Source organism: Miscanthus floridulus, chromosome 8, assembly GCF_019320115.1.
Source record: "Miscanthus floridulus cultivar M001 chromosome 8, ASM1932011v1, whole genome shotgun sequence".
NCBI lineage: Eukaryota > Viridiplantae > Streptophyta > Magnoliopsida > Poales > Poaceae > Miscanthus > Miscanthus floridulus.
Genome location: NC_089587.1, coordinates 15,158,622 through 15,230,710, shown reverse-complemented (window position 1 = coordinate 15,230,710; position 72,089 = coordinate 15,158,622). Strand labels below are relative to the sequence as shown.

The 72,089-nt window shown below is 45.9% G+C and overlaps 2 protein-coding genes across 2 annotated transcripts; one reads left to right on the top strand and one right to left on the bottom strand.

Moving 5' to 3' along the window:
- The first annotated feature begins 15,793 nt into the window (after positions 1-15,793).
- On the top strand, positions 15,794-19,798 carry LOC136471194 (myb family transcription factor IPN2-like). The gene is made up of 6 exons (XM_066468936.1): positions 15,794-16,582; positions 16,665-16,741; positions 17,662-17,719; positions 18,034-18,103; positions 18,276-18,348; positions 18,625-19,798. Exons 1-6 carry the CDS (start codon positions 16,378-16,380, stop codon positions 19,243-19,245), a joined length of 1,104 nt encoding a protein of 367 aa, XP_066325033.1. The 5' UTR covers positions 15,794-16,377; the 3' UTR covers positions 19,246-19,798.
- Positions 19,799-37,103: 17,305 nt separating this feature from the next.
- On the bottom strand, positions 37,104-58,857 carry LOC136475815 (succinate-semialdehyde dehydrogenase, mitochondrial). Its single transcript, XM_066473439.1, has 20 exons — positions 58,655-58,857; positions 58,399-58,512; positions 58,091-58,190; positions 55,945-55,993; positions 55,011-55,098; positions 54,809-54,919; positions 53,573-53,635; positions 53,362-53,472; positions 52,913-52,978; positions 52,730-52,807; positions 43,619-43,696; positions 40,230-40,296; positions 40,067-40,152; positions 39,738-39,770; positions 39,589-39,621; positions 38,998-39,098; positions 38,763-38,848; positions 38,324-38,430; positions 37,914-37,991; positions 37,104-37,830 (listed from the first exon to the last, which is right to left on the bottom strand). Exons 1-20 carry the CDS (start codon positions 58,754-58,756, stop codon positions 37,798-37,800), a joined length of 1,584 nt encoding a protein of 527 aa, XP_066329536.1. The 5' UTR covers positions 58,757-58,857; the 3' UTR covers positions 37,104-37,797.
- Between the last annotated feature and the right edge of the window lie 13,232 nt (positions 58,858-72,089).

Sequence of the window (72,089 nt, the reverse complement as noted above, 5' to 3'; positions counted from 1 at the left end):
CCGGGCTGATCATTCAACCCTTCGGTTCTCTAAGGTTTCAATTGATGGGTCTTTCAATCTCCCTTCTATAGGAGCCCACACCTCCCCTTATATCCCGAGGAAGGCCTGGGGCGTACAAGTCAATTTTGGTTATAACCTAGGGCTTCTCCATCGGGTGCTTGTCGTTCCTTGTTCTTGGAGCCATCTGGTACTTCTTTGTCATCTAGGAGGGGGCCAACAATGTCACAACCACTCCCTGGTGCTGCTGCTACAGTCTGGCGCTTGACCATCAGGTGCTGTCTGTCATTGTACAGCCTCCCTCGGGTGAGACTTCTCAAGGTTTCCTTTGTGTGCAAGGTGCCTGCCCTACCTAGAGGGGCTGACGAGCGGGATTGGATTAGGTGTCCCTTGTCCTAATGTGTCACGCCTGTTTTCATCTAACCCTATCGAGGCAGTGGCTGACAGTGCCTTGTGATTGTGAAATGGGCTGACGGTGCAGCATCTCTGCATCTATCAGGCTCTAGGCAGCTAATGAATTCCTGAGCTAGCTTCTAGTCATGGCTTGGGACATCGGTTGCTGCCTTGGTGAAGGCCTAGGCGTTTGTAGGGGCGAAGGTCAGGCCCGGTCTCCCCATCATTTGGGATCATAGGGCTATGGTCGAGCCCCCGAGCCCTGAGCGATGGCCATGGGCGCACTTGGGCTCATCCCGGCTCCACCAGAGGGTATGTGTGAGTGTACCCGATGGGGGGGGGGTCGGTCGGGGTTTTGTCGATCTGCTGTCTCCTTCTTGGGGACTTAGCATACAGCTATGTTAGACTCTCATCAGGACCCCCTGAGTCCTTCATGGCCTCCTAGGTCACCTTTGGGATGGCGATAAGGGGCTGCTGCTGATATTGTCAAATGAATCGGTCAGGGTACAGCGAGTCTTGCCAATCTTGGGTCGATCGCCCTTCTGAGGGTGCAAGGGTTGTCTCGCATGACCTCTGGGCTAGGTGCTGCTTCGGCCCGAGCGAGGGCCTGATGGACTCATCGAGGTCATCAATTCTGAGTCTGCGCGGGTGAAAGGTCCTTATGTGGTTTTGGTAATTGAGTGACAACCTAGGTGGACTAATTGTGTTTATGTGAGATACACAGGTGATTAATCCACATGTACATGTGTGTGAGCAACATATGCCATGAAGGTGAAAATGGCTTGGAAATGTTGTAAAGCTCACACATGTGATGATGAAGGAGCTCATTGCACATGAGATATGACATTGAGTCATGTGATCAAGGTGGAGAAGATCAAGACATAATTTGGCTTGATGGACCGATTGCAAGCATGAAGGGTAAGTTGGAGGCTTTGGAGCGATGGACCACGTGGCGGTGAAGCTTAAGCAAGACTTGGCGCCGATGGACAAAGACAACGGTGAAAAGCAAGTGAAGTTAAGATCGATGAACCAATATGATCACATGATGATATGAAGTGGATCATATTATTGTTGATCATGTTGGTGCATGTGTTGCATCGACATTGGAGGAGATAGAATGGAATGCGCAAGGCAAAGGTATAACCTAGGGCATTTTATTTCACCGATCATAGGTGTGTAGAGAAGTTGATGACCGGGTTTAGGATAGATGGTCGTACTATCAAGAGGGGCAAACTTGTTTGCATATCGAGCATCTAGTGCCACTCGACTGATCTAACTTTGCATCGTTGCTAGGATTGAGTGGCGTGGCAAGTTGAGTGGCTAATCCTTTGGAAAATGATTGTGAAAATGCTAACAAACATACACATGGTGGTGTACACTTGGTGGTGTTTGCACATTTACAAAGGAGATGAAGTTGGAGTTGATGTGGATTAACTCAGCAATGGAACAGAGGCAAGAAAGGTTTGAAACTCCACCGGCGCCCTGTATAGAAAAGATAGGGTTTCACAGTGTGCACCGGACGCTGGTCACACAGTGACCGGACGCTGGGGTTCTACGTCTAGTCAGTGGTGGCAGTGAAGGTGCAGCTTTGATTGGACGCTGGGTCACTTCGTGACCGGACGCTGGGTGGCTACGCCCGATCCCACTGATGTGGCAGCATAGAGAAGAGGAGAAATGTCCGGATGCTAATGCTGCGTCTGATCATGACCGACCGAACATGTCCGGTCATGAATTTTCACCTCTAGAAGCTTACTGGAAGTGACCGAACGCTAGGGTCCTACGTCCGGTCACTTTGAACAGCGCGTCCGGTCATAACTTAAATGTACTGATGATCGTTGAGATCGGGTGATCAAAATTTGAAGCAGGGGACACATGGCATGCATCGCGCAACTGGATGCTGGGGTCCTGCGTCTGGTCGATCTGACCGGAGTGTCCGGTCGTCTCGAGTTTTGCCCAGTGAAGGGATAATGGCTAGTTTAGCTCGTGGGGCTATAAAGAGAAGGTGGTCTCGGCCATGGCTAGTGCTGAGCACCTTGGGGGACTTTGTGTCCATGCTTGAGAGTGCTTGGGAGCCCTCCATCTCACATATGCTTGATAGTAATCATCCGATTATGTGAGAGAGCGATTCTAGTGCGATTGCATCGTGAGGTTGCATCGAGTGGCACTAGGTGATCGAGTTGTAAGTTGGTGGTGCTTGTTACTCTTGGAGGTTGCCACCTCCTAGATGTATTGGTGGTGGTCTCCGTCGAAGCCCGCAAGAAGCTTGTGCGGTGCTCCAGAGAAGAGCTTTGTGAGGGGCATTGTGCTCGCCCCGTGGGAGCCACGAAGAGCAACTCTAGTAAAGTGTGTCATTAAGCTACCCTCACTTTCGGGGTAGGTTCTTGCCGTGCCCAATGTGCGAGCTTGGCGGGTGATGCCAATTAGCTGGCGAACCACCAAGTGAGCGGTTGACACAACGGGGACTAGCGTGTTAGCAAGCACGTGAACCTTGGGAGAAAAATCATCGTGTCAACTTTGTTCTTCCCGTTGGTTTGCATCCTCGTTACACAAGCTTGTAATTACTTTCAAATACATTATGCTTGTGTAGTTGCTCTTGTAATTAGTTTGCTTGTGTAGCTTACTAGTTACCTTCTTGCTTGTGTAGCATAGAAGTAGCTCCCTTGTGTGGCTAATTTGGTTTATGTAACCTTGTTAGTCACATTGCTTAGTTTGTGTAGCTAAGTATCTGTGCTCTCTAATTTAGCGTTGGTCGCCATGTTATTGAGCATTGCTAGTGAGCTTAGGTGGCTTTGTGCTTTTGCTTACTAGCATGTGTAGGAGCTCCCTTGTGGCTTAAAGTACTAGTGGCATAGGTTTGTGTGACCTTGCATCTAGAATTAGTTAGGTGAGCTCTAGCTAGCCCGGCACCTTAATTGCTTAATTAGGATCTTTGCATGGTGCTAGAGAACATAGATAGAGGAGTGTAGTCTTAGCTAGACCGATAGATTTAATTCCGCACTTGTTTCGGTTAGCCGACGCGATTACGTTTTAGAAATGACTATTCACCCCCCCTCTAGTCGCTATCTCGACCCTACAGCGAGGTGCCCTACTTACCCGCCTATCGTGGGTTGAGTGACTTGGCTTCGTTGCCCTGGTTTGGTGCCATTCTGTTGCTTAACATCACACGCCCATCTGAGGGCCCGATTATGGGCTTCTTAGGCTCGAGTCAGATGTCACAATGTCTAGGGGCACTGCACATGCCTAGGCTTGGGGCCATTGGTGGGCCCATCGCTCAGTACCTATTGCTCCTGATTCTCCATGTCTAGGAACGATCAAGAGCCATCCACTGGCTAGACCTTTTAACTCCTAGTGGTGAGGGCCAACGTAGCCCCTAAGCCCGTTGTGGGCCGGTCCATCAGCGGGTGGGGTAGTTGCTCAACACCTGCCCTTCCTACTACCACTCTGTGTATTATTTTGATATTCCTTGGTCACCGTGTCGGTAGGTGGAGTAAATGTGTATGTCGAAGATTGAAGGGCTGAGAAGTCACGACGTTTTGAATGGGTGGATCCAGGCCATCGACCCCGTACAAAGGACTTGAGTAGTGTGGCTCAAATCTCATGTGGTTTTGTCGATCGCATGGCGACACGGGTCATCGGTGAGGACACGATGGTTCAGCGGTGTCCTATCACCTCCTCCATTATGGCATGCGGTTCCCCCACACAACTGCTTCACTCCAGATTCACAACGTGGTGGGGGTGCTAGCCCTCGGGGGCCAGTGGTCTCCTGGGATGATCTTCCCTTGGTGGGAGATCAGATGGTTGGACTATAAATAGCTTTGGATGGGGGTGGCTAAAGAGCACCCAACACTCCCTACAAACCTAGGTGCTATGAGGAGCTTATGGGATGGGGCTCTTCATGTAAATCTTCAGAGCGCTACAAACCCTCTTTCTGTGAGGTTGGTGGAATTTCAGCATCAGTGGAGTGGCGTTGACCTAGAGTGGAGGGAGCAGATCTATGATAGGGTACGAGGGGCGAGTTCCCCTATGTCTTCGGTAGCTCTATAGGGGCCACCCCTACCCTTTGCACGCTCTTAGCCACGGTCGGTATAACACCCTCGGTGTTACGCCCTAAACAAATTACTAAACAATGCTATGAGCATCATGTTTATGTGATAATGCATGTGATGGAATGAATACATGAAGAATTGCAACATAAAATGATCAATAAAAATGCTAAACGAGAAGCAATTCCATAACTCAGGCAATTATCAAGTAGTGTTTTAAACCAATTTTTATGGAACAAAATACTATAGAACATGTGTGTGATGCTTAAATAAAGTTTAAAGTACAAACTTTGTAGATGACAATGAAATACTTACTGTGGGAAAATAACATTGCTAGCTAACATTTCTAATAGCCTAACAATAGAACTTGAAATCAAATTTAGCTCAAGACCTAGAAAAATTCTTAAGTCCAATAATAGTATGGCAATGCTATGTTGGTGAATTAATTCTGCAAAAATTAGCTAAAGATTAGTGCTATATTTTTGCTCCTTATGGTAGCCTGATGTACCTCCTTTGGCATGGTCAAGGTGGTTTAGCCACAACCAAGTTGGATTAGTGTTGAGAGACGCTTTAAAATCTGTGCACGAACACAGCCTCGGGCTGCCTGGCCAGTGCGCGCGGTCACCATGCGCGTCCGCTCTGCATCGCCATGCTGTGCTCGACCGTGGCTTGGCTATGGTCTAGCTATGGCTAGCTACCGTGCTTGCCGCTGGCCGCCTACTCGGCCAGCTGCTGGCCACTGTGCCCCGACGACCGCCACTGCCACCACTCTACCAATCTGCTACCCACCCGCTGCCACATTGCTGCTGTGCTACTGCCCTCCCTACCTCGTGTTGTGGCACAGCCACTGCCATTACTACTCGCCTCGCCATGCACATGGCCTTGTCCCTGCTGCCGGTGTCGTTGCATCGCCATTTATGGCATTGCGGCCGCACATGTCATGCCCGGTCGTGGGTGCGCGCACGTTCCCTCTGGCCATGATGGCCCTTAGCGCTTGCATGTGTGCCGACTCACTAGTGGCCAGTCACACCCCACCAAGGCAAGGATGAGCTGAGCTCTAACCTACCCCCTTCCCTCTCTCTTCTCTGCTACCATGGTGGACTGAGTCGCACCATTAAAACAAGCAGGGAGAAGTCACCATCGCCCGATTCGTCGCGTCTTTGGCTCTACCATCAAGCCACCTAGCTGACTGCTCCCACCCTGCCTTGAATGGTGCCTGGCCGAGCTTCAATTTTGGAGCTTTTCCCCACCACCATGTCGATAAGGCCGAGTCCACCCATCACCGAGGGCAGCTCCTATATGATCACCTTGAGCCAAATTGGTTGCATCGCTAGACTCGCCTTGAACCCCTCTTCGCCCTACATGCCTTAGCTAAACCTCTACCGCATCACCGTCATCACTAATGCGACCATGCTACCATGGTGCGCTGTCGCATGGCTTAGCCGCACATGGCCAGCCCTCCACCATCGTCCTCTGCTCCAACCATTGCTTTATCTAGGTCCATAGTAGCCTCCTGATGCTTGTGCGCTAACCAATTAGGTCTATAGCTACCCTAGCTTACTAGAACAGTGGCATCGCCATCACGGATGGTCGTGCGCCACCGTAGCTCGCTTCAGTGCGTCCCGCCGCCCCGTGTTGCTGCTTGGTGTAGGTGGTTGGACCATAGTTTAGTGTCCACCTGACCGACGAGCTAGTGCGGGTCCCTAGTGGCCGACGTGGCTACCCTATGGCACCGCTCACCACACCGCCGAGCATGGGTTAACCGGGGGTGCGCGCGGAGAATTCTAGGAATGTCAGGGGGTTAAGTGAGAAGATTTGAGAGAGGGGGAAATAGTATTGGGGCTTAGGTGTGATTCAGAAGAAAATTGGGGACTCTTTTGCAAAACGCCAGTGCACGGGCTTTCCCGCCGTGGGCCAACCTCGCATGGGCCGCGGAAGCGGGCCACTGCGCGCGCACACGCCGCGTCACATGGGCTACGCGGGAGATTGGTTTTTCTTTTTCTAGGAATTTGTGAATGTTTTTCTAATTTAATTTTGAGCTGATCTTTGATAATTAATATAAATTCATGTAGGTGTCCAAAAATTACGAAACAAATTTTGTTAGGTTTCTAAAATTGTGATCTATCTGTTGGTGCATTTAGTTCATGTCTATATGTGTTGACACTAGGAGCTATTAAATCATTTGAAAGTGCTTCATAATATTAAGTTAATTATTGTAGGAATTTTTGTGGTGAATTGATGATAGTTTTGATCCTAAAATTTTTACATCAGTTTCATTGTATTATTGTGTGCTCACTATAATTTTTGTAGCTTTAGAATAGACTAAGCATTAGGGTAGTTAAATGCTCTTTGTTTCAATATACATTAAATCACTAGTAGAAATAAAGATATTTTCTTAAAATGCCAAGCTAAGGGTTTGTTAGTTGAATCCAACACTTTGCTTGGTAAAGATGATAGTTAGCTTAGTACCTTAGTTGTTAGAGCTAGCTTAGTATGCATATTCTTAGTTTAGGAGTTGTTGTTGCCTAAATGCTAAGTGTTGCATCATCATCGCATGCATGTAGAGAACGAGTTGGTGGAGAGCATGACCACCAGCGATCACGAGCCCGAGGAGATTGTCGAGGAGTACGAGGAGGAGATTCTCATGTAGGAGGAGGTCTCAGAGCCACCACTGACTGACTCAGCTGACACCGCGCCTGCCCAAGGCAAGCCCTGGTGCATAACATCTATTTTATAATTCACCATAGATATATGTGTTGTGCATTTATGTTATAGGAATTTTATGGTAACCACATGCATAGATATATATGTCCTAAGAGTCTTACTAGTGCAGGTTCGAGTAGATGCTATACTTCTGTCATCGGTAGCATGAGTAACCTGTCGTTGCTCACAATAGGGGATTATTATTACTCTTATAATAAAATGATGAAAGGAAAAATGGAGACAGGGCAAGGATATGGTATGGGTATTGGTGGGTGTAACAGGTTGTACCCCGTGGCCAATGGGGCTTAGCTTGGTTACACTGTTTTTCTAGACTAATAAAATGATAAAATGATGGAAGGCTCATTACACTCTTGTCGTGGGTTCTGGCTCTTTCCGGACTGACTGATTGAAGGCGGAGAAAGGTGGAGGTCTAAGCACCATATTGATATTGGGTCTCAAGTGTAGAGGCTTGGAGTCTAAGTTTGGATGGGGACCTAGACCCTGTGACAAGAGTGGAATGGGTTGGTCTTGTTTGTGCCTAGGGTACAAATGGGGCGTGTGTTTTGGGGTACCCAGCTGGGATACATTGGTTCACGAATCACCATTTTTATGAGATAGTATGACTTGGCTATGGTCTAGCACTATAGTAAGAACTGGAAGATGAAAGATGGTGAAATGGTTCTGATTGCTTAACCCTTGCTTGAAAGTAGAACAGGTGCTTACCTAGAATGGTTAGCTAATGAAGTAATCATGACTGCTAATAAAACTTGACTGTAAGGATGAACTATTAGTAATGCTTTTCGCAAACAAAAAGAAAATAGCAAACCCATATTGCCTATCATATCCTTGAGAGTCGGAAAACCATTCCCACTAGTCAGGTAAGTCTTGCGAGTACATTGTGTACTTAGGGTTTATTTTACCACTATTGCAGATACAGCTTGAGGAGTAGCTCTTGTGTGGAGGATTCTTCTGGTGGGCACAGACGGATCCTTGTATCATTTTTGCTAGATGTTTATTTTCATTCCGCTATTTAATTATCGCACTCTGAATTCTGGTATTATAATAAATAATTTCCAAGAACACTTGTTGTATGAAAATAGACTAAGTATTGTAAGTGGGTACCCATTATTGGATTCTGGATGTAAAAAGTGGATTGTTTCAAGTTCTTCCTTGGGGTGTGCTCAATGAAACTATTTGATGTAACTCACTTTCAAGGTGCTTAGTGTCTAGTGGAAGACGAGCGCCTCCGAAAACATGTTATTTCAGGCAGTTCTACCACAGTTGGCCCTCGTGCCTGCATGCTCAGGAAACTAGGGGTGAACAACTACCTCTCACTTCCTTATCACCACCTAGGTTGGCCTAGGGCAGCTCGTGGGTGCTCTTGCCTTGTCTCCTAAGAGAGGTTGGGGGTTTTAGCAACTTTGGTTGCTCAATAATCCCTCGATCCTCCCTCTAGTGGTAAGAATGCCTAGGCGAGAGGGGTGTATCTTTTGACTGCTAGAATTTGGTGGCCAAGTGTTGTGCCGCTAGCTATCGTTGAAAGAAGAGGTGTTTCTCCTAGGCTATGTCGTTGCTCATCGCACTCTCCATCAATTCCCTCGTCTTCTCCTAGCCCACCATCTGTCTTCTTTCCTAGGTCTAGATCCAAGGGGTTCGGCTTCCTTTGCATTGCCAGGGATAGATGGTGAGGGCTCACGGGGCGCCCTTCTGTGTGCCATAGAGGCTTAGTCGGATGGGTGGTTGCCTCATCCATGTTTTTTGCCACCGTATAGGCAGGCTTCTTTTGTGGTTTTAGCCACCATATATTGTAATCGGTTCTTTGGGTCATTCCCATGTAATAGAATTACTTCATGAGTAATCTATTTTCTCTAAGTTGTGCTCAAGTTTTGTTGTTTCCCTTGTTGGGCTAGATTGTATGATGCTGGCCTTGGTGGCCAAGAGCGCCGCACCCGTGCTACTAACGGGTAAGTCTACGAGAATCCCAAGTATCCGGTCGACCGGTCATTGGTCTTGAGCGATTCTTTGCTTCCCGACTGAGCCACTTGCTTGGTTCCTAAGCTCGTTCATCCAGGCTCAGAGGCTTGATGCCTTCCTCGGTGGATGACCATGAGCGGCTCTAAGTCTGTACTCAGACATTGTTCAATGGTGCAGCTAGTCTTGACCCTAGGCATCCAGCTTCGGCCACTTGTGGTTGCCCATGAACATCCCTCGCATGCTTCGTGCGGCCTTGAATCCTTAGCTATGTCCCATTCTAGGGTCCCACCTTGCTTGATTGTGGGATGACTCAACCTGCCATTGGGTCAGAATTCAATGGAAAGGAAAGAGAAAGAGAAAACAAGCTAGGAGGTAGGATCGATGTAGCTGCCTTTTTGGATGTCGATGCCATCTTGACAAAGAGCATATGGTGCCCAAGAGATGTATGCGTGCTTATCAGGCGTGGTTAGCCTATGGACGCACTCCTATGGGAGTCCCTAAGCCTTCCGTTCCATATGGATCAACCGAGTGTGAAGGAGAGCCATGGGTGTAGTGCTTCTTTGGGAAGAAGGTATGTGGCAATGAGGACACACATTTTTATTGAATCAAAAACTAAAGGATTACAAAAAGTAAATGAAAGACTTAGGCTTGAGCTATGTAGCTTTCATTCCATCTGCCGGACGAGTTGCCAATGTAGAGGGTCGGGTTCCTCCACCTATTGGAGATGTTGCACTACATGGTCCATGGCTTGGCCGAGGCCTTCCCATGGGAGCTATGGTTGATGCATGCCTCCATCAGGCTTGTTCCTTCTTCTAACTTAGGTTCCAAGTGGAGAGGCCCGCTGAGCCAGTGTCTCCACAAGTAGCGCCTGGGGCTTTACTAGAGCTTGGTTGGTTGAACGACGCCACTGCCCTAGCGTCCTTTCCTTCTAGTGCCTCCTCCTCAATGTTGTAGCCACTACTTATATGGCTGAGGGATGTGGAGTCATGATCGCTAGGGCAATGTAGTTCCGATCACAGTGGTAGGCATGTTGGAAACTGGCCCTGGCCTTCTTTCCTTCTAATGAATTGATAAACCATATTGTATTGTAGCCGAGCTGCCAAGTGTCTTACTCAAACCTATGTTCTTCCTAGACTTATGAAGAGATCCCTCTAGGATCCCCTAGTTCATGCTCTATATTCATTGGGTCTTTTGTGTGGATTAGTTCTGAATTATGGTTCTATGGTCGTTCGGAGATCGAGTCAAAGTCCTCACTGAAAGCATCTAGGCCCCTAGTTGGGTTTCGGTGATTAATGACAATACATGATTACTATGACTAATGTGTGTTTTGTAGAGTCAATTAAGTTAGATCATGGTAATGGGGATCGCTTGGGTTATCATGGTGGTCATGCCCCTATGATGGAAATCATTTCGGTTTTCAAAGGATGGATGACAAGGTTAAGGATGGACTAGTTCTAAGTGTCGTTTGGTGTTGAAGAGACACTTAGAGTAGTTTAGGACTTTGTTTTTCCTTTGGTTGTACTATTAAGGGGGGTATGGATGGGTAGCTTGACCTAGGTGAGTCTAGTGGGTTAGGTGTGGTGCACACTTGCTAAACCTAGCACTAGGTAGCTCCTAAAAAGCCCTTAGATCCATTGGAGCAAACTTCATTCACGTATGATCGAAAGTTGAAAGTGAATGGAGGGTCAAATACTGACCGGACGCTGGCTTCGGTGTGACCGGACACTGGCACAGAGTCTGGTCAGTTCATTTGATCAAGGTGAAGTCGTCTAGAAGTGACCGGACGCTGAGAGGTGAAGTGATTGGACGCTGAGGGCCAGCATCCGGTCGACTCTAGTAAGGTTCCAGAGAGGGAAAATTATGACCGAACGCGTCCGGTCACACTTTAAACATTGGAGTTCGGGGTGAACTGACCAGCGCGTCCGGTCAACATGACCAGAGCGTTCGGTCATCCCGTAGAGGCACATAACGGTTTGTTTTTCAGCCCACGTTATAAATACTTCCTCCATTTATGTGTTGGGGTACTTTTACTCATTTCAACAGCTGAGAAACACCTTTGAGAGTGCCAAGAAGAGCAAGGTCCTAGTGAGGTGATTGAGATTTGAGAATTCCAAAGAGAGCCCTCATTAGTAAGATCAAGAGTAGCAAAGTGTGTATCCACCCTTCTCATTAGGCTTGTTGTGGTCAAGTGAGAGTTCGTGCTTGTTACTCTTGGTGATCACCATCACCTAGACGGCTTGGTGGTAATTGGGAGCTTGGTGATCATCCGGCGGAGCTTGTGGATGACCCAACTCAAGTTGTGAGCGGTTGTGGATAATTCACCGTGACAGAGTGTCGAAGAATCAATCCGTAGAGAGCACTTGATCCTTGTGTGGATCAAGGGGGAGCTACACCCTTGCACGGGTGCTCCAACGAGGACTAGTGGGGAGTGACGACTCTCTGATACCTCGGCAAAACATCGCCGTGTTCCTCCTTCTCTCTTTACTTTGAGCATTTACCTTGAGCATTTACTTTGAGCAATTTAATACTTGTCTTTACATTCATAGAATTGCCATGCTAGAGTAGGATTAGAACTTAGGTTGCAAGACTTTTGTACGATAGAACATTAGAAACACTTTCTAGGCACAAGGGGTTAATTGGGCTAACAATAGGACTTAATTATTGCAAAGAAATTTAGAATTAGCCCAATTCACCCCCTCTTGGGCATCTTGATCCTTTCACTCACGTTCCAGTGCCTCTCTCCCATCGCTTGGTTGCATCCAACCTTTTCAGGTATAAAGCTAGTTATCTCGCTATTCTCAACAAGCTATCTTTGGTTTGTTGACCTACTATCATGAAGATCGAGCCAGTCCAAGGAGGTTCCTTATCAGTTACCCTCCAAGCACATCCATAGAACATGGACTAAGACCACATACACGTCCCCACTACCGCCCTCGATGTCTGGTACGCAATCCCTAGCCCTGTGCAACCACTGGTGCCATTAACAAAGCCACCAACCAAGGAGGCCATGTCTCTGCAAGGACACTGCATGCACTCCATGTGGCTAGAGGATGGCCAAATAGAGGCTAGACCTCAGCGGTGTCATGAGGCATGACCCATTTAAGCATGGCACGAACATGACACGACACAGAAGTTAATGGGCCATGCTGGCTCGACTCGATGTCTAGAGCCATGCTTGAGCCACACCTTAGGCATGTAGTGCTGATATATAGTAGCCCGACACGATTGGCATAGGGCCCATTAATTAAAGGCCCATCAAATTGATAACACTAGTAGAAAATCAACCTCATCCAAGCTGCCTCAATCGGTCAATGTTGACTCCTCTCCGCCTCCACCCCCTCCCGTCCTGTGACCTACCCGCTCCTTCACCCCTCTGACTCCAAGCATGCTCGACGCCGCTCGGCCGGTCAATTGTCTCCTGCTCCAGCTACTCTCTTCCCCCTCTCCTGGATTCCACTTGGTAGACACAAGCAGGGATGAAGCACTCCACATCTTTGCCTCCTCCGACCCCACCCGCTCAACTACCCCTCTGACTCGGACTCCCACTCTGAGCATGGCCACACGAGCAGGGAGGGAGCAGACGGCGTACCATGTCCACAACAAGATCTATATGATGGCTTCTTTTGATTTTGTGATTGAATCTTTCGTATTTTTATGGATCTATAATACACTAATATTTGATTGATATGTGAAGATGGAAGGTGCAAACTTTGTCGATTTTTTTTCTGAGATGTATGGTATCGAGCTGGTTATTTGCGTCTAGTGTCATGTTAGGGCCTCAAGTTAAGCCTGTGGATGGCACAACATGGCATGTTAAGGTATTCGTGCCTATTGGACGTGCTTAAATGGGCACGTGCCATGTCGGGTCGTGTCGTCCATTTGACCATCTATACACAGGGCGGGGAAATGCCGGATCCGGCCACGGTGTGGCACCGAATTGGCACGCTGCTGCCAGCCCCATTGCGAGGACATGATCAGAGACCGCTAACACATTATTTGTATATGTCCATGGAGTATATGTAGTGGTGTATCTTGTCCATGAAATTGAAGTGCCTAGATATGTATATATTTCATGAGTATGTTGAGGGGTGTCAATAATTTGTATCTTGTTTATTACTCCTTCCATTCTAAATGATAAGATATTTTGACATTTTTAGATACATAACGTTTACTACACATTGTATCTAGATACTTCCTCCGTTCCAAATTTAAGTTGCTTTTGGTACATCAAATTTGCTATGCATAGACATAACATGTGTCTAGATACTAGTAAATTTGATGTATCAAAAAAATCAAAGCAACTTATAATTTGGAACGGAGGGAGTATGTAATAAAAACAATATATGTAAAAAAAATCAAAACACCATTCCTGGCTAGCTATAGCTTCATGCCGCACATTATGTGTGTTACTCGTCGGGTTCTTATATATAGTCATTTGCTGCCTCGCAGAAGTCCCGGTCAGCAATGTAAAGAAGAGAAAGAAGGAAGATTCATGACTTCTAGGTGGCCCACACGGGCACCAATGCCATGATATATATCGCATAGCTCTCCAGAACGTACTGCAAGAAATTAGGCTTTTATGCTGCTGGGTAGTATATATATTGTCATGTCTACGTGCCCAACTACCGGTGCTTTTTGTTGGGTCTTTGTGCAAATGCATGCGTCCATTTCTAATTATTCCCACAAAATCTACGGGCAATCATTTAGATATGATAGTGTTGCCGCCGTCGATCAGCTCCTGCATGGATCTACCTCTGCATGATAGTTGTTGAGGTAATCAACAGCGCATGATTAAATGCATGACAGTTTAATGATATGATTATGTTCACATCAATTCACACGATGCAGCTTTGTTGAAATGTGAAACAAAGCCATGCATGCTTGCACTGCAAAGCAAGCATGAACCTAGGGCAAAAGAGATATATATGTTAAGGATATTGCCTGCGAGCAATTTCATCGTATGAGACAGAGAAAATAATGTCATTCGCGATCGAGCTACTTTTTTTTGGAAATCAAGTTTGTTGTCCACTAAATAAGAACAAATATATATATATATATATATATATATATATATATATATATATATATATAGCATTACATCACTTCAATTATGTATTAGTAGCTAATAAGACTGGGGTCAAAGTAGGCATCTTTTTGTACTCTAGTTATGCGTGTGCGCAGTGCCAACACCCCAACCCCCTCTTTCCGTAACGGTTTCTAATGATAGTTAGTAAGAAACATGTAGGTCCTTATAGTTTTAAGATGGTAAAGTGCCCATATCCCTCAGCAAATATCATAGATTTAATTTTTATAGAACAATATTTACATATTGAACCGCGCGCCTATTTGTTTTTCTAGCATGGTCAAAAAGGGACGGAGAATGGACACACTTAGTAGTACAAACTAAAGGTGGATAACTTGCTTGTTTCTAGCGCCAAATTAAAGGAGAAGCAATGAAAAGTAGTACTAATCCTACCATGTGTGTGGGGCATATACAAAGACAAAATCGCGCAAGGTCGACTTCTTTATTTTGTTCGATGTAAAGATTTGGAGCAACTCTAATATAGTGGTGCTCTCACTAACTAATATTATTGCAACTCTTAGTTTTAAAAAAAAATGAAAGCAACATTTTTTATTTCTTGTTTACTCGTGTGACACCAATTGTGTACCCTATATACATTATCATATTGTGTGAATAAAAAACATTATTACATTAGCTAGGAAGCGTATGAGGGAGACTTATTGGTATAGAAAATATATACTTCCTCCTGACATAGGTGGAGCCAGAATGGTGGCACTGTGTGCCGTGAACCACCCTAAAGTTTAATTCAAGGTTAACCTGTAGTAGATAAGTTAATTAAAATTATAAAGATTGCACATGGACTATCCTGTAATTTGGCTTTACATCTAAGATGGATCATCTTCACTTAAGGATGCATACCTTAACTATAAATCCTAGCTATGCCACTGCCTCCAAGCTCCATTCATTAGTTTATTTTGCTTGTCCTATTTTTTACTGGATGGAGTATATATTGTGCATGGCTCTTTGCACCATGATAAATATTAAATGGTCACTCCTCCACTCCCCTTTAGCATGTGTATTTTTGCCACTGACATGTCATTAGCGATGTTCATGTCGGATCTAACGGTTCTATCAGATTTTCTATCTCCAAATAGGCTATGGCCGTGTTTTTTTTTCTTCTTATAATCATATTCTAATGACCGCTCAGGACTTTGAACTAACAAAATTGGAAATCGAAAAACCACATTGATTATAAACTAAGTCGATTATAAGGGTTTGTTGTTAGAGCTCCTCTTGCTTTGAATTTTATGTGGAAGCTGATTTTTTGATAGAAGTGATTCTTTCACTGAAAAATGATTCTCTGAAAAATGATTCTTTAGGATAAACTCTATGCATAGGGTGTCTCTATATGTGGAGTGAATCGGGAGAAGCTACTTTTGTCAGCTTCAGCCCACTAGTTTATTTTAGAGAATCACTTCATAGAATCATCATATATAAAATCATTTGTCAATACATAACTGTTTGGCAGAGTTCCTCCTAGATTTAGCCTAGAAGTTGTTCGAAGAACTCTACCAAACAAACCCTAATAAGCATAAATAACCATACACGGTTACTATGTAATGCTAAGGGTACTACTAATAACACACTTCAAAAAAGACTTGCCTCTCATCTTTTGTGCCGAGAATTGAATTAAAGGAGCTAGCTAGAGACCGAGGGGAGCCTTCGAGTTGGGTACGGCGGCGGGTGGCTTTGTTTTCCTCCGATCTGGCCTGGGGCAGCTGGATAGAATATCACACACACCATGAGCTTTGTGTAGGAGAAGACTCCTAGAGAGATCGAGAAAGCAAAATGGAAAGAAAGAAAGAAAGAGAGACGGGGAGGAGAGAGAAAAGATGGAGCGAGAGGAAACTAAAGCGCGCGACGCGACCCCAAGGCCAAGAGAGAGAAAGCAGCTAGAGAAAGAAAGGAACCACCCCCAGCCCGGCCCTCCTCAGCACACAAGAAGAAGCTAGCAATCGAGGCAGCAGAAGCAGCACCACAAGGGCAAGGCCTGGTCCTCGTTCTCCGCGCCCCGCGAACCCTATTCCTTGTTCTTGAATCTCTCGTCCCCAATCCCACACCAGTACACACACGCACCACACCCTGTGCTGCTGCTGCGGAGAGAGGAGACAGAATTAATTCCATTGGGAGATCTCTCTAGAGAGAGAAGGAGAGGAGGTGCGTGGGAGAGGGAGAATAGATAGAATGTTCCCTTCCAAGAAGGCCACTAGTAGCGCCGCTGCCGCTGCCGCTGCTGCCGTGAGCTCAAATGATAGGCAGGCGATGTGCGTGCAGGGCGACTCGGGGTCGGGCCTCGTCCTCACCACCGACCCCAAGCCCCGCCTCCGGTGGACCGTCGAGCTCCATGAGCGCTTCGTCGACGCCGTCACGCAGCTCGGTGGCCCCGACAGTATGTACACGTAGCTCGAGTCGATCTCCCCTTTGGCTTTGTCAGGTCGTTCAGGTTCTGATTTCGTTCTTTTCTCACGCAGAGGCGACTCCAAAGACCATCATGAGGGTCATGGGAGTGAAGGGGCTTACTCTCTACCACCTCAAGAGCCATCTTCAGGTAGTTAGGGTTAGGTTTCCTCTGCAGCTACCTGCTACTTCCTTCCTGTATATATATTTCTGCTTCTGATACATATATATAACCAATGACGGAGCCAGGAAAAAATTATAGCTGGGGCGAATTGCAACGACAAAAGAAACCAAAAGGCACCGCATTCACATCGCACCTTATTAACATACTACAATCACACAAAATTCACATACTACAATCACCCCAATTATTACAAAAACGCTGCAATCACAAATGGTATGTTCACATACCTCAAATTTGAAGAATAAACTAAAAGTTCTTGATCACTTAATCCATATACACCTTCACCCTCCTCGTGATGGACCTCCTCCTCTCCTCCCTCCATCGGAGCAGAGCAGTAGAAGCCAACAGCGCTAGGAGGCGGGCGGGGACGCCGGGCGGCGCCGGGCGGGCCTGGTGGCGAGCCGGTGTGTCGAGCGGCGGGTGGTGGCGGGCGAGTGGCCGCTCTGGCACTCCGCGTCTGTGTGGCGCGGTGCCCTGTTAGCCAGTGGGCGGCGGGCGGCGACCAACTCCTCGCGAGTCGCGACCTCGCCTAGGGCGTCGGTGCGTCGCTGCAAATTGGGGAATTGGGGAACGAATCCACCGGTTGCCAATTGGGCTTAGGGAAGCAGTGTGCGAGGTGGGCGGGCCTCTCACCTCTATTGGGCTGAACAATGTGAAGAAAAAAGCCCATCTTCCGGTTTCTTCCTCCGTGCAGCATCGCGCAGGTCGCTCTGCTCGTGCTTGCGACTCCTCGCCGCCGGGGACCTGAGTTTAAGGAAGAAGCGGGGGTCCAGGGGTCTGGGACGAGCTCGCCGGTAGCTGGGGCGGCCGCCCCACCCCGCCGCTAGGGTGGCTCCGCCAGTGTATATAACTTTGTTTGTTTGTTTGATCTTTTTTATTGTGGGCAGAAATTCAGGTTAGGGAAGCAGCCGCACAAGGACTTCAACGAGCACTCAGTTAAGGATGGTAAGGCCAAGCTAGCTTCACCGGCCAAGACATCAAATTTCCCTGCTGCACAGTTATACTATATATATACAAAGATTCGCAATTCAATTGTGAAGAATATCAAGTATATATATTACTAATAACAACTGACCTGGTCACCTGCCTTTCAACCTGCATCCTAGCTACCATTTTTATATGCTTGGATATTATCATCTGTAAATACATACACATTCATATAGCCTATGTGTTCGTTCATCACTTACCTATGTAGCTGCATATGTGCATGCTGGCTACCGTACAGTTAACATTAATTTAATCTCTTCAAATTAACGCAGCCGCCGCAGCAATGGAGATGCAACGGAACGCTGCCTCTTCTTCAGGCATGATGGGAAGAAGCATGAACGAGTAAGTTTATTTCATAATAGCTAACTAGCTATGTGAAGAATTACTTTATGCGCACTCCATCATCTCAATAAAGTTCTTTTTTTCCATCTCTAGAAACAAAATTTATGCTTTTCTCGCTCCGATATATTTTTGCTCCTGACGGTTTCCTTTTGTGGATCTTGCATGATTTCAGCCGCAGCGTGCACATGAATGAGGCTATCAGGATGCAAATGGAAGTTCAGAGAAGGCTACATGAGCAACTAGAGGTAATCGAGAATGCAAACTACTCCTAAAGCACATGCATGAAATTCTCAGGAAGCTTGAGATCTTCTTTTTGAAGTATACGAGGAAGTTTACTTAACTCCACTTTTTGTGCCCTTACCATGTTACTCATGACCATGCATGCATTAACTTTACACATCCATCATGAACATTCTTAGGAAGCTTATATTACCGCCACTGCTACCATATACCTTGGTAATGTCCTTCACATGCATGTTGTGCTGACCAAGTGGTGCATGCATGAACTGATGAACATGCAGGTGCAAAGGCACCTCCAGATGAGGATCGAAGCCCAGGGGAAGTACATGCAGTCCATCCTGGAGAAAGCCTACCAGACTATCGCCGCCGGCGACGTCGCTGCGTGCCCAGCGGCAGGGTACAAATCCCTACTAGGTAACCACCACCAGGCGATGCTGGACGTCTGCTCGCTCAAGGACATGGGCCCGTCCATGGGCTTCCCTTCGCTACAAGACCTGCACATGTACGGCGGCGGCCACCTGGACCTGCAGCAGCAGATGGAGCGGCCGATGGAGGCCTTCTTCGCCAGCTGCGACATTGGGTCGCTGGCCAAGAAAAGGCCCATCAGCCCTTACGCCGACGGCAAGAGCCCGATGATGTGGGGCGACGACGAGGACGGCAAGGGCATCGTCGACCAGCTCCAGATGGCGCCGCAGATGATGGACGCCGCCGGCATCGACGTCATGGACTCCATCGCCGACGTGTACGGCGATGCCAAGCCCATGATGTCCGGCGACTCCACGGGGAGCAAGGGCGGCTTTGACGTCAAGCTCGAGAGGCCGTCACCGCGGCGGCCGCACATGGGTGGCAGCCCGTCAGTGATCGGCGGAGGCCAGCAGACGAGGAACTTGTCCTACGGGTAACTAGCTCACTGATGATTAACCATCCGATCCAGTGCTTAATTAACTTGCAGTGAAATTTAAAATTAAAGCAGGCGATTACTATTAACCGGTGCAATGGCTAAAAAAATAAGTAAAGCTAGCTGGAGCAGATATAATGGCGGAGATACATATATAGCATATATGTACGTGTCATTGATCAGGATGATCTTACTGTGGTGCATCACTTGTTGGATGATGCTCCAAGATTATCTATTTTGAGGAGATGTACCTATATATGTTCCATGTAATTGTGTTGTTGAGATGGGCGTGTAAATGCATGTGTAACTTAATTGGTAATTTTTCATGCTGAGGAAACAAGCTTTCATTGATCTGAGGCATGTATATTTGTATCATCGAGGAACATGTTAATGGAACTGTCTGATATACCTTTGTATTGTACTGATGATTAATTCTTTTTGGTTTATCTGTACAATGTATTTCCATGTAAATGACATTCTCACAACTATGTAATCTTGACATTAAGGAACAACCTAGCTCAGCATGCATATATGCATGCATTAAGTTAGATAGATTATACAGATTTGCTTGTACAAAACTCTAGGGCATCAATGCTGCCTTCATAAATTTGATAATATGTACCGTGTGATGCCCTCTTCTAGCTAGTTTTCTTTACAATGAGGCTATCTCTACAATGTGGTGGTGATGTAATAATATAGATTATATCGAATTTTTCATGGCATATGTCGGTATGACCCCGGATACACACGGCAAACCACATGGGTTGCGCCCTCAGGGGCGGCCCAGCCCACAAGACGAAGCCTTGTGGGGCACGACTCTGGTCGGCGCCTTCCGCAAGACATCTGGAAGATATCCTTAAGATACTACGAGATATGTTAGGATATGTATGATTCCAAGATTCATGTAATCAGTTATTACTTTCCGGTTATCTCTCAGATCTAACCGACTTGTAACCCTGCTCCCCGGACAATATAAGGCGGGCAGGGACCCCCTCCAAACTCATGTAATATCATACGATAGCTAATACAAACCAACAGACCATGGGAGTAGGGTATTACATCATACTAACGGCCTGAACCTGTCTAACTCGTGTGTCTCTGTTGGCTTCTTGTTCTTGATCTCACGCTCCTCTGCCGATCAATCTACCTTCGTGGGATACCCCTCGGAGGACTGCCGACGATATTCTGTCGACAGTTGGCACGCCAGGTAGGGGACTACGTGTTGTTTCCTTATCGAACAAGATGGTTTTTTCTGCAGGCTCTTCGTCCCTCCCGCAGCCCGGCCAGATCTTCACGGTCGGATCGATCTCCTGGATCATCAACGCTGATGGAGTCAGAGAGCTCCTCGAGCCGGCGCAGATCGTTTCTGCGCCGATCATCCCCGCACCTGCAACTGCAGATCCAATCTTGAAACCACCTCCGAGGTCGCCTTCATCAGCAACTCGCTGTCCGCTTCCTCGCTACCAGAGGAGGCAGATCAACAACGACGATCTGATCGAGTCCATTAATCGGGTCGGTCTGAAGCTTGTCGATTGCCTCTCCATCGCCGAATCAACCCTGGACACTTTGGTTTAGCGCCGACCACCCTCTGATCCAAATCTATCGGAGGCTGCTCGGAAAACTCCAGGAGCTACGGCTCTGCCCTTCGGGCTCACCAATGTTGCCGCTACTTACCAAGACGCCCTGAGGGGAAAATTCGCCGACCAGGTGGGAGACGCCCATCCACTCGCCAACCAGCTCTTCGTCCAGCCTCTGCCAGCCGTCAACATGCTACACATAGGCCGGTGCACCAAAGCGTCCCTCTAGACCATCCTAGAGGAAAATCCGGGCTCCGAGTCTTAGGGCTCTACGGAGACCCTCGCCAAAACCTTCACCAAGCAACTCCATCTCCCACCCTTCTGGGGTGGTGTGATCTTCAACGTCAGCGTCGACAGCCCTCCTCGGATTGGCAAAACCGAGGAGGAATGTGTCGCTCATGAGAACCAGAACGTCAACCGCACGCAGCGCCGAGAAAATGAGGCAGCCATTGCGAGGGCCGAGGCTGCTCGAAATAATCAGCTCGACTCACAAGGAAGGCCACTCCCGCTCCACCGTGACCTCGATGAAGAGTTTCTCCATGTTGATGGCCACAACACCTTCAAGACTCTAAGCACCAATCTGGTAGTGGCCACCAACGAGCTCGCCCGCCTCCCGCAGATGCCTAAGCTCACCAAGGTTGCCGCCATGCTTAAAGCGGCACACTGTCAGGTTAATGAAATCCACGAGGATCAGAGACCTTCATGCTCTACGAGCATGATTCATCGATCAGCTGCACCGAGATCCAATTACCGCCCCAGTCAAAGCTGTTTCGCTGACCAGTCACTGCCTCTCTAGGGGAGAGCCGGGGACCACCATGTCGAACACCATTGCCAACATGATTAGGAGGTCGAACAGGAAGCTCAAGTGCACCTCAGCAACCTCCGGGATGCACGACAGCGTATCGAGCAACATCGCTTCGGTCACCGTGAAGACGAAGTATGCCGCTGCCAGGAGTACAAGCAGGAGTACAGAAACCCAGACTCAGCTCTTGAGCCGATCGACGCCGGCAACGCTGCGGCCGACACTGACCACAACCCCGAAGGGCCCCAACGTTTACGAGGGCACTTCAAACACTTCAGTGGCCCCGTGATTTCAAAATCACTGGGGTCGAGCCCTACAAGGGAAGGATGAATCCAACACAGTGGCTACACGCTTACGCCACCGTTGTTCACGTCGCCGGAGGAGATACTAGTGTCATGGTGAACTATCTCCCCGTCATGCTCACGCCACCCGCCATGAGCTGGTTTACTAGCCTTGCCCTGGACTCCATCAGATCCTGGGAAGAGCTAAAAAAAGCCTTCACCGACAATTATATGACTACGTGTACTCAGCCAGGCACCAAGCATGATCTCAACCGCATCAACCAGAAGCCATCTGAGCTCCTCTGCAGCTACATTCGACGCTTTTCCGAGATGAGGAATTCTATTCCCAACATCACAGAAGCTGAGGTCATCACCGCCTTCATCCGAGAACTCCACCATTGCAAGCTTCGCTCCAAGTTCAACCGCAAGCCGCCCATAGGCATTGGCGAGATGATCACTACTGCCAACTAGTACACCGATACCAAGGAAGCCAAGGTGTGCTTCAATGAGGATGCGGGCACTGATTGCCCACCTCGCCGCTACGACGACCGCCCCGACGACCGTAGTTACCATCGTGACAGCGGCCGTGATCGAACAGAAGGACCCAAGTCTGGCCAAAATCGCCGCTGCCGGCCAGACCACGTTGTCGCCGCCGTCAGTCAACCTCACACCAAGTGCAACTATGACGAGCAATACCAAAAGATCCTCAACGGCCTGTGCCCTCTTCATAAGAATGCCAAATACAAGATGAAGAACTGCCTCGGTTTGGCTAAAGAGTTTTAGGATAAAAAGCTAGAAGATAACGCCAACGATGGAGCCAGAGGCCGCTGACCACTTGGGGATAACAACAATGCCTTCCAGGACCATGACAAGGTGGTCGCCACCATCTTTGGGGGCCTCGCCTCCACTAAAAGCAGAAGAGAACAGAAGCTCGCCGCACGGCGGGTGCTCTTAGTCACTACAGAAGATGCCACCACCAACCCCAGTTATTGCCCATGGTTCGAGGTCCCCATCACCTTCAGCAGGGCCGACCAGTGGGCGAACATCCCCTACATAGGGCATTTCCCCCTCATCCTCGACGCAACCGTCCAGAAGGTGCTTTTCAGAAAGGTGCTCGTCGACGGTGGGAGCGCTCTGAATCTCCTCTTCGCCTGAGCCCTAAAGGAGCTGGGCCTCGGGTTATTAGATCTCACACCCTCCGACTCCTCCTTTTGGGGTGTGGTACCTGGCAGGGCCTCCAAACCGCTTGGAGAAATCACCCTACCAGTACAGTTCGGCACGGTAAGCAACTACCGCGTCGAACACATCAACTTCTATGTCGCTGACTTCAACACCGCCTACCACGCCATACTTGGTCAGCCAGCTCTGGCCAAGTTCATGGTTGTATCGCACTACGCGTATCTGGTGCTGAAGATGCCTTTGCCTGTAGGAGTTCTGGCCCTGTGGGCCAACCTCTCCATCACCTATGCCTGCAAGATAGAGAGTCTTGCTCTCGCCGAAGCCACCGACCTCTCCATCTAGATGGCCAGCGTGGCCACTGAAGCCAAGACGTTGTCCGCCAACAACATGGAGATCCTAGAGATGGAGCCTCCCCATGCCTCCGCCAAGTCCAAGGATATAAAAGAGGTCGGCCTCGGCCTCGACGACCCCTCCAAGATCATGAAGATTGGGGCTCACCTTGACCCCAAATAGGAAAGCACGCTCGGCTCCTTCCTACGTGCCAACGCCGACGTGTTTGCTTAGAAACCTACAGACATGCCGGGGGTATCATGGGAGAAGATCGAGCACTCCTTGAATGTCTCGGCGATAGCCAAACCGATCAAGCAGAAACTCCACCGATTCGTGCCAGACAAGAAGGAGGCTATTAGGGTAGAAATAAAACGGCTCTTAGCTATCAGATTTATAAAAGAAGTGTATCATCCTAAGTGGTTAGCAAATCCTATTCTCGTTTGAAAAAAGAATAAAGAATGGAGAATGTGCGTTGATTACATTGATCTTAACAAACACTGCCCTAAGGACCCCTTCGGTTTGCCTCGGATAGACGACGTTGTAGACTCCACAGCTGGCTGCGAACTGCTCTCCTTCCTTGACTGTTACTTTGGCTATCACTAGATCTCCCTCAAGGAAGAAGACCAGATCAAGACATCGTTTATCACACCCTTCGGTGCATACTGCTACACCACCATGTCCTTCGGACTCAAGAATACCGGGGCGACCTATCAAAGGGCCATCCAGATGTGCCTCAATCAACAGATCGGCCGCAACGTCGAAGCTTACATCGACAATGTGGTCGTCAAGTCTAGAACCACCGACAATCTTATTGCTGACCTCGAAGAAATGTTTGCCAACCTAAAAAAGTATCGATGGAAGTTGAACCCTTCAAAGTGCATCTTTGGAGTTCCATCTGGTATACTGCTGGGCTACATCGTCAGCGCTCGTGGCATCGAACCCAATCCTGACAAGGTCTCTACCATCACCAACATGAAATGGCCAACATGTATCAAGGATATATAGAAGCTTACAGGCTGCATGGCTGCCTTAAGCTGCTTCATATCACGCCTCGGTGAAAAAGGGCTACCTTTCTTCAAACTCCTCAAGGCCTCCGAGCGCTTTTTCTAGTCGAAAGAGGCAGACACAGCTTTTGAGCAGCTTAAGTTGTTTGTAACAAAGCCTCCGATTATGACGGCGCCATGGCTAGACAAAATTCTCCTGATCTATATCGCCGTTACTTCTCACGTCGTCAGCACAGCAATTGTGGTCGAACGTGAGGAGGCTGGGCACGCCTATAAGGTGCAATGTCTAGTATATTTCATCAGCGAGGTTCTTAATGAGCCCAAGACTCATTATCCTTAGGTCCAGAAGCTGATGTACGCCATCCTGATCACGTCACGTAAGTCTCCATGGACTCCGTATAGCCGTTGAGCTCGGCGTCAAACGCCTCATGGTATACGGGGACTCCGCACTGGTCATCAACCAGCTTAACAAAGACTGGTCTTGCTCCAGTGAGAAGATGGATGCATATTGCACCGAAATCAGGAAGCTTGAAGAAAAATTCTACGGCATCGAGTACCACCATGTGGTACGTGACCAGAATCAGCTCGATGACCATTTATCTAAGTTGGGCTCTTCTCGTGCCATGGTTCCACCGAGGGTCTTTGTTCAAGATCTCCTGGCGCCATCCATTAAAGAAGATAAGGAAGTTCAGGAAGTTCCCCCCGCCGAGCAGCTGGTACTGGCGGTACCTTCGCCGGTCGCCAATTAGAGAGAACAATTCATCAAGTACCTTACCAGCGCTGAAGTACCCGCCGATAAGACTGAAACCAAATGCCTAATCCGTCGAAGCAAACATTACGTGCTGGTGGATGGCAACTTGATGAGGAAAAGTGCCAAGGAAGGGATTCTGCAAAAATGCATCATCCAAGAAGACGAAGTGAAGTTACTTCTCAAAATTCACTCTGGTTCTTGTGGCAACCACGCGGCTTTGAGAACACTGGTCGACAAAGCTTTCTGAGCTAGTTTTTACTGGCCCATGGCCATCTTCGATGCAGAAGACCTCATCCGACGTTGTGAAGGATGCCAATTTTTCGCCAAACAAATGCACGTGTCGGCACAAGAACTGCGGACCATTCCATCTTCCTAGCCCTTTGCATGCTGGGGACTAGACATGATTGGCCCTTTTAAGCCAGCGCCAGGTGACTTCTGGTACGTATACATTGCCATTGATAAGTTCTCTAAGTGGATTGAGTATAAACCGCTCGTCTCGGCTACTGCAAAGAAAGCAGTCGAGCTCTTCGAAGACATCATCCATAGATTTGGTCTCCCGAACAGCATCATCACCGACCTCGAAACTACATTTACTGGCCATCACTTTTGGGACTTCTACGAAGACCGTTGTGTCTCCATCAAATACGTCTCCTTTGCTCATCCTAGAGCCAACGGCCAGGTAGAACGTGCAAATGGCATGATCCTTGATGCCCTCAAAAAGAGACTATATCAGAAGGAAGAAAAGCACCTAGGCAGATGGCTTGAGGAGCTACCAGCTGTAGTCTAGGGACTGCATACTCAAGCTAGCCGCAGCACCGGTGTGTCTCCATACTTCTTGGTCTATGGCTCAGAAGGCATACTACCAACGGATATTGTCTTCTGAGCACCTATGGTGGAAAATTATGATGAAGAGCAGGCCATAGCTGTTCGGATAGAGGACATTGATAGGGCTAAGGAAGAATGCCTAATCACCTGTGTCCGCATAGCCAAATATCTAGAAGGCTTCTGGAGGTACTACAACCGCAACGTCAAAGGTCATTCATTTGCTGTCGGTGACCTCATTCTCCGTAGAAAACAAAAAAAACCAAAGGGATGCACAAGCTCTCCTCCCCTTGGGAAGGACCTTACATAATCAAAGAGGTCACCCGACTAAGGTCTTATCACCTATGTGACTTAGACAGAATTGATGTTCCCAACTCATGGCACATCAAGCACCTTATGTGTTTCTATCCTTGAAACGCTCCAGATATGTACTCTCCACTTTATGTTGAATAAAGTTTTGGTCTCCATAACTTGTCTCCACTTTTTCTTCATTGTGGTTTAACCCCCACTTATGGTCGCCGAGCTCTATGCTACTCCATAGCAAACTCCAATTCAAAATCGCCATAACTGTGCCGACCATGTTTCTCCAAATTTCCAACGTTTTCGCCGAACACGTTTTCTCCAAATCGTCGAACACGTTTTCTCCAAATCGCCGAACACGTTTTCTCCAAATCACCGAACACGTTTTCTCCAAAAATCGCCGAATAAGTTTTCTCCAAATCGCCAAACGGTTTTCTCCAAATCGCTAAACACTTTGCTCTAAATCTCCAAGATATTTCACCGATCAGCGAGCAGCATACTTTCTTTTCTATTCTCTTCGGAGAAGACCCAATCCCCGATCTCTCCCTAGGCTCCGCGCTCTATGTTATGGGTGGTCGGCTATGGTTCCTTAGTCACACCTATTCCTCCTACACGTCCACAGGCTCCGCGCTCGACGTTATGGACTATGGTCTAGCGAAGGCTGAGAGCTCAGCATAGAACTAATTGCTCAGACGCCGCTTATACTACCTATATCTCCAAGTTATTTCGATAACCGCCGAGCAGCACATGTTCTGCTCTGTTCTCTATGGAGAAGACCCAGTCTCCGATCATACCCTACACGTGCCACGGGCTCCGCGCTCTGCGTTATGGGTGGTCGGCTGCGGTTCCTTGTTCACGCCTATTCCTCTTACACGTGCATGGGCTCCACGCTCGATGTTATGGACTATAGGCTAGCCGAGGCCATGAGGTTTAGTAGCAAACCAACTGCTTAGATGCTACTTGTACTACGTATAATTGCGTTATGGTTAAAACTACAAAGATTTTTTCACCAAAATACAAGCTAACTACATACACATGCACCTTATAACATTTATCATATACATAAGTGTTTTTTGCGCTTTCGTGCGTTCTAACTACATTGTCCAGAAATTACAGACAATACCCTCCGAGCAGATCATTGTGCTCCGCCATCACCGTCCATCTCACCAAAGAAGTCTATATCGCCGGCCAGCTTCTTCACTGCGTCCTCCACCTCATCCTCTAGCTGCTGGGTTTCTGCCTCGCTCAACCCTTCGACTAACCCACCTCCTATTGCCTAAAGGCTGATGGCTGGGTAGTGGGACTGAATCACCGCAAGGGCGTGAGTAGCGACGGTCACAATGGCATCGTGCTTGAAGATCTTGAAGTTCTCTCATGCCACTTTGCACCTCTAGATGATGGTGTCCAAATGTTGTCGCCTATCGACGGGCGAAGGAGCCAGTTCTAGGTCGACGTAGTCGAGCACCGGTTTAATTGTGGCGACTATAGCATTGAAGTTATCCCTTTGGGTCCTGGCCTCTTGCACCAGCACATCAAACTGTGTCTTGGCTTTACGATGGTAGCCTGCAAGCGTTACAATGTTCCATCATACAAGGAAATTACTTCAACAGTAACTCTGACCAGGAGGTATTCACCTTTCAGCTCCTCGGCCAGTTTGTCTGCTCGGTCTGACTCCTTCGCCTTCTCCTATTAGAGTTGTTCAACGGCTTGCTCTACAAGCACAACAGTTATCACCAAAAATATGGTTGTTCAGCAATACAAAGTACATTCGCCGATATACCGTACCTGTTTTCTGCTCGGATACACTTTTGAGCTACTCGAAAGTCTGTTCCAGTTGCGTGGAGGCACTCGCTAGCTCCTCAGACTTGCACCGTAGCTGCTCGAACACAGCCGCCAGCTGCTCAGACAGGACCCCCTTCTAGTGTTCCAGATCTCGCACATTGGACTTAGTAAGGTCTCGCTCATGCCGGGCTCTTTGGATGTTTCTCTCTATCAGGTTCATCGCCTTTCTAAGTTTTTCATTCTCTTCAGCGAGGGGTTCCATCCTCTTTATCAGCTAGTGCCGCTGCTCGGCAGTCTGAGTTATCCCCTACAAATACACAATTACAATGATGAACTTTGATCTCCAATGTCAAAAAGGAACACTCTAGATGCAGTACTGACCTCGATTTGTTTCATCACTCCGGCAAGGGCGGTCTTCAATCTCCTTATCTCCCTAGTGGTGTCTTCTTCCTCGATAACCACCACCTCATCGCCGTGCTTGCGGAGGATTCGGATAGCTTGGAGTCAAGGTTCAACGTGCTCGACCTCCTCCACCTCGTCCTCTTCCGCTGTAGCTCGAGGCACCACCGAAAGGCTCCGTGGCCGGATAGCGGCTCAGACCATGCCTTGCGATGCCTCAAGAAGCGTTGTTTGCTCCTCAGGCACCACCGGCTTCACCGCCCCAGACTCCGGTGCATTGCCGGCATCTACAGCCTCTGCTCCTGAAGACCCAGTGGTTCCCGTCATTACCTCGGGCACTACCGCCGATCCGTCCGTCGCCAACGCCGCTCGTTCATCATCGCTAAGATCACCAGCAGCAGCGGTTGACTCTTCCTCCGGATGCCGAGCACTCGGAGACTCTAGGACGGTAGCTACCGACATTGCTTCCACCATGGGATCAGCCCTCGGTGGTTCGACAATCTGGACTAGTGGGGTCAGACCCTCCGCACGTTTTGCACTACATCAGATCAGTTTGTCAAGCGCCAAAAAAGCTAAGAAATGACAACAAAGAAACTCCAAGGAAAGGATACTCACGGTTTAGTCTGCCGGACCGGTGACACCTACCCAAGTACCTAGGCATGGTCATGGGGTCCACTTTCATGCTCTGGGGTGAAGGTTTGGTTTCCTCCATCGTTGGCCTCTGTTCCACCTGCCGCTCTGCAACTCCCTCCGCCTACTGTGCAGGGACTCCCATTGTTTGCTACTTGGGGACTCTCGTCGCCTACTGCTCGGGAACTTCTTTGCCTCTCCTCGCTTGTTCTTCCACACACGTGCTGTGCAGAGGTGCTTCAGTGCTTGGTGGAGGAGCCACTGAAGTTTTGTCTTCATCCGACCACTCGAGCATCGCGGTCCTCCGCTTTCGAGTGGTCTGGTCGCCACCAAGCGAGATGCCGCCTAGTTTGAGGGGACTGGCGGCTGCCATCTTCCTCTTCTTCTGGGTCAGCTCATCTACAGCTGCTCTTTTTCCCCAGACCTTCTCCGATATTGGGGGCGAATTTTTTGTCCAACCAGCGTCGGTGCCCTCGAACTCTAACAAAGTGTTGGCTGCATCTTCCTTAGGTTGAGCTGGTGGTCGGGCATCTACACTCCTTGGCCAATCACCCCTTGGCACGCTGGAGAAGTACACCGCTCTTTCTTGCGAATGGATCTTCACATAAGTGAATCAGTTCACTGCTCGACAATGCTTCAGGATTAAAAGTATTGGGAAAAAACAATCGAGATGGTTACCTGAGGAGGCGGATTTGTATAGTTGAAGGCCCTCGTTTGCTTTGGCCAACTGAATGAGGCGTTGGGAGCAAATAGCTCTGCAGCCCGCTCTAGGACAATTTGTTTCGCCAGCCGTTCCATCCTCTCCCGGGTCCCATCATCATCACCTCTGTAGTCAAAACCCAAGTGGGCCCTCTCCTTGTAGGGCTAGATTCGGCGCACTATGAAGCTCGCCGCCACTAGTTCGCCGCTAATCTCTACGCCTTCAAGCAGGTCGAGGAGCTCCCTTACTTGTTCCATGTCAGCACTATTTGGTTTCTCCGACTAGCTTTTCTAGTTCTCCAGGATATGGTGGACGTCACAATGGATTGCAGGGTGACTCTGTTTCATGTAGAACCACTTGGAGTTCCACCCTTTTAGAGAAGTGTTCAGCGGTACATTAATGTATTCGCTGGCTATTCCATCCTGGAGCTGTAGGTATACGTCGCCAACCACCTTGGAACCACCGCCGCCCTTCTTCTTCAACCAGAACAGGTGTCTGAAGAGGTTGAAGTGCAGCAGAACCCCCAGAAATATCTCATAGAAATGAATAAAGATCGAGATGTGTAATATGGTGTTAGGGTGGAGATTGCACAGACTAATCACCCAGAACTCCAACAGATCCCACAAGAAAGGATGAACAGGGAATCCCAACCCATGCCAGAAATAATCCTCGAATACCACAACTTCATCGGTATGAGGCGTTGGGAAGGACTCACCGAGGGCCGATCGCCATCCGGCGGTAGCACGGTCAGGAAGAATGCCAGCCTCCACCAATCTATTAAGCTCCGCCTCTCTCGTTCACGACGGCACCCACTCTTCGTCATGCCGGGTGTCGGTGCTCGCCTTCTTAGGGCTTGTTTTCTTCGATTTGGCAGCTCCCTTCTTTAGCGCCATCTCTCAGATGTGATTGGGGTTTGGCGGCGGAAGCAAATGTGGATGCGAATTTGGAAACATGAGGATTGAGGATATAAACGGAATGGCAAAGTGGTAAAGGTGGGGCGAAGGATGCGGCGGCGCAGTTATAAAGCACTTTCCCCACCCTTTCGCATTCGAGGGTTTTTGGGGAACCGTTCTCGCGATTTGTGCCCCTCCCGAATTCTCCGACACGGCTTAATGGGTCGTAACCTGGGCTTTCACGCTACCGCATCCCACGTCGCTCATTTATCGCTACCGTTGGTTATCACTCGCCGAATAATCGCTGACTTCTCCGCCATTTATTGAGGCTCGATAACAGTTACTATACAGCCGTTACTCCGGTTTTTTCTCCACGGTTGGGGTTTTTAGATATCTCCGTAAACTGCTCGGGGACTGCTGCCTACTCTGCTGGTCTTTTTATTATTTTTATGTTTCTGACCCAGGCACCACGTGACTGCATCACCTACTGTCAGGCTCGGGGACTAAGTGGGCACAATTCACCTTGCGGTGAATGTGCTCTCTCATTTTAGGGCTTCGCTCGAGGACTAGCTGCCTGCTCGGCTGGTCTTTTACTATTCTTCTACTTTGGACCCTGACACCACATGACTATGTCATCTACTATCAGGCTCGGGGATTAAGTGGGCACACTTCACCTCACGGTGAATGTGCTTGCTTTATTCTAGAAGACTCCATGCCTCTTGAAGTTGAAGAAGACTATCTCCTTTTCTCGTGGTTGGACTCTAAGTGGGCACACTTGTTCCACTGCGAAAAAAAATTCGGTTCTGAACTTGAGCTCCTTACACCCTAATGGCAAGCCATGCTTGGGTTATGTTGCTCGGCTATGGTTTGAGCTGCTCAGTGATAGTACACGCTGCTCGGCAACTCATCATGGTGGTCGGACCATGAGTTCGACTGCTCAGCTTCGTTCGCACCTGCCCGGACAAGCTCAAGACGGCGTTGCACTATGGGTACAAGGCGCTCGGGGACTAGCTGTGGGGGGTATGACCCCGGATACCCACGGCAGACCACATGGGCTGCGCCATCAGGGGCGGCCCAGCCCACAAGACAAAGCCTTGCGGGGCACGACTCTGGTCGGCGCCTTCCGCAAGACATCTGGAAAATATCCTGAAGATACTACGAGATCTGTTAGGATATGTATGATCCCAAGATTCCTTTAATCAGTTATTACTTTCCGGTTATCTCTCAGATCTAACCGACTTGTAATCCTGCTCCCCGGACTATATAAGGCGGGCAGGGACCCCTCCAAACTCACGCAATATCATATGATAGCTAATACAAACCAACAGACCACAGGAGTAGGGTATTACGTCATACTGATGGCCTGAACCTGTCTAACTCGTGTGTCTCTGTTGCCTTCTTGTTCTTGATCTCACGCTCCTCTGCCGATCAATCTACCTTCGTGGGATACCCCCTCGGAAAACTGCCGACGATATTCTGTCGACGGCATCTCTTGCAATGCAAGTACCCTTTGTTCACGCAGATGAGCTATTCTCATGCATGCCGCCAATAAATCAAGCTATAGTTAGCTAGGCTATAATTACAGTCTTGAAAAAAAGGCACAAGCCTATGCCAGGGCATCCCCATCTCTTTTTCTTTTTTTTTTCTTTTTTTTTTTTGCAAAACAAGACGATACAAGAGCTAATACAAGAAGATGCCTCGTTATAACTAGAACTAATCATATGACACGATCAACTTGCAACACACAACCATCAACATATGTATTCCTAAAAGGCAAAAAAGACAAAAGCGATATGTAACATATATTAACACTATATGTGCGGTTATACGGAATCAAGGGAAATATATATTATATTGTATCTTGTTTGCAAGACGGGTACAAGCACCGGATAGCATGCTGCTAAAATAATTTGTACACACGGTACATGCATGAACTGGAGAAAAACAATTTTGCACTAGAGCAGCCTATCAGGTGGGCCTATAATAGATATGATGGTTCTATAGCATTTAAAGAGGAAAAGACAGAAGAAAAGGAGAAAGAAAGAGAGGGAAAAAAAACTAAAGTGAGAGTGTGTGTACTCATACTGCAAGCAAGCAAGATGCGTGTTTCAAATGCATTTCTTTACAAGAGAACTTTAGAGGAACTGCACATCATATTGAGCTGAATGTGTATTTTGGATTCATTTTAGGAAAACAACAGAACGAACTAGATAGAAACTGAGGTACCTCGTATAATAAGAACATATAGTGTTGAAAACGTGCTTAGGCACGGTCGCAAAAAAAAGCATATAGTGTTGGGTCCTGTGATCAAGAATGTGTAGTTAGATCCCAAATTTGAACATTGTACAGATTTTATCATGACTATTCTCAAATTCGTTCTATATATATTATCTCCTTGCGAAACTTCTAATAATTTTGTTGATAACTTCGCTTTGCTCTTGAGAAGGATTTTAATTAATAGCCACATGATGTGTTAATGTCTTGAGAACATCCATGAAGGTGATATCAGAAAAAACTAACAAAATATATATAAAAGGGGACAAATTCTAGGTTATAAATATGTACACAAAGAAATTAAACCTCTGTCCTAAGATACACTACAAAGAACATAGGTCACTGCCCATGCATTCCATCTTCAAAAGAAGCAAAGCGGTGATAGCATATGAAATTAGTATATGCTAAAATATGTGTGTGCATAATTCTGGAGACATTTGATTCTGCACATCTCCCTGTTCAAAACTTGAAATTATACATCAAGTTTAGCTGTAGCGCTAGTGGGTAGCACTGCATATACATATGTGTATTGTGTTATGATGGTATTACGTACAAACCCTCAGACACCATCTGTATTTAATTTATGTTACCTTGTTGGGTGTTGGCTCCTACATTTTCTTCTCTATGTAGTCATGCATGTTGACTATTCATGCATGGCTATTTGTTAAGCTTCGATCACCGCTATACTCAACTTTTTACTGATTAAAGTTAGGCATACTTTTTAATTTGCGTATCAATTCAAGTACATAGAGGAATATATATGCATAAGTTAAATGAGATCAACACATATCAATTATTGTGATGCATGCATATATACTATTACACATAACAATATGATATACACCAACCCTAAAAGAGTTAGCTAATCCCTTTTAGAAAATAGGGTACATACTTCCTTTCTACAAGAAACAACCAACGATGATGAAGAATAACATAAGATTAACACTTCTTCTTATTGCTCTTGCATATATAACATAACAAAAAAAATGTATATGTGTGCCAAAAGAAAAAAGGTAGAAAAGGAAGAATAAGATCAACAATGGCATGGAAAAATTGATAGGCGGGCATATGAGAACCACATAGAAAAAATAGGTTCAACGAACACCACGAGGGAGGCACCGAGCACCAATACTAGCCTCTTGATGCTTGAACGAGACATAGGGTATCCCTATCTTTTACTCATCTTTTCCCAATGGGACAAAGTAATGCATTGTTCCATGCCCACTTCATGCGACATAGTCATGTTGCAGTATCACCAGTACCCCTTTGGTCATATCCCTATACCTATGCTTAAAACTAAAAACGCTCAACCATGACATACATCTGCATAGAAACCCTTTCTCAAACTAACTAATGTAGAAAACAAAATAAGAAGAAAAGACATATAAACCTAAGATAAAGTGTACTTGAACCTCAATGACGTAGATGTTACACCTTTTTTTGAGAAAACACAAAGGTGTACACTTAACGGTTTAAATGGTACTCAAAGGCGTAGCTTTGTGAGTTAGGGAAATCAAGGGTCCTTTATGTCTAATAGGTAACTACAGTTGAAATCATTTAGTAACTAGACCATCAACCCATGCTCTAGCACGACCTAGAACCTTATATTACTTAAGTATTAAAAGTTTCATGGATAAATTTAGTAACTAGGTACAACTAATCAAAAATGATTTTCTTTACCTTCTCCAATTCATTTTATGATACAATACCCATTTAGATACTCTATAACTTCTATGTGGTTGTCATAAATTTACAATTACTCCATATATGTTTTATCCTTGCATTGCATCTTTGTGGGTTTCTTTAATATGTATCTATTTGGCATTTTAGTTTAAGTTATATCAACTCTTGTTGCAACATTATTTATAACATCATGAACCCATTTTTTGGCTTTTGTATTTTGATCTTATTAATCGTTGTATTTTTTAAATCCACGTGTTTATTGAAACTCTAGTGCTTATTGTGTCTTATATTCGAAATATTCCTTTTATATATTATTAAAATGGATTATACATGTCCTAAACTATACTCTTAGTTACTATAATGTCATAAACAGTCATTTTAGCCTTCACCGCAACACTCGAGATGTTGAACTCTAATTATAGGAGTAATTAATAGGCAATTGCTCCATCACTGACGGCACTTGTGACCAAATAAATTTACTGCCACCGGTCATATAATTAGATAATGTTGTCCAAACATAGGCTAATTATGACCGAAGAGTGTATGTTTGCTAGTCTCGGTTCCTACATCTGCTTATTAGGGACCGTTTGGATCCTTGGAATTGAATTCATTCTAATAATTATAATTGAGACATAGATTAATTAAGCTAATATAGTTGTATATGGAATATATTTGTATATTTATTGTTAGGCATACAAGGGATATACTTATATGTTGCATTTCTATTGTAGGGAAGTGAGTTGAAGAGTGTGATATAAGTTGGAGAGTAGAATTATAGCATAGTGATCTATAGAATCTATTTTCATCTCCCACCCTATGAATTTGAGATAGACTAATTTGTGAGCTTGAAAAAGTTATGGAATGCCAAATTTCAAGCCAAATAGCCTAATCCATTAAGTAGATTTTAATTCCTCCGAAATGAAGGGATCCGGCCCCTTAGAGATATCATTCTTTTTCTTCTCTAACAACGTAGAGGTTTCTCACAGAATTGGCTAAGCTTTTGCCTCTGTCCTCCTCCACGGTCCTTGGTGCAGTGAAAAAACAAAGGATGAAAAGAGTGCAGTGGTACACCAGCCTGATAGAGTACGGAGTAGTATACAGTAAAGCAAATTTTGCCCCTAACGACACGTGCTCTACTGCTGTGGACCATAAGATTCGCACTGATATTCGTATCGACTGTGGCACTAGTCTTGGTGCATGGGAACGAAGAAGGCGTAGCAGCAGTAAGCAGACACCAGACAGGCAGATACGTGCAGCGATTTCGAGGAAGCTTCTACTTGCTTTGAACTTGAACCATGCTATGCAGGACTGAACGGGGGGGGGGGGGGGGGGGGGGGGGGGGGGGAGTAAGGCCCAGTTTAGTTCCGAAAATTTTTGGCTTTTGGCTACTGATAATCCAATTATGGACTATTTAGGCTTAAAAGATTCGTCTCACGATTTTTCGGCTAACTGTGTAATTAGTTTTTTTTCGTCTACATTTAGTACTCCATGCATGTGCTACAAGATTTGATGTGACGGAGAATCTTGAAAATTTTTTATTTTTGGCTTGCATCTAAACGGGGCCTAAGGGCGCGTTTAGTTCCGGAAATTTTTTGGCTTTTGGCTACTGTAGCACTTTCGTTTGTATTTGGCAAAAATTGTTCAATTATGGACTATTTATGCTTAAAAGATTCGTCTCGCCAATTACAGACAAACTGTGCAATTAGTTATTCTTTTTACCTACATTTAATGCTCCATACATGTGCCGTAAGATTTGATGTGACGGGGGCCTAAATTCCAAAAACTGCGTGCGCAATGCCCAGGTCGGAGTAGTACTGCTACCGGCTACGGCCTACGGGCCGGGTAGAGCAGAGCACGGTAACCGAGGCAAATCATCTTGGGGCGCATCAAAGCAACCTTGATTGCCTGCCCCTGCTGCTGCCTGGCCTTATTGGATTCTGCGCTGCCGGTGGGTCCCCCGGGGCGAGGGAGAGGGACAGGCAGCCTTTGGACTGGAGCCGCCGGGGCCGGCGGGGATACAAAGAGAAGCTTCGTTTATTCTTTCCTGCAGCGTATAGCATACGGTTTGCCAGTAGCTACACTGACAGCCTACGGCTTGCATGTTGCATGGGTGGTGGCCCAGACAGAGACAGAGAGCACTGCATGCCTGCCCAGGGGCTGGGGCTGCCTGACTCTCTACCGTAGGTCGGTCTCTCCTCGGGGAGCGCCAAAGACACAGGACGTGAGATCTGGCTCCTGTTTCACTGTTTGCTTAGTAGCAAACAAAGATTCAAGTGAGATGAAGTGAAGCGACCATGGAATCTTATATACTAGGAGTATCTCCATCGATACCCTCAGGATTAATAAAAGCAAAAAAAAAAAAAGTACGTCTAAATGTTCACCCAAATGCTCAAGAGAGCGACTCAAAAACAAGAGACAAAAAAAGGAACTGATAAACAAAAACACATGCGAGCCCTGGACAAATATTTGTGAGAACTAAGAAGAGACATACTATGCCAATCCCCACAACAATATGGCGTCACCAGATGATCACTGATGGCGATTGTAACATGGCAGTACCAATGTTAAGCAGCAAATACTACAAACTTACCTCCAGCACACATTGTTCCCATCTAATCCCCCACCGATTTGGGTTCTATGATGAATCTGGTAACTATGGTAACATTCTGTTATATACCAGCCTGGTTGAAAGATCGGCGCAGCCACGAGACAACCATATTACCCCTGCAGGCAGGAATGCAGGATCCACCTTTCTTCAGGAACCAGGCGAGGTCGGTGTACATACCACCGACAGCCTGTAACGTAGCATCTGACACAGTCTATCCGCCTTACATGCTTTTATTCTGTATAACATGAACGTCTTTGGAGACACTATAGACAAGTGCCATGATTATGTATACAAAAGTTCGAAGGCGAAGCCATACTTTATAGTTCACGTCATTTACAACTCATTTCGACTTCTTTTATTCAAGGCTCCGCGACTTATTCGCTTTATTCTAAAACTGCTCACCCACAACCAGTGGCCGGCCCCTTTACCGTCTCCGATCTTGCAGCTAAATGCAACTCACACCCTTCTAAGCACGCCTGCCTACTTGGTTTCTCGGTTCATCATCTGCCAAGCGTTTCTAGCCAGAGGCCGATTTCAGGACTCAACCCAAGTTGCCCATGCAGATGTACTTGAGCTGCAGTTGCCCGAGTACAGACATGTCAGAGTTGCAGCAACACTGCAGAAGTAACAACAAATAAGACCTGTGAGTTTACCAACCTCCAAGTATTCGTCGATGCCGTACTTCGATCCTTCTCTCCCTAGACCAGACTGCTTTACTCCACCGAATGGTGCCACCTGAACATTTTAAGGCAGATTAATATTGATGTACTAGCCACAAAGTAGTCTATTGTATACTACTCCAACCATTCAAAAATGTATGTCTTTTTTTTTTTTTTGCCCGATGTCAAACTTCTCTAACTTTACTTTAAAATTGTACATACATCTGAAACATAATATTAGTTTCATTAAATCCACCATGGAATGTCTTGATAGTGCGCTAATTTGGTATTGTAGATGTTAATATATTTTTCTATAAAATTGGTCAAAGTTAGAGAAGTTTTGACTTAGGACAAAACTAAAACGCCCTGTATTTTAGAAAAGGGGGAGTATCATTGGCTGTTTCTTACCTCTGTTGAAATAATTCCCTCGTTTACCCCAACTAAGCCGTATTCAAGAGATTCAGATACACGCCATGATCGAGGTATGCTCTTGGTAAATATGTATGCAGCTAAGCCTGCAGATCCAACACAATGGGGAAATGCTTGAGATCAGACATAACAATTGAGATGTCTACTTTGTAGACAATGATCCACATCTTCCATTGTTAGCGGTATGCACACAGTTCTCGGCATAGTTCAGTTTTAAGACATCCAAAGATACTGCTGTATAATAAAGAACATTTAAGTTATTCTGGGTCTTAACATCAAGAAGAGAGAATTTCTATATTGCATATTACAGCTTCTATGGACAATAAATAAACCGATGTTACTAAGCATAACGTGCAAATTATGCTAACATCTAGTTTGTTCAAGAGTATTAAATAATTGGTGCATATTGTTATTGAACCTGCGTTTGTATCGTTGGCCATATGGACTGCTTCTTCCTCAGTTTTGAATGGTATAAGGGGTGCAACTGGACCAAAAACTTCTTCTCTGAAATGAAAAAGATGTTAACAACTTTGAAGTGTCAGACAGTTGCTCAATATTAGACCATTTACTCGCACATGAAAGTAGAACCTATGCACTACAACAAGGTTTTGATCGAAATTGCTAAGGTTGGAAGGTCCAACTGTAAACTTTACCTGAAAAGAAGCATATCATTGCTGACATTCCCTACTACAGTTGGCTCATAAAATGACATCCCCAGGCTGTGTCTTTTACCACCTAGCATGACATTTGCTCCCTACAAAAAGATTGGAGAGGGTACTTCACATGCATTTCAAAGAGAGGCAATAAAACACCACAAAAACATGTTTCAGTTCTCAATGAAGTAAGCAAGAACCAGATGTTCCAGCTTCAACCCACATATTAACCAATTCGGCTCGATCTGATTTCAGCCAAAAGAAATTCAAGAAACTTGTCTGTCCTGAGTGCAGATAAACCAACAGGGCCTGGGGGCAGGAATCAGTCCAGTTCCTTTTTTTCTTTTGTGAACCCTCCCAGTTTTGAAGGGAAAATGCACACCCTTGTAATGATTTGAGATTACGAAGGGCGGGCCTGGTGCAAGCGGTAGAGTCATACCGCCTGTGACCGGAAGGTCCCGGGTTCGAGTCGTGGTCTCCTCGCATTGTACAGGCGAGGGTAAGGCTTGCCACTAACACCCTTCCCCAGAGCCCGCACAGAGCGGGAGCTCTCTGCACTGGGCACGCCCCTTTGTTATGATTTGAGATTACCTTTGAAGTAGCGTCGTTTATAAACTTCTCCACCTAGAGGGGAAAAAATAGGCCAACAAATAAAGCATGAGTAATTGCTCACTTTAGGGAGGAAGGAGGGAGGGCGGGAGACTAAGTAGTTGGGGTGAGTTAGTGGCCAAAGTATGCACCTTTTGAACAGCAGCTTCGTTAATCAGAGGACCCTGCATATGAAAGGAACTGGAACTCCTAAGTCAAGGGTATATAGATGCAAGATGCTAAAGAAATATTTTACTAGGTAAACAAAATAGAGAGCACAGCACATCAGAAAAAGCGCATGGCAACTGAAGAATGTGAATGGTAGTTGATAAGTACTGTAATATACTAATATTAGGTGTTAAACAGCTCATAAACATTGAATGTAAAACACTGTTTATGCAATGAACGCTAGAAACACAAAGCTGGAAATGGTACTAGGTTATTTATCATGGTGATAATGGTAGTTGTTAGAATTCTATACCTGAGATGTACTCTCTTCTAGCCCGTTACCAACCTTCAAACTCTGAACAGCCTTGATGAATGCAGTTGCAAACTTTTCATAGATACCTATAGACAACATAAAACTTTTTGATGGATCAAACGAGGCCTCAGTAACATTCAAATCACATATATGATCAATATACCTTCTTGCACCAATATCCTGTTTGCGCAAACACATGTCTGTCCACTGTTACGGAACTTGGCAGCAAGCTGCACACATATGGACTTGGTGAATATTGATCACATTAAAATGCAAGGGAATGCAAGTATTATACCTCAAATGAACCTCATTTAAACTTTCTCAAGCAAAAAATGACTATGTTTCTTGTCTTATGGGTAGTTACTTCATCTAAAAGTCGAATGCATGTGTTGCTTGTAGCTGTTAGCTGTTTTAGCTTTTATTATTGTCTCAGAAAAGCTATGCGGACATGCTGTTTTCTGATGGATCTGAACTCTGACATGGTCCTTTGCTCCTCCTGGATTCAACAGTTGAAGTTTGGGTTCTATCTGCTCTTTAAGAAAGAAAAAAAGGAATTTTTTTCTATATGCCAACTAAAACTCTTATCCTTGATCTGCCACCAAAAAAACCTATATCCTGTCAATGCCACTATCCATAAATTTTAATCTCTCTCACGCCATTGTTGACGGTATTTCGATAGTCTTAGCTAACTTACATGTCAAAATAACCAGTTTGCCCATCTTCTTAGTTGGGCACAAGATCCCTTTTATGCCCTAGATCAGGTAATCCAAGAATCCAACATCTGGATTAGCATCCCAAACCGTAGCGACCTCTCTAATCTGCCTTCATAAACAACAACTGAACCCAAGTGTGCACATTAGGAGCTTGTTTGGAAACATAGCAATCCCCTTCAATCTATATGTATTTAAGGGATTGAGGTGGAAAATCTGTTCATTATCCAGTCCAATCCATATGGATTGGGAGGGATTGAGTTTATCCAAACAATGCCTAGATGAGAAACCGAGGATATCTAATGAGTGTACAGCATGCTTACCCTCCACAATTGCTGCCACACTCGCAACCAAGCAATAGCACAAGTGCAGCCAGCGACCGCACAGCCCAGACCACCCACGCACCGAGCAACCCATATAGCCAACGCGCCGAACAACCCATACCGCCCCTTCCTGATCAGAGATCCATTGCCCCCGCCGCCTCCTTCCTCGCCGTTCGCCGAGCCACTCATTCCCTCTTCGTTGACCACCTCTACGATTTGGGGATGGCTGACAAGTGCAATACCGGTATCTGGAATGTTCCCTAATTAAGGCAATGACCATGGCCTTGGCATGGAAAGGATTACAAATTTATACCAATGGCACATATAGGAATCATATTTTCTAGGTGGCATGGGGAATATAGGTTTATGCCAATGGCAAGCAAGGAATTTTCTCCAAAAAATGCACATCCTTTTTCATGCAAGTGTACAACAACAACAACAACAACAACAACAACAACAAAGCCTTTAAGTCCCAAACAAGTTGGGGTAGGCTAGAGTTGAAACCCAACAGAAGCAATCAAGGTTCAGGCACGTGAATAGCTGTCTTCCAAGCACTCCTATCTAAGGCTAAGTCTTTGGGTATATTCCATCCTTTCAAGTCTCCTTTTATTGCCTCTACCCAAGTCAACTTCGGTCTTCCTCTGCCTCTCTTCACGTTACTATCCTGACTTAGGATTCCACTACGCACCGGTGCATCTGGAGGTCTCCGTTGCACATGTCCAAACCATCTCAACCGGTGTTGGACAAGCTTTTCTTCAATTGGTGCTACCCCTAATCTCTCACGTATATCATCGTTCCGAACTCGATCCCTTCTTGTATGACCGCAAATCCAACGCAACATACGCATTTCCGCGACACTTAGCTGTTGAATATGTCGTCTTTTCGTAGGCCAACATTCTGCACCATACAACATAGCAGGTCTAATCGCCGTCCTATAAAACTTGCCTTTTAGCTTCTGTGGTACCCTTTTGTCACATAGGACACCAGACGCTTGCCGCCACTTCATCCACCCTGCTTTGATTCTATGGCTAACATCTTCATCAATATCCCCGTCCCTCTGTAGCATTGATCCTAAATATCGAAAGGTATCCTTCCTAGGCACTACTTGACCTTCCAAACTAACATCTTCCTCCTCCCAAGTAGTAGTGCCGAAGTCACATCTCATATACTCAGTTTTAGTTCTACTAAGTCTAAAACCTTTGGACTCCAAGGTCTCCCGCCATAACTCCAGTTTCTGATTCACTCCTGTCCGGCTTTCATCAACTAGCACTACATCGTCCGCGAAAAGCATACACCAAGGGATGTCCCCTTGTATGTCCCTTGTGACCTCATCCATCACTAAAGCAAACAAATAAGGGCTCAAAGCTGACCCTTGATGTAGTCCTATCTTAATCGGGAATTCATCCGTGTCTCCATCGCTTGTTCGAACTCTAGTCACAACATTGCTGTACATGTCCTTAATGAGCCCGACGTACTTCATTGGGACTTTATGTTTGTCCAAAGCCCACCACATAACATTCCTTGGTATTTTATCATAAGCCTTCTCCAAGTCAATAAAAACCATATGTAGGTCCTTCTTCTTCTCCCTATACCGCTCCATAACTTGTCTTATTAAGAAAATGGCTTCCATGGTTGACCTTCCGGGCATGAAACCAAATTGGTTCATAGAGACCCGCGTTATTGCTCTTAAGCGATGCTCGATAACTCTCTAATCACAAATATGTCAAGCCTTTAAAAAATTGACCAATAATATTTATAAAATTCTGCCTGGAGCAGGTAGCAGTTGATAAAAATAAAACAGTGTCTACCATACACAGTAAGCAATATACCAGGCAAAAAGCTGCATCCTGTAGATACTGACCCTTGAGACATAAATACGTATTTCACTGATTTTTTGCAAAAACCTAAATTGGGACTTAGGACACGAGATTAAGGGTGCGTCTTTTTTTATCTCACTTGCTGCTCAGAAAACAAGAAATTCAAAATCCAAATAATCTTAATGCATTCATTGACCTAAATTGGGAAATGTAAACAACATGGCATGTTTCCTATTTTGCACACCAAAAAACTCGACCGGGGGGTTAAGACTGCCCCCGCGGCATTACAAATAAGAAGAAGGACCTTCTCACCCGGCCGAGAAAACCCCCGAACCCCCGCCCCCACCCTTACACGGTGGCTTTCCGTCGCCCAAGTGAGAATTGGGCCGGTGCCCCCCAGTGCTTTGGTTATGGGGACGGACGAGGGGATTTTTTTAACCTCGGCCTGAAATTCGCTCCCACAGGGAGTCGAACCCAGGACCTGAGGAGTGCCGCTGGGTCACCTAACCATTTGAGCTAGGCGCCCTTTGGCATTTTGCACACCAAAACCACAAAGGAATGAAAATAATAGATCTTGGTAATTTATTTAAGAGATTATTTACAGATTCTTGACATAGCTGTCACCAAGGGAACTAGAGATGATTTTATTTGTTTATATGCTAGTAAAGAAACAAATAAGATAGATGTAAAAGTGAGTCTTACACTGCCTTTAACAGCAACATCAATGTCTGCATCATCGAAAACAATGCAAGGTGCATTCCCACCGAGTTCCAAGGAGACCTAGAAAATAATTATTTTTTGTGAGCATCATCATTAGAAGGTCTCAGACTGAAATGACAGAGCATGCAAACCTTCAAAACTAAGACCATGTTCAAAAAACGAAACACTTGTCCACTGAGTGAAAAATTTAGGTATACTCCCTCCATCCAAAAAAGAATGCAATTCTAGCATTCAAATGTTGTCCCGAAAAGAATGCTATGTAGATACATTATGGCAATCAAGTATGGATGCCATATTTGCCTTGGTCCAACCAACCCATAGGAATGATGAAAAGAGTAGGGGTACATGCGTCATTTTTGTTGTCCATTAATTTGTCCTCAGAATGTGAGAATTGCATCCTTTCTGCGATGAAGGGATTAAGTTCAAGTTTAAAAGAAAAAAATTATAGTTTCCTAGAGCAATCTTCCGTGTCCAAACAGGCCCTAATATGTTATGACCAATAGTCCAAAAAGTAGAATACATCAGAGCAACACATTATTGGTATGCAACAATATCAATAGCTGTCAAACAGCAATTAAGTTTCTTATTAAGAAATTAAAACTCTGTTTCATAAGATCTAAAAGAAAAATATGAAAGCAGTCCCTAAAACACTATTAGGAATCTAGTATGCTAACTGAAAGAATGATTTGAGCACCAGCTGGCACAAAACCACCACCACGCACCAGAAGGCTTCCAGAAAGCTGATGTTTCTTGGCTGACTTATGATTAAAAGTGGATTTATCCCTTTTTTCAAGATTGGTACATGTACATGAAACAGTAAGTAAAGTAGACATTCAAGGGTATTCAGGACCTGAACCAACCAAAGAAGAAAAGAAGGGTAATAAGGGCAGTCTGGATAAAACCTGGTGGTAATTAGATGATTATCACTGTTTATACAAACCCTCTGCTCAGATTTCTTACAGGTTATTTAACAAAAGGATAGTCATAGTATGATTTCATCATGAAAAGAGAAGTTAGACATGTGTGGTAATCATGTTTTTTACAGGAAGATAGCTATAAACATTGCATAAGAAACTTTCATTAAGGAACTTTTCACTATGGGACAAGCCTGGACAGAGCGCGTACTATCAACCTTGATGCGCTTGGGATCCTCTCCCATGATTTGGCTGATCTTGAGCTCCCTTTTACTGAAGAAGAGGTGTGGAAAACAATCAAGCAACTGCCTCCGGACAAAGCGCCCGGTCCAGATGGTTTTACTGGCAGATTTTACAAGGCTTGCTGGCCGGTTATAAAGAAAGATATTATGGCTGCAGTTTCTGCTGTTATGGAGTAGGAGATTTGCTGGTTTTGAGGTGCTTAATGCAGCTTACAGCACTCTTCTACCTAAAAAGGAGGAAGCTGAGTGTTAGAATAGGCGCCTAAGGGGCCTGGGCCTGCTATGGGCCGGCACCAAGCCTGTTCGGCTGGTAGCCTAGGGGCTGTTAGAGTATTAGGAATAGTACCACATTGCCTAATCATGTGAGATGTTAGTCCCATGTACTCTATATAATCAGCCCATGAGGCCCAATGCAATATATTAATATTCCTCCAATTATATTCTCTTATATGGTATCAAACTAGGTTAGGTCTTCCGCTGCCCAACCCACCCCACGCACGCCGCGCAGCGCCCTCGCGCGCCGGCACACAGCCGCGCAGCCCGCCCATGGGGTCGTCCTCTCCAACAACCCCCAAGGGCGACGCAGATAGCTCCGCCACCTCGCTCCAGGGTGACGAGGTCGCTCGGCGCCTCGCCAATGAGCAGGCCAGCGAAGCCGCCGCCACCGTGCAGCGCCTGGAGCGTCAGCGCGTGGCCAAGGAGGAGGCGCGTGATGCTGCTCTGGCACGCGCTCTCGAGGCCGAGCAGCAGGCCGCAGCCGCGGCCAAGGAGCGAGACGACGCCGCCCTGCGCGCCAGCGAAGCCCTTGCGCGCGCGGCCATGGAACGCGCAGCCGCCGCTGCTGCACTCGCACCTGAGCCATCGGGCGGCGCCTCTCCACCGCCTGGAGGCGCCTCTCCGCCAGCCGATCTCCGAGCGGCCATGCTCCACCACGAGGCCGTGGCGCTGCTCCAGCTTCACTCCCAGGCGGTCGCCGTCAGCAACATCCGGAACCACGTCACCACCGTCCTCGACGTCGACTCCGGTAACTTCAACCGTTGGTGCGATCAATTCCTGCTCATCCTCGGCAAGTTTTCGCTTCAGGGCCATGTCCGCGAAGAGCCTCCAGTCCCAATTTCCCCCGATTGGGCCCGGATGGACTGCGTCGTCAAGTCTTGGATCATCGCCACGCTCACGGACGATCTTGGCGAGATCATCCGTGCCCAGGGCTCCACAGCTCGTCACGCCTGGCTCGCCGTCGAGTCGCAGTTCCTCGGAAATCGGGAGGCCCGCTCCATTCAGCTGGAGACGCAGTTCCGCAACTTCGTCCAAGGCGACCTCTCCGTCACCGATTTCTGCCGCAAGCTGAAGAAGATGGCCGATGATCTCACGGCCCTCGGCGAGGTCATCACCGACCGCACCCTCGTCCTCAACGTCATCCGCGGCCTCAACGAGCGCTTCGCCCACGTCGGCACCCTGCTACGCCGCGCCAAGCCCTTCCCCACGTTCCTGGAGGCCCGTGAGGACCTCATCCTCGAGGAACTCACCATGGCAAACCGCAAGGAGACTCCAGCAGCTGCCCTTGCTGCCACTACGACTCCTACAGCAGCTCCTCCTTCGTCCAGCACCGGTTCTGGAGGCGGTGGCGGGGGCTCCAAGCCTTCCAACAACCGCCGCAACAAGCGCGGCGGCGGCAGCAAAGGTCAGGGCAGCAGCGGCTCTTCAGGACAGGGTTCCAAGGCTCCTACCGGCAACAACCAGCAGCAGCAAGCTGCTGGACAGCAGCAGCAGCAGGCCGGAGGGGGGCGCCCTTGGCCGAGCTTCTACAACCCCTGGTCCGGCTCCATCCAGATGTGGCCAGGGGGCCCTCGACCACCTCTGGCGCCCATCCTGGTGCCTCCTCACCTCCAGGCGCAGCAGCAGGCACAACACCACCACCAGCAGCAGCAGCAGGCGCTTGTTGCTGCCCACCAGCAGGCTGCCGGTCAGTGGGTCGCTCCGGGGTATTACAACCCTATGACCGGTCTCCCCTCCTGGGACCCGACGGACCTCGCGGCGTCATTCAGCACGACGTCGCTGACCCCTCCTTCGAACAATGAGTGGTACTTCGACTCAGGTGCTTCTTCACACATGACAGCTCGGTCTTCTTCTCTTTCACATACTCAACCTTCGCGGTACCCTAACCCTTCATCTATTATTGTCGGTAATGGCTCCCTTATTCCTGTCATTGCAACTGGCTCCACAGAGTTATCACCTTCTCTACGTCTTAATAATGTTCTTGTGTCGCCACAAATTATTAAGAATCTTATCTCTGTTCGCCAATTCACTATTGACAATAATTGTTCTGTTGAGTTTGACCCCGCTGGTTGTTCTGTGAAGGTTCTTCCGTCTCGGAAAGAGATCGTCAGGTGTAATAGCTCCGGGCCACTGTACCCACTTCGCCTTCCACTAGCACTCTCCTTTGCCGCTCAGGGCTCCTCTCCACTGTGGCATCGGCGTCTTGGGCACCCCGGTCATGAGGCCTTGTCAAAGCTAGCGTCTAGTGTGTCTTTTTCTATTCAGGATTGTTCAGATTTATGTCATGCTTGTCAGCTAGGACGTCATGTTCGTCTACCCTTTCATGTGTCCACCTCTCGTGCGTCTAGCAAGTTTGATCTTATTCACTATGATTTATGGACCTCTCCAGTTGTCAGCATCTCTGGTTATAAATACTATTTGGTCATACTTGATGATTGCACTCATTATCTGTGGACATTTCCTTTACGACTTAAATCTGACACTTTCAGCACGCTTGCTCACTTCATCGCCCACGCCTCCACTCAGTTTGGCGCCCGCGTCAAAGCCGTCCAGTGCGACAACAGGAAAAATTTTTAACAACTCCAGCACCCGCCACTTCTTCCTCACCCAGGGCATCCACCTTCGCATGTCCTGCCCTTACACCTCGCCTCAGAACGGTAAAGCTGAGCGCATTATTCGCTCTACAAATAATGTTGTTCGCTCCCTACTCTTTCAGGCGTCCATGCCTCCCTCCTACTGGGCGGAGGCTCTCTCCACGGCGACTGTTCTCCTCAACATATTGCCCACCAAGACTCTAGAGTTCTCCACACCTCATCTTGCCTTGTTTGGCAAGCCACCCACATATGATCATCTGCGAGTTTTCGGTTGCAAATGCTACCCCAACATGTCCGCCACTGCTATTCACAAGCTTGCTCCTAGGTCTGTCCTGTGTGTCTTCCTAGGTTATTCAGCTCATCATAAAGGGTACCGCTACCTTGACCTATCATCCAATAGAGTCATCATCTCCCGGCACGTCATCTTCGATGAAACGGCCTTCCCTTTCGCTGAGCGTCATGGTCCCAGTACTCCAGCAGACCTCGAGTTTCTTGCCGATGACAGTACTGACATTGTGCCCGCTCCTATTGGACCGTCGCACAAGCGTTTACCTGCAGGGACTCCCTCCAGCACCTTCGACGCCACCCGCGCCCCTGCCGGTCCCCGTGCGGCCGTGCCTGGGGCGCCCCTGGAGCCTCCCGAGGATGCTGAGGATCCTCGGACGCCCGCACTCTACGTTCCCCCCGCCCTGCGGGTGTCAGGGACGTCCACCGCGCCACGCGCGGCCACCAGGAGTCTCTCTTCCGCGCCACGCGCGGCCCTGGAGCTGCCCGACGCGCTGCGTGCAGGCTCGTCTTCCTCGGGTTCTCCGGTGTCTATTAAGGCACTCCGTGGGCCACCACCAGGTTTCCCACCCCTTCGGCCACCCCGGCCGACTAGCGACTTCACGTACGTCTACAGTCGTCGACAACGGGAGCTGCCGGCTGCCCCAACTGTGGCCCCAGCCGGCCCGGCTGCTGCACCGGCCGCCCCCACTGCTGCTGCCGCTGCCCCGCTGCCCAAAGGGGCGGTTCCTGCTCCTCCGGCAGCCAACCAGCACCCCATGGGCACACGATCAAAGAGCGGCTTCAGGATGCCTTCTATCTACCACGCCGTGCCTCTCTCACCGGTGCCGAAGACCTTCCGTAGTGCTCTTGCCGACCCCAATTGGCGAGCAGCTATGGAAGAAGAACACAGTGCTCTCCTACAGAACTGCACTTGGGACCTTGTGCCTCGTCCGCCACGGGCCAATGTTGTCACTGGGAAGTGGATCTTCAAGCACAAGTTTCAGTCTGATGGCACCCTCGACCGGTATAAGGCGCGTTGGGTTCTTCGTGGTTTTACCCAACGGCCTGGTGTGGATTTTGATGAAACCTTCAGCCCTGTCGTGAAGCCTGCCACTGTTCGCACGGTGCTCTCCTTGGCGCTCTGTCGCCGCTGGCCCATTCACCAGCTGGATGTGAAGAACGCCTTCCTTCATGGCGACTTGACTGAGACAGTGTATTGTCAGCAGCCGTCCGGATTTGAAGATGCAGCTCATCCCGACTTTGTCTGTCTTCTAAAGAAGTCGCTCTATAGCTTGAAGCAGGCTCCTCGTGCTTGGTACAGTCGGATGGCTTCTTACTTGCTGTCCATTGGGTTTGTTGAAGCCAAGTCAGACACTTCTCTCTTCATCTATCAGCGCGGATCAGACACAGCCTACCTGTTGCTTTACGTTGATGATATTGTCCTCACAGCTTCGTCTTCAGATTCTCTTCGGCGGATCATCTCAGCTCTTCAGCGGGAGTTCGCCATGAAAGATCTTGGTGAACTACATCACTTCCTCGGGATGCATGTTCAACGATGCGGCGATGGACTTCTGCTCTCACAGCGACAGTACATGCTAGATATCTTAGATCGCGCCGGGATGGCTGAGTGCAAGCCGTGCTCTACTCCAGTTGACACCAACTCCAAGGTTGCTGCAGCTGAGGGAGGCCCAGTGTCTGATGCTACAGACTTTCGCAGTCTTGCAGGAGCTCTTCAATACTTGACATTCACTCGCCCAGATATTGCATATGCTGTTCAGCAGGTTTGCCTTCACATGCATGACCCTCGAGTGCCTCATCTTGCTGCCCTGAAGCGGATTCTTCGCTATGTTCGGGGCACACTCCACCTCGGTCTTCTGCTGCGACCGTCTACTCCGACTGATCTTGTTGTCTACACCGACGCTGACTGGGCTGGTTGTCCGGACACTCGCAGGTCCACCTCGGGCTATGCAGTGTTCCTCGGCAACAATCTTGTTTCCTGGTCATCCAAGCGCCAGAATACAGTGTCAAGATCAAGTGCTGAAGCCGAGTATCGCGCAGTGGCTAACGGAGTTGCAGAGGCGACTTGGCTGCGACAGCTTCTCTTGGAGCTACGTGCCCCTCTTTGGCGCGCCACACTAGTGTACTGCGACAACATCAGTGCCGTCTACATGTCCTCCAATCCGGTGCAACATCAGCGCACCAAGCACATTGAGATCGATCTTCACTTCGTCCGGGAGCGAGTTGCTATTGGTGATCTTCGTGTTCTGCATGTTCCTACTGCTTCGCAATATGCAGACATCTTCACCAAGGGGCTGCCTACTTCAGTGTTCACGGAGTTCAGGTCCAGTCTAAACGTGCAGAGTGGCTGACGTTTCGACTGAGGGGGTGTGTTAGAATAGGCGCCTAAGGGGCCTGGGCCTGCTATGGGCCGGCACCAAGCCTGTTCGGCTGGTAGCCTAGGGGCTGTTAGAGTATTAGGAATAGTACCACATTGCCTAATCATGTGAGATGTTAGTCCCATGTACTCTATATAATCAGCCCATGAGGCCCAATGCAATATATTAATATTCCTCCAATTATATTCTCTTATACTGAGCAACCACAAGACTTTCGGCCTATCAGCTTGGTACATAGTTTTGCTAAGTTGATCACTAAAATGTTGGCGAATCGACTTGCATGTCGGCTGCAGCAGATGGTGTCTCCCAATCAAAGTGCTTTTATGAAAGGGCATTTCATACAGGACAACTTCATGCTAATTCAGCAAACGGCAAGATTTCTCAATCAACAAAAGCAGCCCAGAATCCTTCTAAAATTAGACATCTCAAAGGCCTTTGATTCAGTTTCTTGGCCCTTTTTGCTTGAGGTTCTGCAGCACTTAGGCTTTGGCCAAATCTGGAGGGACATAATCAGCGGGTTACTCTCCTCCTCTTCTACTCAAGTAATTTTGAATGGGATACCTGGGGAGCGTATTTCTCACCGGAGAGGACTAAGGCAAGGTGACCCGTAATCACCCATGCTTTTTATTCTTGTTATGGATGTGTTGGGACATATGGTAGCCAAGGCAGACGCTGATGTTTTGTTGCAGCCACTATCATCTTGTGCTCTTCAACATCGTATATCTCTCTATGCCGATGATGTGGTTCTTTTTCTCCGGCCGGAGGCAACGGATATTGCTGTCATAATGAACATCCTCCAACTTTTTGGTGATGCTTCAGGTCTCAAAACCAATTTGCAGAAAAGCAATGTGTTACCAATCAGGTGTGGGCATACAGAACTGGCCTTGGTACAGGAACTTCTCCCCTGTGCGCTCATGGATTTTCCCTGCAAATATTTGGGGTTGCCCCTCTCTCTCAAGAAGTTAACTAAGGAACAAATCCAACCTACTATAGATAGAATAGCTAATCGGCTTCCGGGATGGAAAGCAGACCTCATGACACGGGCAGGACGAAGGATTCAGGTGCAGTTTGTCCTCACAGCCATGCTTATTTATTTGGCAATGGCAGTTGATTTCCCACCATGGGCAATTAAAGCCGTGGACAAACTGCGGAGAAGTTTTCTTTGGAGGGGCCGCAAAGATGCTCGTGGAGGACACTGTCTTGTGGCTTGGGGAAAGGTTACCCGTCCACTTGAACTAGGTGGGCTTGGCATTTCTGACCTCAAGCATCTTTGTTGGGCACTAAGGATGAGATGGGTTTGGTTGAAAAAAACTGAACCTCATCGCCCATGGGCAGCCCTTCCTATTCAGATCCCGGGCCAAGTTTATGCCTTCTTCTCGATAACCGTTATATCGGAAGTGGGCAATGGGAATCACACTTTGTTCTGGACTGATCGTTGGATCCATGGACAGTGTATCGCTGACCTTGCACCGAGACTACTTGAAGCCATCCCGAAGAGAAGGGTGAAGCAACGTACGGTACAGGAAGCTCTTACTGGTCGCAGCCGGGTTTTGGATATTAAGGGAGCCCGCACTGTAGGTGTTATTGTCGACTTCCTCCATCTCTGGGAATTGCTGTACAATTTTGAGTTAGAGCCTGATGTTGAAGATGTCCACATATGGCGTTTCTCTGCTAGTGGGAAATACTCAGCCAAGTCTACCTATGAGGGTTTCTTCCAGGGATCTACTGAGTTTGGTCCATACGAGAGGATTTGGAGAACCTGGGCACCGCCCAAATGTCATTTTTTTCTTTGGTTGGTGGCCCACAATCGGTGCTGGACAGCAGATCGCCTTGCGTGTCGTGGGCTGCCTCATCCTGTGCAGTGCCCTCTCTGTGATCAGGAGGATGAGACTATCAACCACCTCCTAGTCTCCTGTGTCTTTGCTAGACAATTTTGGTATCTCCTTTTGAGACAGGTCGGCCTACACTCCTTGTCACCACAGCCTTCTGATTCTTCCTTTGATATATGGTGGGAAAAGGCTATTCGAGCAACAAGTGGATTAACGCAAAAAGGTCTCAACTCTCTTATTGTGCTTGGTGCTTGGACTCTTTGGAATCACCGGAATCGTTGCGTTTTTTATGGAATTACCCCCAACCTTGGACGAGCTCTCTCCCTTGCTGGAGAAGAGCGCCGGTTGTGGAGTGTAGCAGGAGCCAAGGGTCTGTCCTCCTTGACAGCCCCTCTCTTTGGTAGTTAGCTTAGTGATAGTGTTTGGTCGCCTTTTGTCCTTGTCAGGCGCGAATGTTATTTGTGTGGGGTTGTGTGTGGTGTGTGTTGTAGGGCTCTAGCCCCTTTCTTTCTTCTTAATATAATGATGCGCAGCTCTCCTGCGTTTTCGAAAAGAAAAAAAACTTTTCACTATACCTTTTTCACAGTATTTGCAGATCCAGCCATCAGTTTTTTGCCAACAGCTGTTGATCCAGTGAACGTAATCTTTCTGACCTAACCAAAAGTTATATTATAGTGTCAACCACAAGTATTCCTACTTGACATATTATAAAGACAAAGAAAATTGCAGATGCAAGACAAGATGGGAGGAAATAAAACCTGTGTACTCTGCAGTAATGCATCACCTATCTCAGGAGCATTACCCATCACAACATTTAGTGCACCCTGAATTATATAATAAGTTCAAGACAGGTTAAATTTATGACAAAGAAACACCCACAGAACAAAATCATTCAGATAATCAATAGAGGAGAACTTTTTTGCAGTTTCAAGTAAAAGATTTGTATCAAGTATCAATGGATTGCAAAATATGATTCCCTGTCCCCCTACAATTGTAGGATTGCAGCTATAATTAATTGCATCAAGTTTGGTGAATTGGTGTGATGATTTTCTCCTCAAAACAATGGTAGAGCATTTAGATTCAGTATGTAATTCCATACTTTACATGAAAGGTCACCAATTTCTTTGGTTGTACCATATAATTAGTAACTTTTGACGAAATAAATACTCAAATTAGATGGGAATGATAGAGAACTCGAGATGATTACCGCTGGTATTCCCGCTTGAAGAGCAAGATCTGCTGCAGCTAATGCTGTCAGAGGTGTGAACTCTGATGGCTTGACAACAACAGTGCAGCCACAGGCCAAAGCTGGTCCAACCTGCCCAACCATATATGCAAAAATGTACTGCCTTAGTTATTGACTTATCATTTCCTTTCTTAACTTAACCAATGGACAAGTGTACTGCATTGCTAGAGACCTTTCGGGTTATCATTGCTAATGGAAAATTCCATGGTGTAATAGCTCCAACTACCCCAACAGGCTGTAGTGCAAACAAAAAAAAAAGAGAGGAACATTGAGATAGATGGTGTGTAAATCTCCACATGGCACATGGTAATACATCCTCAAAAGAAAGATAAAAAAGAACAACACATGTTCAGAATTCAGCACACCAGGTCAAGAAATTGAACTGGTAAATTGGAGTCACAGTTCATTAAAGAATGTGTACGATAATCAAACTATATTACTTTGCTCAACAAAATGAAAGTGGCAATTGCATTCACAATTAACTCCTTCCACGTATGGACCTGCTAAACTAAGTGCAAATCTTAAAGACACATATTGTTTAAAAATATCCATAGTTCCCAATACATCGTATGGAAGTGAAACTCTATTTTGCCCTTTTGCAAGCAGTTAGCCAAAAGAACATTTTAAGTCCAGTTGCAAAGAGATCATGTGTCTACACATACTTCATAAAAGGGCATATTATCTTCTAGAATATGGCATCACCAACTCCAGACCGAGTATTTGGCTACGTGGCAAATCCTTTGAAAAAATTTAAAAAAGATAAAGAACTGGCTGGAGTACTGCCATTCAATAAATTGGTATAGGAGAGCAGAGTACAATAAAAAGAGCTACTGTAAGCAATCGATATTATTTTTTGTTAATACTAGATTTTTTTTTCTTGTGCTGATCATGACAATATCACTCTGTCAAACCAATGTATCAGCTAGCCAAGGTATAGTGAAGGGGCCTATAGCCTAGTGGTTACAGTGACATTAGTAGCATCCCAGGTCCTAGGTTCGAATCTTCGTGGGAATGAATTTCAGGCTAGGTAAAAAAAGGTCACTTGCTGGTTCCCCTGGTCGGCATGGGTGAAACGACCTGTGGTGGGCGGACTCTTGTGTAAGGGGCTAGTAGTGGGTTGGGCCTCAAAGCACGGGTTAAGGCCCTAACCATAGGGGGCAGCATCTCCATGTATGAGGGGGGCCAGCTTTCGTGAGTCGTGACCTTTCCTGGCCAAGCTTCGATTGAGCTCTTCTTAGTAAAATACCGTGGTGGCGGTCTTTCCCCCACCGGCTGAGTTTTTTAGGATTCAAGGTAAACTGATGATGAAATATCGTAAACAAAATATACATCAAGCTAATAAAATGAGTGGTAGAAGAGTGAGAGTTATCAGCAACAAAGTAACAAAGGAAAGGTATCAGCATAGTGCCTGCTTCAGAACCAACAATCTGCGATCAGATAAAGTTGGGGGAATGATATCACCATATATACGCTTTGCTTCCTCTGCAAAATATTCTATGAAACTTGCACCATAATTGACCTGAACAGAGGAGTAGCAACCAATGAGGCCTCAAAAGAACCTCAAAATCACAAGCACCGACTAACATCAGTGGATGATATAGATCAAATACCTCACCCAGGGCTTCTTTCATAGGTTTCCCCTGCTCCAGTGTCATGAGAAGTGCAAGCTCTTCCTTGTGTGAAATAATTAGATCATACCTTGATGAATATACTTAGTGAGAAGGAATATTCAAGCAATAATACAGAAGTGAATGCTATAAATCATAGAGAGTAAAACACATTATAGGTACCAAAACTTGTATGGTGGTTGCAATCTAGTCATAGAACTGATCTAGTCAGTAATCTTGTTTTGAGGGTGCAATTGGATTACGACCGCACAACCTGTGGCAACACATACACATGACTGAACACCAACATGGTGTGGAAACACATGCACAGCTAACTCGGTTGCAGTCAAGAACTGCAGTATCCATGATGCATGACATCTGCTTTTGCTCTGCCTCTCTTTTCAACTAGAGCGCGTGTGAGGTGGCCGTTGATCATCCACACACTTCTGTTGCTGAGCCGCTTCATTGCCGTCAGCCAACATATGCTGAGGTGCCACCCTACTGGCATGGGCCACGCCATGCATCCCTTCCTAGACATGTGCATGCATCCCTGCCTAATTGTCCTCGTCTAGCTATTCTAGATTAGTACCATTGGACAAGCAAAAATCCAACACTGAGATCGATAGTTTAGGTGGTGCAATTGGTGCACATTTTCTTTGCCCTTTTCCATAAAATGTGCAGACCACAGTTGGGTAAATGAACCCTAGGCCATCTACTGTCATGCTTTTAGCCCTGTCAATGTCACATGGACTAGAACGTCCCAGATGGCTCAGCTAATGACCCAATTACACACTCAAATGATATCAGTGATAAATTTGTGTCATTTTGAAGTTCTGTGACTAGATTGCACCCACGGCGCAATTTTTTTTACCCACAATGCAATTTACTCAATCATAAAAAACAAATTTTACATAGCACTCGTTTCCATATAAACTACCATTTTCTTAGTGCCTTGCTCCTCTCACTTGCAGTGAGTTTACTCCAAGCTGCGAGAAGGAAAGGATTTAGAACATACAAGAAAGTTAGAGATAAGAAGCAGCAACAATAAAAGAAACCCAAATATTCATATGAATTACTCTTGCTTTGGTATAAGAGTTTCCATAGAGGGAAATGGAAATTGCAAAGAACTGGATTTTACATATGAATTACTCTTGCTTTGGCATAAGAGTATCCATAAAGGGAAATGGCAATTGCAAAGAACTGACTTCATGCAGACCTATTCTTCACGGGAAAATGTGGCTATGAGTACTAAAAGCTACATAAAAACTGGGGTGTGTGCGTGTGTGTGTGGTGTGTAAGGTGTTGTTTGGGCTCTTGCCCTTTATTCTCTTCTTAATTTAATGAAGCGCAGCTCTCCTGCGTTTTCGAGAAGAAAAAAAAAACTACATAAAAACTATAACCAAAAGTGGTCCAGATAAGGAAAAACAGAAACAGAGAAAGTTTCCCAGCTTTATCCTTACTGTAACTAGATTTTACTTGTGGTATGGACTTTTTAGTTTTCCTACTAGTTTAAGAGCACCTCCAGTGTGTGTGTAAAATCGAACCGTGGGCAAGAAAAACGAACCATGCACACTACAGCATCCGAACCCTGGCTGTCAGATTCTAAAGTCGAACTCCAAGTATGGTTCGAACTCTGGCGTATAGAATATTGCAAAAAACAGTTGAGCGCGTACTAGCAGCAGAGAGAGTAGGCCAGGAGCAAGGTTCGCTGAGTAAAAGTAGTATTTCTTATTCAGTGTGGGGCCGAAGGTAATCGATGTTTACACTGTGGCTCTCGAACTCTGGACAAGCAAATGGAAATCTGCCCCTCGGTTCACATGTGACACTGGAGCTGCCCTAAGTTGCATCTAAAAATTGGGATATATTATAGGTCATCAGTGTTGTACAAGAGGAGGGAGATGTGAGTTTGGAAGGTCAAGTAGTGCCTAAGAAGGATACCTTTCGGTATCTGGGATCGATGCTACAGAGGGATGGAGATATTGATGCGGACGTTAGCCATAGAATCAAAGTAGGGTGGATCAAGTGGCGACAAGCTTATGGCATTCTCTGTGACAAGAGGGTACCACAAAAGCTAAAAGGCAAGTTCTATAGAACGGCGATTAGACCGGCTATGTTGTATGGAGCAGAATGTTGGCCTACAAAGATTCGACATGTTCAACAACTGAGTGTTGCAAAAATGCGTATGTTGCGATGGATTTGCGGTCACACAAGAATGGACCGAGTTCGAAACGATGATATATGTGATTGCCTAGAGGTAGCACCAATTGAAGAAAAGCTTGTCCAACATCAGTTGAGGTGGTTTGGCCATGTCCAAAGGAGACCTCCAGAGGCACCAGTGCATTGTGGAGTCCTAAGCCAAGCTAATAATATGAGGAGAGGTAGAGGAAGACCGAAATTGACATGGGGGGAGACAATAAAAAGATATTTAAAAGCTTGGGATATACCTAGAGATCTATGTTTGAATAGGAGTACTTGGAAAGCAACTATTGAAGGGCTCTTGGTGGGTTTCAACTCTAGCTTACCCCAACTTGCTTGGGACTGAAAGGCTATGTTGTTGTTGTTGTTGTTGTTGTATTATAGGTCATCAGTCATCACTGTCCCCAACTTCCAGTTTTTAGTGGTTTTTCCAAAATAAAACAAGTGTTTGAATCAAAAGAAGAATTTACAATGATATCCAGTTGCAGCTTTCTTATATGCTAGTTCTAGGTATGAAATTGCCATTAGTTAAGGAATTTCAAAGCAACAGAACATCTAAGAATTTCCGAGATATATAAACAAGATCTAGACATTGTTAAGTTCAGAGATTTGGGCCACATATGACACCAGGAACACTTTATTTTCTTACAAGACCAGAGTTATCTGAGTTACAGTACAAACAAGAACTGAAATAAAAGAGAGGTTAATACTATTCACACAAAGCCTGGACATTATCTTCAGAAATAGCCGCATATTAATTTACAGTGTTTAAGTAACTGTCCTGTTAGAACCTTATAACACTTTGACAGCAACAGTTCTGTTCTGGAACACAATATAATCCAGGTATTAAAGCATAAAAATCGAATACACTGAAACATTTGACTTACAATAGAATGTACTGTGAGCAGAAGCAATAGCATCAGATGTTTCTCTGCTGCCCATACAGGGCACGTTTGCAAGGACCTCGCCGGTTGCTGGATTTTGCACCTGCAGGAAATAAATGATGTTTAAGCTATCCACAAGGAATTGCTCTCGAATTAACTATCTCAGCACCGATCCACAATCATCGCAGAGTCAACCGTCAAGCCGCCACAGGAGAGGAGCCAACCAACCCACCGCATTCCAGGTGATTTCCGACGAAACGGGAAGAGCACATGCCTGCGAAGCGGGATTAATCCGGGAAAGTGACGCGCACCTCGATGGTCTTTCCGTCGTAGGCGTCCACCCACTTCCCAGCGATGAGCCCCTGCGTCCTGAGCAGCCCGGCGGCGCGGATCTTCTCCATCGCGGCGCCCGCGTCCGCGCTCATCTGCACACCCAAAATATATCAAACCCGCAACCAACAAGCGAACGAAGGAACCGCACAGTGACGCGGCGACGGGAGGGCGAGGGGTGTGGTATGAAGCGGCGAAGAGGAGGATGGGTTGATAAGGTGAGAGGGGGGAGCGTACGTGGCGGAGGGGGACGACGCGGGAGGAAGCGGTTGCGGCGGCGGGGATGTGGCGGGCACCGAGCGCCACCGCGCGTCGCATAGTCATCATCGCCATCGCCATTTGAAACTGGAATCGGGACGGGTCACGGGTGTGCGAGCGAGGAAAGCGACGAGTGGCGATGGCGGACGCCAGAGGGAGGGCCCCATCTCTTCCGACTGACGAGTGACTTTTTTTACTTTTTCGGTGCGCTGGCTAGATGATGGAGCGCTTTGCCTTTGTTTATGGAGCACGCAGCAGGGTGTTGCGCTGCGCAGATTTGGAGTTTTCAATGAAAACACGTCACATCATCACTAGGAAAGAGAACGGATTCAGGCCCGCTATGTTTTACGATTCTCGGAAAAAAGAAATCGGCCCTTAGGATCAAGTTCGGGATGAGCGATGTCGAGCCCATGGACCATTGGGTTGGGCTGCAAAGTTTGCCCATCGACCCTTTTTAGTACTGTTTTATTTACTCATGTGCAATCCTAAAGTTAGCTGGTTGAGCATTTTTTTTGCATCATTTCAAATGGATTTTAACTAGGAATGGTATTTGCTCAATGCAACTTAGTATAAAAAATTGCTTGTAAATGATTTACATTAGGTCACCTGGTATATGGATATTAAAAGTGCCATTGAAAGTGAATGTTTTCCTATGATTTTTATACAAAGGATTCGTTCTCGCTAAAGATAACTTGATTGATCGAAGTGGCAAGGACTGCGGGGGTAAGGAATATGTTTCTCCAATAATGATGAGATAATTTGGCATCCTTTTATGAATTGCCATTGTGTTGTATTTCTTTAGGGAAATCACCTTTAGCTTAATTTGTCCCTTGTAAGGTATTTTGCAACATTTCGAATGACTTTAACCAAGAATGATATTTTGCTTATGCAGCCTAACTATAAGAATTTTCTTGATAATGATTTTTACATCGAGTCGTCTGGTATCCATGGATACTAAAATGTCATTAAGGTTAACAGTTTTAGTATGATTTTAATACAAAGGAGTCATCCTCACTAAAGATAATTTGATCAAGTAAAGATGGCAAGATAGTAAGAAATGATGTTTCTACAATGAAGTTGAGACAAGATTGAACATCTTTTCTTCAATTATCATGGTGCTAGGTTTCCTTTGGAGTATTGTGTATATATAATACTTTTGGTTTACATCCTCTTGATAACCTTACACACATGTTTGGTTCATGGCTACATTGACTACACTTAAATTCTAACAATATATGTCAATGGGTGTAGGAATGGCCAAGTTTATATAAGAATGGATCAACACCTAGAGTGTCAAAGTAGTTTCATTAAATCAAGCTTGAAATATGCATTGATAATACATTTATTTGGTTTAGTGAATGTTAACATATTCGTTTATAAACTTCATCAAAGTTAGAGAAATTTTACGTAGGATAAAACTAAAACAACTTAAAATTTGGAACTAAGAGAGTATTGTGACAATGTAAAGGTTGGGGTATGTTTTTGCTTAGATTATATTTTGTCGTCGAATAGTTTCATCGTTGATCGGTTTGTGAAACTCCTTGTGTTTTTTCAATTTGCAGGCAGGAGATGTGGTGGTGTTGCTTTTACAGGGTTCAGGTCTCTCTGATTAGAAACCAGAGCGCATGTGTTTAATTTTAAGTTTATCCCTAATAATGACTAAACAGTAGGTGATCGACTATTTACTATGTAGCGTTTAGGAAAACGTTGTTCACCAATACATATGATATGTTTATTTGGATTATTTTTTGTTACACTATATTGTTGGGTAGGAACATGTTAACATTAGGTTGGGTTGGTGAAAGTTCCTTGTTTGGTTTTAATAATTGAGTAACAACCTTGACGGACTAATGTGTTTAAATATGAGATACACAGGTGATTAGTCCACAGGTACACTTGTGTGAGCAACTCATGCCATGATGGTGAAGATAGCTTAGATTTGTTGCAAAGCTCACACATGTGATGAAGGAGCTCATTGCATATAAGACATAACATTGAGTCATGTGACTAAGGTAGAGAAGATCAAAACAAGACTTGGCTTGATGGACCGGTTGCAAGTGTGAAGGGCAAATTGAGTGATGACTTGGCATCGATGGACCGAAGCAATGGTGAAGAGCAAGTGAAGTCAAGATTGATGAACCAATAAGGTTACATGATGATATGAAGTGGATCATATCATTTGTGATTGGTTGGTGCATGTGTTGCATCAACATTGAAGGAGATAGAATGGAATGCGCAAGGCAAAGGTATAACCTATAGGGCACTTTATTTCACCGATCTAAGTTGAGTAGAGAAGTACTTGACCAAATTTAGGATAGATAGCCGTACTATAAAGAGGGGAAATCTTTTAGTTGCAACGGTTATCTAGTGCCACTAAGTGTGAGTCTCAATTACATATGCATTGCGCTTAGTGATATGGTGAGGTGCAAGAGAAAAGCCTTTCAAAATGATTTAGAAATGCTAACTCACACACTTGACTTGTTGGAACACTTGGTGGAGTTGAGCACATTTGAAAAGGCCTTAAAATGAAGTTTGGTGGGTTGTTTCTGTGTTCCTCGTAATTTCCAAGCTTGTCTCGAAATGTCTGAGAGGGTCGGAATATCCAAAGAAATTTCTGACCAGCCTTCTCTGTTTGGTTTGTGATTTTCAACTTGGATATTTTGAACGTGCTTGAATTTTCCAAACCTAGACGAACACGCCTGGATATTCTAAACCTAGACGAATGCGCCTGGATATTCCGAACCTAGACAAATGTGCCTAGATATTTTGAATCTGGAGGAACGTGCTTGGATATTCTGAGGCAGGAGCTCCCCAACAGTCTAGATTGAGGGGACGCTCCAAAATATCCAAGCCAGTATCCAAGTCATGCTTGGATATTCCTAGGTGGGAGTTGGCTAGGCTGCTGGTTAAAGGGGGTGCCTCCCCCTTTTCCCATTCACTCTTTTGGCTCATTTGCAACATTTGGGGATCCTTTGAACTAGGGTTCTTCTTCCTCCTCTCTCATCTCTCTCTCCCATGGTTGGTGCCACAATTCCTATGAGAGATTGAGTGCCCTATGTGGGCAAGGTAGAGAGATTGAAGATCCACCTCCTCCCTTCTTCTCCCTCTCTAAGCTTAGTGCTAATTTGTGAGAGAGGTTGAGAGACCTAGTGTGTGCATTTAGGGATTTGCATTTTGTGGCACTAGGAAATCTTTGTGATTAGGGAGTTCTTGTTACTCTTAGTGCAACCTTGGAACTTATCTCAACGGAAACTAGCTTAGTGGCAACCAAGTGAACCTTGGGATAAAAATCACCATGTCAACCTTGTTCATCCCGTTGGTTTGTAATCCCCTTACACAAGCTTGTATTTACTTATTCATATATTGTGCTTGTGTAATTGCTCATGTAATTAGTTAGCTTGTGTAGCTTGCTAGTTACCTTCTTGCTTGTATAGCTTCGAAGTAGCTCCCTTGTGTAGCTAGTTTACTTTGGTAGTAAATTAGTTGCTCTCTTGGACTAAATGGCTTGAGTAGCCTTGTTAGTCACATTGCTTAGTTTAGTAGCTAAGTAATTTGAGCTCTCTAATTTGACTTGTGTAGCCTTATTATTGAGCATTGCTAGTAAGCTTAGGATCTTTGTGCTTTTGCTTACTAGATTGTGTAGGAGCTCACCGGTTGCTTGAAGTACTAGTGACATAGGTTTATGTGATATTGCTCCTAAAATAATTTAGGTGTGCTCTAGCTAGCCTGGCACCTTAGTTGCATAATTAGGATCTTTTAAAGGTGCTTGAGAACATAGATAGAGGGGTGTAGTCTTGGATAGACCGATAGTTTTAATTTTATATTTGTTTCGGTTAGCCGGTACGATTAATTTTAGAAAGGACTATTCACCCTCCCTCTAGTCCATCATCTCAATCCTTTAAGTGGTATTAGAGCCGAGGTCTTTTATTTGTGGTCTTCACCTACCCGAGAGGATGGTGACTTATGGCCTAGATGTTGATTGTCCATATATTTTTGATGGCACACACTTTGCACAGTGGAAAATTAGATGATATGTAATTTTAAGTTTATTTGCCCTCAAATGTAGTGGATGGTAGATGTAGGCTTTTCTCATGTGTTGGATAAAAATAATCTAACTCAAGCAAAAGAGAAATGCCTAGATCTTGACATCCAAGCTACTAACATCATGTATAGTTCTTTGGATGATTGCATATTTGGAGAGATCATCGACATGAAAACCGCCCATGAGATTTGGAGTTATCTCAATAAGAAATATGGGACGGACTCCAATAATGATGATGATGATGAGCCCAAGAAAGAGGCACATGAGGATGTTGAGCATAGCCATAATTCGATGATTGTGAAAGATTGCTCCACCTCATGGCCAAGTGATGATGATGAAAGATTTACCACAAGTTCACTTGACAAGGTTGATGATAATGCCACAAGTGATGCAATTGATGATTCTACTCCATGCATACTTGATGGCGATGATGATGGATCATGCTCGATTATGAGAGTGATGTTTCTACAAGCTCTCCAACTACATCACATTGCTTCATATGTCACAAGGTGACACCAAGGTATCTAATATAAATGTGATTAATCTTGATTCATATGAGGAGCGTCTAGATAGATATGGTTGCATGATCAAAGATTTAGAAAAAAAGATGGCTAAAACCAAGAAATTAAAAAATAAAAACTCTTTTCTAAAGAAAACATGTGAACAACAAAAGCATCTACTTTATGTTACTACTTGTTCACATGAGGAGCTAAAATTAGCTCATGAGGAACTTAATGTTGCTCATGATAACTTGGTATAAGACCATGCTTTTCTCACTAAAAAGCTTTCCAATGAGAAAATTAAAACTAGTGAGAGCTCTTCACATGGGTCAATTGATCAATCACATAATGTTACTAACCCTTGTGATGTAGGCAAGAAGAATGTATCCACCTCTTGTGATGATTTATTAGCTATGCCATATTCTTCACATATAAATGCTTGTTCTACTTCTATATCTTGTGAGACTAACCTTTTGAAGGAGAACAATGAGCTCAAAAGTGAAGTGAAGAATTTAAGTAACAAGTTAGAGAGGTGCTACAACTCCAAAGTCACCTTTGAGTATATGTTGAACAACAAAAGAAGATATGGTGACAAGAGTGGCATTGGATTCAACAAGAGCAAGAGCAAAGGCAAGAGACAGAGCAAGAGAAGATATAAAAGAGAAATAAACAAGCAAGAACAGATGAAGCTATCTCATCTCATGTGCTTCAAATGCCATGAAACGGGACATCTTGCAAATGGTTGCCAAAATAAAGAAAATCTCAAGTTGAAGAAAGAAGAAGAGAGGCTAAAGCATATCAAGTGCTTCAAGTGTCACACATGGGATTATCTCACCTCTATGTGCCCAACCAAGCAATTAGTGAAGCAATAAGTGAATCCTCAAACAAAGTCACAAGTTGAGCAAAAAAAGATACCCCAAGAGCAAATCAAGATCAACCATGAAGATGGTGGTGATTTGATGGCGAAGAAGAAGAAAACAAAAAGGGATGCAAAAGCAAGAGAAAGAGCAATGTGTCCAAGAATGAGTCAAGACGCAAAGCAAATGAGCAAGAACAAAGAAGAAAAGATAAAGAAGATTTCTCACATGAGGTGCTATAGTTGTGACACATTGGGTCACCTAGCTTCGGGTTGCCCAAACAAGCTTAAGAAGAAGGCTCAAGCAAACATGGAGAAGCAAGGCAATGAGAAGCATCACATGAGCAAAGAAGAAAAGGCTCAATCAAAGAGGAAGTGCTATTCATGCTGGAAAAAAGGACACATAGCTAATTCATGTCCCCTAGGTAACAATTCTAAGCCTATTTCAATTGATGATAATATTGTGCTTAGAAAGGATGACAATGGTACCTCATTGGTTGTAATTGCAAAGCATCCCACTATTCATACTAAGGCAATGTCTAAGTATGTTGCTCCTAACTTAAAAGGACCTAAACTAGTTTGGGTACCATTAAAAAGTGGATAATTGTTTGTAGGTACCATCGGCATTGGAGGCTTGATTCAATTGGATTCATATTGTTCATCATATGATTGAGTCAAGTATTGAAGCTTAGTATATATCACATCCCAATGCCAAGTCAAAACAAGTGAAGTCCAAGTGCTGCAACATACAAGTGTTATTCATCAAGTTGTGGTGATTTAATTGGTTATTATTAGAAGCTTACAAATATTTGAGTTGAAGCTTGCTATGGATGATCATTAGCTAACCAAGGTATACTCTTTGATTTTATTTGGGTGCATATAAGTTGGTTGAATTGGAAATATATGCATATGTTGCTTGCTATGAGATGTTTGAATGGATTAAAAGCTTAGAAATCAAGTTTGGATTGACTTTGTGTTGGATAAGTTCATAAGATAACTTTTAGTAAGTGGATTGAGTGGAGTTATGTCTTGTGAAGGTATTCAAATAAGTTGATTTCAAGTTTGATTCATATTTGATGAAGAATAGCTCAAGTGTTGAAATCTATCCTAAATTGAGAATCTGAGCTAGCTGAGATCAAGTCTGAGTTTGATGGATCAAATCTATTTGGATTAGCTTGAAATTTGGTATGCATACTATAGACTTATGATATTAGTTTTTGTATAAATTTCATGAGAATTGGATAATAGATGCTTCGATATTGGAGTGGATCTTATCAGCTGTGGTACAGCAGTTTTCAGCATATAGCAGTGTTGGGTGATGTGAAAACTGGTAGCAATCTAGTAGTCAAATGAAGCTTAAATTTTTACAGCTGCTAGAAGACTTAGTGTAGCACATCTTCACCAAATTTGGTGGTTATTGGATCTGTACATTGGGTGTTATGGATTGATTTAGAGTCACTTTGATATAGGTTCTCAAGTTGAAAACATGATTATAAGTGGTTAAGGTACCTAAATTTGGGTTTGGGTCGAGCTAGAATCATGACAAGTAATTATTACAAGGCTATTTGATTGTGGAGTGTGTTTGGCACACATTTGGTACTCTAATTGGAGATCAAGATCAAACTCAAGATGAAGATAAAGTTTAAATTCTGGTGACTATTGGAGATCTTTTGGTAGAAAGAAAATGACTTAAACAAGTAGAAAGAAAATGACTTAAAGAATGATTCAAGGTTATTCATCACGTTATGTCCATTCCATTGATCAATCAAACAAAGCTATTTTAATTGGGTATCAACAATGGTTCTTTGGAGAGGCTATCTTTGCCCATGTGTGGGATGCCGCCCAATGTGTGGGAGAACTGAGCACGTGGCTTGGAAGGCTAAACAAGGATGGTGATCTAGAGACATTTGAGATGCTTAATTGAAGCAAATCAAAAGAGTTGATGTAGAAAGCAAGCAACACCCAAAAGAGAGCAAATCATGGAATTTCAAGTGGTATTATCACATTTGGTGCTCTCAAGCAAGCAATGACAAATGATGAAGCAAGCCAACCACAATAAGAAAATGCACTTGATCATAAGTGGTTCTCTTTTCATATGAGTGAAGAGTGGAATTCAAATGCTAATATTGGTCTTCACCAAGCTATTGAATCGGACTTCATATTGCTATTTCAGAGTTTAATTGTAATCTAATGACTATCCTCTACTCCAAGATAGCAAAGGTGTCATTGTAATGTGCATGATCATTTTTTATCCCTTACTAGTATATGGTTAGTGCATATAGTACATGATTTATAAGATCATGCATAATAAAAAGTTTAAATTCATAGCCTACCACTATTGCTTGAATGATTAATTGATCTAGTGGTAAGTATATGAGTTCGTTCATGAGCTAGTGAACCCAAGTACTTAATTTATTTTGGATTGCCAATAAGTGACAAGTACAACCTTAATAAGATAACCTCCAAATGAGTGTGAAGAAGCTTAGAAAGGGTTCAAACTAGACTTGGAAGCTTAGGCAAATCAATTTAGTTCAAGTCATACTAGAAGCTCATGATAATAATAAGAGTACAAGAAAAATACAACAATACAAATAGATATCTAGTTTGTTTCAAGTGGTATCTAGACTCAATTGATTCTTCAAGTGGTATTTACAAGTGGTGTCTAGATCAACTTACAAGTGATATCCTATAAGTGGTACTCATGAAGATAGCAAGTGTTCAAGAAATGATTATGATTGACAAATCCTACAAGTGGTTCCATGATAATTGCTACAAGTTGTATGTCTCGATTATCACATTGCTACAAGTAGTAGAATTCATCAAGTGGTATCTAGTATGTCAAAATAGTGGTTCCACAAGTGATCCTCAACTTTAAGTGATCTTCAAGTGAAGCAAGATCCCTCACATACAATAGCTCAAGTTTATCAAGTGAATGACCCATGCTATGACATAGGGGGAGATGCCCCACCGATTGGTATCTGTTGATGATCACTAAATGCCTATTTTGACCATCAACATTGCACCAACATGGGAGAAAACAATACCACAAGTAGTGATTTATGTTTATAATTCACATATTTTCACTTGTACTTGGAAGATTGTGTATGTAGGGGCAAAATGGTCAACACACATCAATACAAGGCTTCTAGAAGGTATTCCACGCAGCAGGGGGCCATGGCCCACATGGTGGGGCTAGTTGGCCCCACCTAGGCATCACCTAGCACCCCTTGGTCCCCTGCCACATCACTGATCCACCCAAATGCAAGAAACACACTCCAAAGTTTTGTCCACCATTGATTCCAACTCGGTGCATGATCAAGGGTCTAAATGAAGCATCACATGGATTGTGGGAGTCACCATGCATATGATGGTGCTCAAATGGACAAAATCTCATGCATACCCACACTCTACATCACCTAGGGGGCCACCACACTAGAGGAGGGCCCACTCCATAGTGGGCCACCAGCTGGTGTGGGTGAGGCACCGCCCAAAGCCCCACTTTTGCTCCATCGCCTCTCCTTTGGACAGCATGCAAAGAAGCACAAGTGTGAGCCATCCCAAGCATTGGTTAAGTCGGTTTCAAGGTAGTTTGATCCAAGGGCAAGGAGAGGGTGTCACATGGATCACTGACGTGGCGATGGAGTAGCCCCTACTCCACCTTAGGCTATAAATAGGACCCTCACACCTCACTTGTAACACACACCATAAGAGAATCTCTCTCTACTTTCTCAAGATGTAGAAATAGAATAGTGAGTTGGGAGCTAGGGAGAGTTGAGCTATGCTCGGGTTTCGAAGGAGTCTTTGGAGGTCTGGTATGCTCTTGTATCTTTCCTTTGTAAGATTCTTGCTTTAATATATTTATCTTCTCTATTTACTTGTATGCCTTTCATGTTTATCTAGTTCATGCCTTAGTTGTTTAGCTAATTATGGTTAGTATAGTTGTATCTCACCTTAGCATGGGATCTCCGCTAGCATCGAGTGCTCTAATTATAGATCATGACTAGAGTAGTAATCATTAGCGTAGACATAGTGTCTAGGCTAGTGTTTACCCGAGTTTGCGCCCAATCCCACGAATACTTGTGGTAGCCCTAGAGGTGATAGCTCTGTAAGGCCTTTACAATCCACCATGTTTGGATTGGTGTTTTTATAGAGCTTTTTGGCAACCTTCCCCTGACCGCTCTTTCTCACCTCATTCAAGGGTCGGAAAGGTACTATTGCTCCAAAGTGTTATTGTGTGATCACTATGTTTTACCCACTCCTAAGTTATCCTCTCTGATGTGTACTAGAATAAAACCATAGTCATAGAGAAGTGTATAGGAACCTTATACTCCCCCATTGTCCTCTCACCATTGAATTCTCCTGTGTGTGTCATTATCCATAACTCTTATCGTATATCACTTAACCTCACTTTAGTCTAGTTAGTATACTAGTTAGTAGATACATGATGGTTAACTATCACCTTCTTTACCATTGCTTTCCTATGCACAAATATGATACCCTAGAATACTCCTAGGTGAAAGCTATATTGGTATCTATGCGCTTATGGATTTCTCTATGTGCGTTAGTAAATACCAACAGTATCAAGGTCAAAGATCCTACATAAGGTATCTCAAGGGCTAAAAGTGGTGTCATTCTATTAGTGTTTTGTAAACTGGACTAGTAAATTTATATGATTGTCATGCTGCTCTAGGAAGACGATGGTAGCATCCAAAAGACATGAGAATTTATACTGGTTTAGGCTAGAGCCCTATGTCTAGTCTCAGAGATGATCGAGTGCATGTTCCTCGCTTGAATGCTCTAAAGTTCTTACAATGGAGGGTGCAAGAATGATGGAAGAGGAAGAAGAGCTAGAGCTAGGAGATGGGCTACCCGAAGAGAGGCTTCAGGAGCCCTACTATGAAGGAGAATGAGTGAAAAATGGTAGAGGATCTGAATCTATGTGGAGAGGGTACCATGGCTGCCCTTATATAGAGTTCTGGGCTAGGACATGTATAGAGAAGGAGGTTCTCTCGACCGATGGGTCATGAGCCTAAGGGAGGTCCTAGCTAACTTGGCTTGTAAGCTACACCTCTTGTGGTGCATGTCCGGGTGTGGTTGTCATCATGGTCCTATGGCCATGTCATGGCATGGTGTGGCGTGGTGCTACTGTGCCGGTTGTGGCAGCACTGTTGACACGGTGGAGGTTCGCTAGCCATCCTGTGCGATTTGGTCGCTGCCATGGTCTTCATCATCGCCTCCTAGTTTCCTAGGGTGTCGTACTAGAGTTGGTAGCCACCCACAGGTCATCGATTGCCTTGTTGGCCAGGGGAGCCGAGGGCCATGATCTCAATCATTGGGGTCATGTCTCCCGCTAGTCTAGTTGGCCTCTAAGTCAAGGCCCTCGTCGTGGATCCCATCCCGTAGTCGGTGGAGTCATACTTTCATCTTGTCGGACCATATTTGGATGGTGGGCTCTTGAGCTCTGTGCGGCTAAGGCAGAGGGAAGAGGTTGTGCGCCTCTCGAGCGTCGTGCGGCTAAGGCAGAAGGAAGGGGTCGTGGCTGACCCCGGCCTTAGCGGCTACCCTAGTTCACTTGGCTTAGATGGGCCTCAGTCATTTGGGCCTTCGCTAGCTAGTGTATTATGGGTCATGTGGATTGCTAACCAATCGGTGCCTTGAGACACCCCGGGATTATGACCCTGACAGTAGCCCTTGAGCATTTTTATGACCGTGAAGTGATCATGAAAGCATTGAGATGTGTGCGCATTTGAGTGTGGGTTTGTAGTCATGGCTTGCTCAAGCTTCATTGCTCAACCCCATGTGGATTAGTGCGTTCAATGTGGTACATGGCCATTACGTTTGGCCTTGTTAGGGCGTCCTGGCGACATGGTATGTGACCAATGAGCCTTGTCGTGCCAGTGTGCCATGTTTTGGGGTTTGTGACCTAGGTGGGATCGAGTGGTCTTGTTGACCCTGTATGTGACCAGTGAGCCTTGTCATGCCAGTGTGCCATGTTTTGGGGTTCGTGACCCAGGCGGGACCGAGTGGTCTTGTCGACCCTGTTGTGGTCCTGCCTTTGGGAAGGTCTCAGTTTCCCTGTCCCCCTGTGGGCATCTGACTTTGGCTGTGGCTTCTTGTGTTGCGTCATGCGGTGCGGGGACCACCCTTGGTCTAATAAATAGATGCCTCCTTGCCATTCAAACCTCCTTAAGCTATTCCTATGAACTTGGCTTTAGCCTAGGATGATTTTGAGAAAAAATAGAGGGGAGAGAAAATCTGAAGGGAGCCTTGGGGCTCCAATTGTGTGACCCACTTGGGATAGTTTGTGGTGGCTGGAGACCAGCATTGCCCCCCTAACAACTGGTGCTAGAAGGCAATTTACGAACTAGGGACTGAGAAGTAGTGTGGCCACCACGTCGGGTCATACACAACATCGGTTTGCTACCCCGTCGCCACTTCTTGCTTCAAACCTTGGTGGTTCATGTGCTTGAAATGTGCGACGTCCAGAGGCATTTTTTGCTTCACCTCAAGTTTTGCGTGTGGTCCGGCGTTGTGTTGGGATCCTACTAAAGGTTCTCTCGACATATGCTTGGGACTACTCGCGGAGCTGGGGGAGGGCGGAGTAGCGCAGCCCTATCATGCTGTCCGTGTCGAACAAATCAGGATGATGTCCTATTCATGCTTCGTTTGCCGGTGATAGCCGAGCTCCCTTTGTTGCCGAACGGATGGTAGCAGTCCCCCGGCATGTGATCCCCACGGTCATGCCGTTCGCTGAGGAGCAGGTGGGGCATGTGTTGCCCATGCTTCCTTCGTGTTGTTCAGCCTCGGCTTGTCAGTTGGCATCACCATTGAGGTGACGCCTGCCCTTGGTATTTTAGCGGCTTGGCTGCTCTTGTATCCATAAATTTTTAGGCTTTCCCTTATGGTTGCAACAGGCCCCTAAGCCAGGGGTTCAGGGTTGTACTTCTGGTTTGGGTTGCCGCAAGGGTCGTTATGTCTTGACATTGCAAGGAATTTTTCCCCGACCTCTTTTTGCGTGGTTGCGAGGGTTTCCGTGATCGTGTGTTGGATTGTAGGTCTTGGACCTTTTATTTTCTCCGCATGACCGAGCCATGATCACACTTTGGGCCCCACATCACTTCACGAGGAAGCATCTATGGTGCTACCTAGGCCATCTACTTTGTTGATCTCTCCTAAAGAGGTCATAGACCTCTGTCGGTTTGTGTCTTCGAAGCTAACCTTTGGTCTTTAGACCTGGAGATGCCGGGAGGAGTTTTGGTCATGGCTTGGCCTCAACCCTTTTAGTGGGTCGCGGGGACCCAACTCCTATTTTTTTTTGGCATCCCCACCAACCTCGAGAGGTCGTGATGCCCTATCACGGGTAGCTTTGGTTTCGCCCCATGTGGGGAGAGGCATGTCCATCGTAACCATGTGGTCGGAGCGGTGTGCCTCATCGGGGTCGATGGGTAATCCGAGTGGGACCCGATATCCTCCACAATTTACATGGAGTTTGGCTATGCCTCATCGAGAGACGTCCCATAAATCGTTGGTCGTCAAGCCTATTGGTCCTATACTGCCTCCGCAGTGGCTAGAGGGCAAGATGTCTCCCCTAGAGGGGGTCAACCCGGGCGACTTTGAAGTGAACGACTCAAACACAGAGAGAGATGGTCATGTGTCTCCATACCACCAATTAGAGTTGCTGGGGCCCATCTCCTCTCTGCCCCTATCCCTTTTGTGACCTCGAACCCTTCTAAGGATCGGCCAAAGATTGGGTTTCCTAAGCACAATGCGGGGTCATGGTTGTGGCGGGTCATTCTACGCATGATCTCAGGGGGCGGTTGGCCTTACCAGTCACATCATGGCATAATGGTGCCCACTCACAAGCAGTCGTGCACCACAGAATGTAGGCGCATAAATTGAAATGATATGGAAAGAGTGGAGATGTGCGCACCTTACTTGGTTCGCACCACTGCATGGGCATCCATCATTCCACCTTCCCTTTGATCACTTCATCTGCTCTATGGGGTTTTCCAGACG

What these genes read in the sequence shown, in the direction of transcription:
- LOC136471194 (XM_066468936.1), top strand. Translation starts at nt 16,378, where the DNA reads ATGTTCCCTTCCAAGAAGGCCACTAGTAGCGCCGCTGCCGCTGCCGCT. An exon ending in CGAGCACTCAGTTAAGGATG is followed by an intron (nt 17,720 to 18,033) that starts GTAAGGCCAAGC and finishes AAATTAACGCAG; the next exon opens with CCGCCGCAGCAATGGAGATG. An exon ending in ATGGGAAGAAGCATGAACGA is followed by an intron (nt 18,104 to 18,275) that starts GTAAGTTTATTT and finishes GCATGATTTCAG; the next exon opens with CCGCAGCGTGCACATGAATG.
- LOC136475815 (XM_066473439.1), bottom strand. Translation starts at nt 58,756, where the DNA reads ATGGCGATGGCGATGATGACTATGCGACGCGCGGTGGCGCTCGGTGCC. An exon ending in GCGTCGTCCCCCTCCGCCAC is followed by an intron (nt 58,513 to 58,654) that starts GTACGCTCCCCC and finishes TTGGGTGTGCAG; the next exon opens with ATGAGCGCGGACGCGGGCGC. An exon ending in TAAACGACGCTACTTCAAAG is followed by an intron (nt 39,099 to 39,588) that starts GTAATCTCAAAT and finishes ATCTTTTTGTAG; the next exon opens with GGAGCAAATGTCATGCTAGG.